The sequence below is a fragment of the Citrus sinensis genome, chromosome 6 (genome assembly GCF_022201045.2).
Source record: "Citrus sinensis cultivar Valencia sweet orange chromosome 6, DVS_A1.0, whole genome shotgun sequence".
NCBI lineage: Eukaryota > Viridiplantae > Streptophyta > Magnoliopsida > Sapindales > Rutaceae > Citrus > Citrus sinensis.
In genome coordinates this window covers 5692410-5751497 of record NC_068561.1, presented here as the reverse complement: position 1 = coordinate 5751497, position 59088 = coordinate 5692410, and the positions used below count along the sequence as shown (strand labels likewise).

The 59088-nt window shown below is 31.9% G+C and overlaps 5 protein-coding genes across 13 annotated transcripts in view; 2 read left to right on the top strand and 3 right to left on the bottom strand.

The window, feature by feature from the left end:
- Positions 1-7752: 7752 nt before the first annotated feature.
- LOC102627229 (aspartic proteinase 36) lies at positions 7753-15239 on the bottom strand. 2 transcript variants are annotated; one of them, XM_015534406.3, is made up of 11 exons: positions 14837-15239; positions 14579-14590; positions 13996-14125; positions 13633-13883; positions 12900-13127; positions 11528-11690; positions 10740-10813; positions 10455-10551; positions 10274-10337; positions 8398-8469; positions 7753-8289 (listed from the first exon to the last, which is right to left on the bottom strand). In XM_015534406.3, exons 1-11 carry the CDS (start codon positions 15064-15066, stop codon positions 8120-8122), a joined length of 1491 nt encoding a protein of 496 aa, XP_015389892.1. In that variant the 5' UTR covers positions 15067-15239; the 3' UTR covers positions 7753-8119. The 2 variants fall into 2 exon arrangements, with proteins under 2 accessions (XP_015389892.1, XP_006491801.1); XM_006491738.4 differs by lacking the exon at positions 14579-14590 and having other exon boundaries at positions 14837-15238.
- Positions 15240-23429: 8190 nt separating this feature from the next.
- LOC102626366 (uncharacterized) lies at positions 23430-34249 on the top strand. Of its 6 annotated transcripts, none has more exons than XM_006491734.4 (22): positions 23430-23695; positions 23790-24562; positions 24698-24769; positions 24875-25079; positions 25177-25291; positions 26932-27027; positions 27175-27270; positions 27509-27601; positions 27796-27888; positions 27983-28064; positions 28141-28200; positions 28282-28334; positions 28438-28604; positions 30878-31088; positions 31284-31341; positions 31450-31506; positions 31627-31869; positions 32651-32715; positions 32807-32863; positions 32944-33037; positions 33587-33727; positions 33812-34249. In XM_006491734.4, the coding sequence occupies exons 2-22, from the start codon at positions 23816-23818 to the stop codon at positions 33950-33952; spliced, it is 2946 nt and encodes a 981-aa protein (XP_006491797.1). In that variant the 5' UTR covers positions 23430-23695; positions 23790-23815; the 3' UTR covers positions 33953-34249. The 6 variants fall into 6 exon arrangements, with proteins under 6 accessions (XP_006491797.1, XP_052299141.1, XP_015389916.1 ...); XM_015534430.3 differs by having other exon boundaries at positions 23433-23695; positions 24692-24769; positions 28282-28312; positions 28503-28604; XM_015534429.3 differs by having other exon boundaries at positions 23433-23695; positions 24692-24769.
- A 2637-nt stretch (positions 34250-36886) lies between these two features.
- LOC102613038 (probable pectinesterase 15) lies at positions 36887-40139 on the top strand. The gene is made up of 5 exons (XM_006491767.4): positions 36887-37998; positions 38150-38321; positions 38625-38831; positions 39319-39572; positions 39834-40139. The coding sequence occupies exons 1-5, from the start codon at positions 37541-37543 to the stop codon at positions 40039-40041; spliced, it is 1299 nt and encodes a 432-aa protein (XP_006491830.2). The 5' UTR covers positions 36887-37540; the 3' UTR covers positions 40042-40139.
- A 156-nt stretch (positions 40140-40295) lies between these two features.
- LOC102612727 (nicotinate N-methyltransferase 1) lies at positions 40296-45236 on the bottom strand. The gene is made up of 3 exons (XM_052443206.1): positions 44405-45236; positions 43993-44057; positions 40296-40844 (listed from the first exon to the last, which is right to left on the bottom strand). Exons 1-3 carry the CDS (start codon positions 45108-45110, stop codon positions 40545-40547), a joined length of 1071 nt encoding a protein of 356 aa, XP_052299166.1. The 5' UTR covers positions 45111-45236; the 3' UTR covers positions 40296-40544.
- A 12942-nt stretch (positions 45237-58178) lies between these two features.
- Positions 58179-59088, bottom strand: part of LOC102625870 (carotene epsilon-monooxygenase, chloroplastic) — a 5581-nt gene continuing 4671 nt past the window's right edge. For all 3 annotated transcript variants that reach the window (XM_025092789.2, XM_006491733.4, XM_006491732.4), the window contains 2 exons: positions 58945-59088; positions 58179-58599 (listed from right to left, as the gene is read on the bottom strand). The exon at positions 58945-59088 is cut by the window's right edge and continues 19 nt beyond it. In XM_025092789.2, the coding sequence (XP_024948557.1) occupies positions 58537-58599; positions 58945-59088 (207 nt within the window). In that variant the 3' untranslated portion in view covers positions 58179-58536. The remainder of the gene's footprint in view (positions 58600-58944) is intronic.

Sequence of the window (59088 nt, the reverse complement as noted above, 5' to 3'; positions counted from 1 at the left end):
TAGATACATGGCAAACCGTTATTGGTTATTTCCCTCCTTAGATATAAGTTTTAACGTTAATTTAGCTTTTCTTATTGAGGATTCTTAAGCATACTTGAATTAGACAACTATCCACTAGGGGAACAATCTTTATTGATAGTGTGCTTTTAATCCTAATTAGTCCATTTCAAATGAATCAATTGGGCTGAGAAGCACCTGATTTCACTAAATATGCAGGTAGATATATCTATGATCCCCTTTTTCTCAAATCCGAGTTTGGTGGCTTGTAAAAAGATATTTTAGAGATAGCCCAAGTGGGCATTGTGCTAAAATAACGTGTACTAGTACTGTTGGTCAGGTTATCATTGTTTTGTGGTCCTGATACTAACATGTGGATGCTTGGATAGACTATTGAAGGCATTTTCTGTTATTCTTAAATGATTTGGATAGCTGATGCGATCTTTCTGGGGTCTTCTCATTCTTCCCTTACCTCTGTAGCTTCCCTTTCATCTTTTAAAGGACCTTAAAAGTCATGAGTCATATTCCCCATGTGTCATGCCCTTAACACTTCTTGTCTACATTTTATCATGAATAGTATCCATATGAGCAACTTTCTATTTGTTGATAGAATGAATTGATTATTCTTGTATATTAAGAAAATGGCATGTTCTAATTATAGGAGGTGAATTTATTTTAGAGAAATTGTGGTATAAGTAGGCCTCATTTGCATTATATTCGTATGTTATATTTGTATAGTTAATTATTGCTATAATTATTGTTTCAGTTGTTATCTTTATTATTTGTTAAGTCTCAGCTTATGATTTGTAATTTCGAAATTTGTTCCTTCTATTCCATATGTTTTCTCATACACTTCGAGTTGAAAAGTCATTACTAGTTATTGAGCTATTAGAATAAAATATTGAAAAATAAATGTTATTTCTAAAAATTTAAGGCGATAAGCTTCGATCTTTATGAAAAATTATGATAGTTTTTAACATTTCTATTAAAAATGTTAAATTTCTAAAATTTAAGACTTTTATATTTAGTATTTTTCTAAGTATTAATAAATATTATTTTCTAAATATATAATTTAAATTAATCACAAAAAAATTAATACAATACAGTGCAATACCAAATACAGTATAATTAAAAAATTAATACAGTACATTATAGCACTAAACATTGTACAGTATTGTTCTAATACAGTGCTAATGCAATACAATATAATACAATACAGCGTACTTAGGTAGGGATGACAAACAGCGGGCCTTGGCCGGGCTTTTTCAAGTCCATGTCCAGGCCCTCTGTCAGCTAAGTGTACGGGCCTAAGCCGGGCTCGGGCTGGGCTTGGGCTTTATTTATTTATTTTAAATTTTTTAAATTATTGTAAATTTGAAATAAATTAATGATCAACAAGTTATTACAATCATAGATAAATTAAAGAAAATGAATATTTCAAATTAAAATAATAAATAAAGCAAATAAAAACTCATAACTTTAATTTTCTTTAATACTGATTTTTTAATTCAAACGGTCTCTTAATTAATTGACACAAAAGAGAGAATTTAGTATCATAATTTTAGTTTTTTTGAATCATAATTGATTTATAAGTTAAGAATTTAAGTTTTCTTTTTTATTTTTAAATTACTTTTCAATTTTAATTATATTATCTTAATTTATAAAATTATTTTTTAAAAAAAGTAGTGGGCTTGAGCTTTGTCCGGTCTTTTTTTCTTGGGCCATTGTCCAGGCCCTCATGGGTAAGGGCCGGACCTAAGCCCGCAGGCCCGGGCGGGCTTGGCCCGGGCCGGGTTTTTTTGCCACCCTTATACTTAGAGTGCATTTAGGAGCCCTCATAACAGTGTATTAAGATATTGTATTATATTAATATAATACTATATCATGTTTGTGTGCCATTAGGTATTGTATTACACCTCATTGTAATGTAGTAACACCCGCATAAACTAAATCAATATGGGGTATGGTTTATGTGGGATTCTTACCATTTAACTAAACAAACACCAAAAAAAAATTTTGAAAAACACTAAATCACTGCAAACACCGCCGATTTCACCATCTCCATCCCTATTATGCTAGGTTGCTTTGCTGTGAGACACCTCGATTCCGCCACTATCCTGTCACACGAACTACAACTCCACCACCTTTGCCGGCCGACACTACGGCCCATTAACCACTGCGCAAGAACACTGTTTTACCGCCGTCATTTCTCAGGCTGGATCTTCAAGCAAGTTTGATTCCTAATTTATTTTTTATTTCTAAATTAGCGTTTGACTTATAAGTTAGGATTAAATTGGTTGGTGATGAGGTTTTTATTAATTATTTGTGTTGATGATAGGAAATATCAAACCAAAACAAATTACTTCAACTTTTTTATAAAATGAATTTCTAAATTTTCTGCAAGTTTTATATTTCTGAATGTTTGCTAGTTCGAGATTAGCTTTTACATCATGTTTAATAATAAGCCAGCAAAAAGAGAGGAATAAAGGACCTGCTATATGTTTGTTGTGTGTTTACTGTATACTTGTTGTGTGCTAGGTGTTTGATATTTGTTGTGTGTTATGGATTTGTTGTATGTTGTGTACTTGTTATATATGCTATATATTTGTTGCTTGTTATATGTTGTTTGTTTGTTGTCTGTTTGCTATGTGTTTGTTATGTGTTGTGTGTTTGCCATGTGTTTGTTGTATGTTGTATGTTGTATGTTGTAAGTTTGCTATGTACCGTGTGTTTGTTGTATGATTTGTGGTGTTCTGTGTCCATGCTATATGCTATGCGCTTGCCATGTGTTTCCTGTTTATTGTTTGTTATGATTTTATTGTTGTGTGTTTGCTATGAGTTTATTATTTGTTGTGTGTTACTATCTACTATGTGTTTGTTGTGTACGTGTGGTCATTGTGTTTGGTGTGTTTGACAGCTTTTGAATTGCACCAAATCTGCATAATATTAGTTGTTAGCATACATAACCAGTATCTTTGAGGAAATTTATCAAAATGGCCTACTAGCTGATTTTTTTTTTTTTTACTTGTTGTTTTAGATATGGACATGAGAAGAAAATTTTATTTTCTTCACATGGCAAATGAAATTGAGGTTCATGTCTATTATGATGTACTTTTTTGTTAATAATGTTGATCCGAAGGTATAATGAAAGAAAAATTATCTATAGTCGTCCATTCCAAATTGCATGCTACTTGATTGCAATACTTAAAAAGTATTATCGGCAATAGTGACATACAATGTATAAATCAACTAAAAATGGATAGAAGGACATTTGCCTACTATGTGAGTTGCTTCGGTCGAATGGAGGACTAAAGGCTAATGGTTCATTGACTGTTGAAGAGAAGTTTGCATGTTCTTACACACTTTGTCTAACCATGTTAGGAATCGCTCAATTGGCAGTAGGTTTCTTAGATCTGATGAAACTATTAGTAGATACTTTAACTTAATGTTAAATAGAGTGTTACAGCTGCACAATGTATTATTAAGGGCACCAGAACCTATATCAAAGAATTGCACTGATGAAAGATGGAAGTAGTTTAAGGTATATTTTCAATTACTTATATTTGATTATATCTACTGATAATTTAATGCTAGTTAAATTTTCATTTGTTTTATGTCTATAGAACTACTTGAGGCATTGAATGGAACTCATGTTAGAGTCTGTGTGCCAAAAAAGGATAAGCCAAGATATCGAACAAGAAAGGGTAAGATTGCTACTAATGATGTAAAGGTATGTTCATGAGATACGAAATTCATCTTAATGATACCCAAATAAGAAGGTTTTACCTTTGACTTAAGAACACTTCGCGATGCTTAAATAAACTGGCTGGTTTAAAAGTTCCAACAAGTATTACTTATTCCAAAAAATTAATTTAATCAAATTAAATATTCAAGAACAAAATTATATTAATACTTATGTGAAATAAATAGGTTACTCGATCATGTTCCCAATCATCGCACAGGAAGAAATCTAAATCAGATGAACATATTGTTGTTGGCATTGACAAACTAGTTTTAGCATTTCACCAAGCCAACGTTGACATGTCTCAGAATATATTTAAAAGTAGTAAAGATCATGATTACATTAAGAAAGAGCTTGATTCAATGGGACTTTCTATACATGATGAGCTTATTGCCTTAAATTTAATGATAGAGAAATCTTTACAACCCACTTTATCGGTGATTATGTTATAATTATTGTATTACTTTATTTTTTGTGACTCTGTTGTAGTATATTCAAATTTTGGTTGAATCTTGTATGTTTTAACTATTTATTTATGTTGTGATAGTTTTTAGATTTTTTTTTATTGAATTACTTGTTTCAATATTTACTTTACAAGTTATATACTTGGAAATTGTTGAAAAATAAATATCATGCTGTCGAAATTGTAAAATTTATTATGTTTTTTGAAGAATTATGTTTTTTTATTAAACAAAAAAAATTAGTGTAAAATTTTAATATTTCTATCTTTATTATTTTTTAAGCTCTAATAAATATTATTTTCTAAATATTAATTTATCAAAAGAATTAATATAGTACAGTGCAGCACTAAACATAGTACAACTAAAAATTAATACATTACAATGCAACACCAAATATTATACAACATTATTATAATATAGTCTTAGTCCAATACAGTATAATACAATACACCTACATTAAAATAATTTAATATAGCATAATATAATACAGTGTGTCAAACTTTAAGGGCGCATTAGACACATTACAATACACATTATATTATGTTGTATTGTATTATTTTAATGCAAGTATATTCAGTTAGCACTGTATTATAATAATATTATACAACATTTAGTGCTACAGTGACTTGTATTAATCTTTTTTAGATTATTTTAAATTATATATTTAGAAAATAATCTTATTAAAACTTAGAAAATCCAAAATATAGAATCTTAAATTTTAGAAATTTAACATTATTTTTTAATATAGATATTGAAAAAAATATCATAATTCTTCATAAATATCAAAGTTTATGGTATCAAATTTTCGGCAACATAACATTTATTTTTTCAATATTTTTCAAATATATAACTTATGAAATAAAGATCAATCAAATTTTAATCAAATAACTTATTAATAATCTCAAAACATAAATAAATAGTTAAAATATACTTAAAAATCATCTTTGATGAATAATAAATGGGAACATAGACATAGTCTTACCAAAATAGAAAAACGTGTCAAATGAAATTTTACACAAATCAATGATCATTGATTTAAAAAAAAAAAAAAAGAGAGAGAAAACAAAAAACAAAAGTAGTACTAAATCAGATCCACCAAACGAGAAACTCAATTCCTTTCTCTTCTCAGCCCAAGTTCAAAGACAGCCCACAACTTTCTCATATATACGCCTCTCCTTTCCGCCCTGTGGTGGCCCTTTTGGCCTTTTCAAACAAATAATTTTAGTTGGAGCGTTTGGAGAGGGTTTATTTTTGGTCTGGTGCTTTTGCTTTCTATTTCTATTTTGCCTCATTGCACCACCCTCTCCCTTAATACCCTCTTCAACAAACCTCTTCTTTCTCTCTCGCTCTAGCCAGCTTCAACTTTCTTTGATCTAAAACAAAACATATTCCGGGAGAAGAAGCCACAATCAGCTAGTATCGCACGGTGGTGTCGTCACCTGCCAGCAACAAAAGGAAATGTTGTTCTTTAATATTGCAATCTAGTGAGTGGAAATGTATACTCTTTTTTGTTTTCTTTAATCTTTTGAGATTTCCCATCAAGTCTTAAAATTTCAAAGCTCTATGCCTCTATACTAAAACTACACATATGTTTTATAATTCAAGGGGTAAAAGTTCATTTAGTCCCTGTATTTTAATATTAGTATTCATTTAGTTCCTGTTTTTTTAAAAATGCCTCGAAACATCCTTACCGTTAAAATATTGATACCCTTACCGTTACTTTTTATTTCTTTTGATTTACTTTTACAATACTATCATTTTATAATAATTTTTTTGTATGGACATTAATAAAAAAAAATAATTAAATTATCAATTTAACCCTAAAAATAAAAATAAAATTATATTAATTTTTTTGCAAGCACCATTTGCACACTTGATAGTTTGCATATAATTTTTGACAATTAAAAATTAATATAATTTTTTTTTATTTTTTAGGGTCAAATTGGTAATTTAATTATTTTCTTTTTATTAATGTCCATACAAAAAATCATTTTTATTAAAAGGATAATATTGTAAAAGTAAGCCAAAAGAAATAAAAAGTAACGGTAGGGTATCAATACTTTAACGGCAGGGATGTTTCGAGGTATTTTTAAAAATATAAGAACTAAATGGATACTAATCTTAAAATATAGGAACTAAATGAGATTTTACCCTAATTCAAGTATAACCGGCAAATGAAAACCTAAGCTGAACTTGCAAAAACGTAGAGAATTTGATATATAGAAATCACTGATGTTTCCAGAAAAGGCCTTGGTCTTCAAGTACCACAAGGTCTGCTGCATAGCTAGACATTAATTCCAGTAAAGTCAGAAAATCGGGCAATTCTAGACTGTTTTATCTCCTAAACAACTGTTAAATGTCAACATTTGATATGTTTGAATGAACCCAATCCACAATTGCATTTCTAGAGTGCATGGTGTAAATCTATATATGCAAATATTTACATCCTCTACACGAGTAGCTAATGGACTAGTCTTTACTAACATTCTAGCAGCACAAATGATGAACATGTTCGATGAGCGTATACTTAGCTAGAGCATGCGCAGCTTTGGTTCCATTAGTTGTTTTTATTTTGTTAGATAGCAAGAAACCCGCATAAACCCGACCCCTCTACGGTTTAGTTCATGCGGATGCTGCCGTATTAATTTGGTATAATACAACACTTAATAAAGCTTAAATATGATATAGTATTACTGTAATACAATACAAACTCTTAATACAGCATTACGAGGTGTGCCAAAAATACCCCAAATATCAGTGCATTCTTAATGTTAATTTTAACAAATATCAATGCATGATTTACATAAAATATCAATACATGCTTATCATTAATTCTAATGCACGATTTAGGATTTAGTATTTTAAACTAGTTTTATTATTTTTATTATTATAGAACCATTTGGTTCTCTGCTAGCTTATTCACAAGGCATTTTCCTTATAAACTAGGTTCTTGAAGTAGATTTAGTCAAAAGTTCAATACGAATCCAGTTTCACTTTAGCCAATTCGTACTTTTTAAATCATAATCTATAGTGGTTGTACCAACATAAGTCCTTGGAATCCACCATAATATACGTATCTTATTGGCTGGAGTGGGTAATTGGGCCTAACATTGATTTTTAGGTGGTAACGTATTCTAACCAATATTTTAATCTGAGTCTTCAATGCAAACCCTTGAAGATAACTGTCCCAGGTTTGTAACTTTAGTCTTTCTAAATTGATTAAAAAAAAATCGTAAAAAATAAATTCATACTCTAAAAGGGGAGCTAATTGGCCATGGCCATTCTCCATGCATTCAACACAGATATGCGTCCATCAATTGGACTATTGTCCCAGCGCTGCAAAATAGCTCATACCAAATCATCAAAATGGCTGACTACGGTACCCAAGGTACGGTACGCACAGTTTAGGTGCCAAGGCTATGAGATACGATAGTCCCAACTAGTTGGACCCAAACAAAATTCATTGAAAACCAAGAAAAGAAAATATAATAAGATTAAATTGGTTGTGAAAGTAGGGTTTAGCTGGTCATATTAGTTATGGCTAATTGGCGATAAGCAAAGAAACTTGAGAATACTTCCTTTCCTTAAGCCAACTTGTTACAATTAACATTTAGATTTCTTATACATCCACTGGCCACAGTTTGTTTAATGCTACAACAGTCTAAAAGAAACGTAATTTACAATTCCTCCAATGCTATGGTGGGAAAACTCTTAACAAGGAAATGACTGGATTTCCCAGCAGAAGAATATAGAAGCCACCCCAACCCATAAACCAGAGATCTGAACCACAGAAGAATCGGAAAGCACAATAACACACCTATATTTGACATTTGAATGGGCAGAAGCCTGGCTGATTACAATAAATAATATCACCCAAGCCAATGCAAATTTAGCAAAGAATAGAATGAGTGAGATTATATTACAAAAATTGGAACTCCATGAACGACAGGCTATGCAGGAAGAGAGCTAGAATGCTCAGGGGTAGCACCTTGAAGAGCATTTCTATTGATGAGCTACTCATATTCAGCTGACCGGCATTCATGAACTGGTCCTTACCAGAAGTTATGGAGACATTTACCGACAAAGAACCTGGAATGAGAAATTCAGTTATGTGCTGGTTGCTAATTTGAGGTTCTTCCATGTGGCAAGAAAGCTAGAAAGGGAAAGACATTTAATTTTATTATCACTTGAACTTACAGTCATAGTTAGCCCATCCTACTCGTTGCCGAGCTAGATCATAAACAAAGATCTTATCTTTCAGAACAAGATCTGCAAAATCAAGAAATCAACAAGAACATAAATTTCACAGTGAAGGCACCGAGATGTCCATTGGTAAGGACACATAGGAAAGTGATTTAAGATAATAATGAAAATACCACAATTGTGACGGCATTCGTATTTAAGCACATTGCATGAACAGAATGATTATGACAGAAAATTCCCGAGTTTCTTTATTTAAGCAAAGCAGTTCAATAATTAGTTAGAAAGCCTGGTTTCTAATATTTTAGAGCTTAAATACTACAACTGTACCCTTATCAAAAGTGTTTGGATCAACAGGTAGCTTAACGTGGTATTAATGCTGGTTTGACCAAGTGGCTTAAGTGGTTTTGTGTTTGAATCTCCCAACTGCTGACCAAGTGACTAAGTGGTTTTGTGTTTGAATCTCCCAACAGCATCACATTAATTATATTATAATATTATAAACTGCTCATACTGGAAGAAGTCTCTTTGTGGTCTCATTTAGGGGGAAGAAGATTTTGTGTTTGTAATTTTTTTTTTTTTGGTCCAGGTTTTCTTTATTTATATGCCTTGCATGCGAGGGGAATGTTAGAACTTAAAATAAAAATTTTGGGCTCCTATAATCTAAAGATTTTAGGTAAAGAGATAACAGTGATACAGAACTAATCTCTTGTAACTTTCAATGTAAGCAGACCACAGAAACTTTCAATGTAAGCAGACCACAAACAAGGTTTAAAACAATCAACACATTCATCTACTTCTTTTAAAAGACAAACTAAAAATTTATAGGGCCTGTGATTTAAGACCAAGTCAGAAAGTCCAAGGCATGTTGAATTGAATGTGTGGATCTAACACACTGTACGGATCTGAAATATCCAGGGTTTCCTCAACAAAATGATTGCAGGGACTTTTGCCTTTTTATTTGGATATCTGAAGCTGATGTGACTTAAGAGTCAAGGCCATATTTTTTGTCTTAGTTTGAAAATCATGAAAACCATCACAAATTTACCCACATGCGTTGACTTCCTACAAAATGGTCCTCTAAACCAAAGATTAAGGACTAAATAGACATGGATAAAAAGCATTTTAACTTGAGACAACAGTTTTGCAGAAATGAGCTGCTTTTCTAAAGGAAAGTTCAGCATCATGGAAAATTAATTGAATTTTAATTAGTAATCTAACTGATCAGCTCAGACTTTCTGAATATCAATTATGCATGCTTAGTATGAGTGCAAGTGCAGCCTCTACAGAAAGCACATATCTAGTTGAACATGCCTATGGTTATATGAACTTTAACAATATTGGAATATGGATATTTTACTAAAGATATATATAATAAAGAATCAAAAAATAAAAGGACAGAAAGAAAAGAAAACACACACATTTGCACACATGCACAGCAACTTCAGCTGTAATTACAAGACTATCACTAACTCAAACTCTAATTGTCTGAAAATAATTAAAACTCAGACTTCAGACAAAAAACAAACAAGCCATCAGTAATCATCCAAACTGAATGAGATGATAGAACAGGAGTATTTATCTATTCACACAGACTAAGCATTCTTCATTATGTAGTTGCAGTATGCAGAGGCAATAAACAATTACTGTACATAGAAAAGGCAATGCAACAAACAGGGAAAAGATACATTAGAAGTCTGAAGCAAGCAATACGATGCACATACACAGAAATCAAACAATTACTGCCAAGTATAAAAACAAAATAAGTTGTCGCAACATACAGGAAAAATATACAATAGTTGTAGTCAGTCAATTGGACAATGCTAAAAATTGAATGCCTTAAGCCTAGTGAAAGAATAGTTCAGAGTCTTACCTCCTAAAATTGATACTCCTCCTGGACTTTTCTCAAAACCAATGCACCACATTGCAGCACCATCCTGAAATAAGAAAGCATCAAAATCAACTTTCTTTAACAGCTTGACATTCACAAGAATCATATCTGATTTGTTAATTTTGCAGATTAGAATTGCAAAAGAGATGGGAGAAAAACTCACATAGAAACCAAGATGTATAAGGTACTCCTCTGGTTTTAAAACCATGGATGCACCACCCTCAAAATTTAAACTGACCTGAGGAAATATCTCAGATACACTGGGTACAAATACCAAAATGTATCTCCATTCAGATTTTCAGAAGAAAAAAGAAAGAAATAGACAAAATATTAAAGAAAATAAAACCTTTCTTCAGATAAATACAACTGTTATATAACACTTGAAAATAATTCTTCAGATAAAAACAACTATCATATAGTACTTGATGCGTGAAGTCTTAGAATGAACCTGTTGGAGACAAGGTAACACTGTTTTCCTTTAGACATGGTTGGAGTCACAGATTGTGAAACAGTGGCAGTTATCTAAAATTCAAACAGTAGAGAAGCTTCAGAACTTATTAGAATTTATTTTAACAAAACTTTGCCTACTACATGGAAAGGCAGCTGGCAGCTAGCAGCATGCAGCATGCAGAGTAAAATCACCCAACTGATGAGCAAACAATCTTTGTCTTTTATTATTATTATTTTTGGTTAAATTTGCTTTCTGTTATAATGAGACCACAGCATGCAAGCACTTCTCAAGTGACTCTCAACATGGTTTTTGGATCCTACAAAAGATATTAAAATATGTAAACAAACAAATAAAGGAGCATCCCAAATTCACTCTAATTTCATCTACTCCCTTTCCAAATTTTAAGATAGTACAAGTTTCAAAATATAAGGGTTCAGCAGATGTATTAAAAAAAAAAAATTTAATGGATTATCACCTCAACATCAACTAGGTGAAAAAGGAAAAGTAGATGAAAAAGCCCAAGTTACAGTGATAAGTAAATTTATTTTGTTCATCAGACAGTGGTTTATGTAAAAAACATTGTTATGAGCTGAGCAATGAGGTTAAGGACAATGAAATTATTGCTGAATGGCCAATCATAGAGCCCTATATCCTGTCAAATAATTTTTTCAGAGGGAGAATCTTAGGAGAAAAGGCATCAGAGTCAAACATTGATCAACTTATACTAGTTCATGTCAGCACAATTACTGAATGACTGAAGAAAAGAAAGAAAAAGACCAACTTACAGCACTAACAAAAGGATCAAAAGCTTCTTCCACGAGGTAAGTCAAAGTTGTTCCAGAGTCCACAATAGTTTCGCGATTATTTGATGCAGCAAATGCTGCCGGATCAATAGACAACAATTGTCCATTGACAGTAATGCCGTGTAGATTTAAATTATAGTGTGGCCTGCAAATTTCAAAAAAGAGTCAGTCAAACTAAATGCAAAATTAGTTTGACATGTCATTAGCAAGATGAAGATGTATCACATAAATACTCATGTGGATATGAATTATAAGAGCAGAAAACTAAGGCATTATTAAAGACACTGACATACAATATGTAAGAATAATATTTCCCTGCCCCATAAAATAACATTTTCAGGTTAACTAAGTTTTCAAAATCCAAATGTTTGTGAGGTAAGATTGAAGTTAGATTCACATTTTAAGAAGAAAAGTAAAGAATGACCTTAGATGTCTTTTAATAGGAGAACCTTTTACTATTTTTCTAAGACCTGGCTTTCCTGGAAATTGTGATAGTTAAACTACCACTATGTAATGAATTTTCATAATATCCAAGCACATAATATGAATAACACAAAGACAAAGGGCATTCTAGTTTCCAACATGTCACCAAACCATCAAAAACTTTCAAGAAATAACATTTAAAACATAACAAATCTGTCAAGCTTCATAACCATACAAATATAACCATTCAAGGTCAGTCCAAAAGCAAGCACAGTCTGTCATGTAAAATCAAGCCAAACCAACAAAAACATGCATATAACAGTGTCATACTGCTCTTGACAGACCATTCATTAACATTCTCAAAGTATTAAATGACTAAAATACTTCTTATCTAAGCAAAGTTAAACCGAAGATGTTTGGCCGGAAGACGGTTGAATTTTTTTTTCTTTTCTTTTTTTTTTTTGGGAAGCTCCGCTAATCTGAATGACTGTCTTTTCATGGTAATTAATCTGCACGAATTTAACCCATACAGTAGTCTGCAAATGAAAATTACCCCAAAAGCATGATCCCCATCATGTCAGCAGTTAAAACCAGAGAAATGTTTGCTCTTAAAGAAGAATTCACCTTAGCATTAGAACTATTCAAGTTCTCCGCGAAGTGTTTTCAACTATAATCACATATAACCCATTCAAGCAACAGCACAAATCCAAGTTCGAAAACATAACCATATATCTAGAGGTTAGCTTAACTAACAAAAAGAACAAAAAATGAAACCAAATTTGATTTTACTGGTAGAGACACATAAGATAAAATATAGGTATTTTTAGTTTATTGATTCGTAACTTCATTTGAATATAAACCACGGTTTGAACACAGTCTAAAAAGCAAAAGAATAGAAAAAGGAAAGCATTGCCAGAAAAGAGGGACATACTTTGAAGGGACCAGTGGACTATAGACAATGCTCGGCTCTAAAATCTCACCAAGAACCAATATACCTCCTCCGTTCCCCTGTCCTTTCAAGCAATGAGAGAAAACTCTGGGTGTTATCCCTCGAGATGCCAACTGAGAAATAACAGACAGATCCCCTTGGCCAAAACCAAATATTCCATCAATTGCTTTATCTGTTTTAGACAAGTCCCCTGTCTGATAGGTGCTACACCTGGTTCCAACACCATCATTTCAAGCAAGTTATTAATGTAAATATGGGACTTCTAGCAGCTATGTTATCAATGTAAGTATAGATGAGTGAAGGGTGAATGAAAGTCATGACTCATGATAAGTCAAACATAAAAGCTACTGGATACAAACAAACAAGCATCAGCCCCATTTTCCAACGTTACCAGTTAAATCAAAAGGTGTCATCACTAATGTCAACCGTGCACCACAAGAAAAGTCAATGCATCAATGCAAATGAAATTGATGTGGGAGAGAATCAGTAATGTTTATGGAATGTCTGATCCACTGTCATGAAATTTTTACATGCACCATCATCAACAAGATGCAACATAGCACGTGTTATTTTATTTGAATAAGAATGGGGTATAATGAACATAAAAAGAGACTTAAATAGGAATGCTTCCCATCTCTTTTCTTCAGTGTTATGATCTATTTCTATTCCACATCATGTTCATGCAACTATTTATGAATGAGCCATAAGAACTCACCCAAAAACAATCAGAGCTGTAGAGTTGGCAATCAATGACTCCCCTAGAATAGCATCAAAATATAATGTATCATATATATAAGAACCAGATGTCCCACTTCCATCTCCATATTCGAACGAGTAACTGCACTGATTGCTCCCACTAGGACATTGAGTAGCCGTGGTTTGAATTTCTGAAGCACATAATGGGTCTGAACAAGAAACAATTCTAGCCGTTGATGAGCTGGAAGTATCAAAAAAATTTAGCTGAATCTGTAAAAAAAAAGGTGAAAAAATCCAAGAGATTTAACTGTAAGTTGCTATTATAGAATTCCAAATTGTTAAATTAAGGAGTTAATAGTAATGCAAAGAAACAGAATCTTACTCCGAGTCCACTGTTTTGAGGGCAATTACTGCAGGAACTGCAGGTAACCCACAATATGTCACTTCCAGTATCAATTTGCACATTGAATTCTTTGGGGGGAGAACCCAGCTTCACTTTTGTAAAATAAAGCCTAGAAAAACCGCGAACAGAGTAATTTAATACTATAATCAAGTCGGTGTATCTTAACACAAAATAAAGCCTAGACGAACCACGAACAGAGTAATTTAATACTGTAATCAAGTTGACGTATCCTAACACAACACTTCATTGTAAGATGGCACATTATGTTACCCCAATGGAAAAAAGAACAACACGAGAACTCAATATAGACAAAGTTAAAAAAGCCAATTATTCCACCAGTGACCACATGCATTGGAATCTTTTTGAGCAAATTTTTTTTCTTTTTGCCCACCTTCACATCATTCTAATTGAGATTCCAAATCAAACTACGAAAATTCTTTATATATACATACATAAGAAAATGATTAAAAACTGACTAAAAAGAAAAGAAAGAGAGACCAAAGAACAGCATTTGATTGCCAAGGTACAAAAATAAATAAATGAAAACTAGCCTAAAACTTACCAATATGAATCACTGCAAAGAGCAGCCCATTAAACACCTTTTAGCTTGGAACAAGAAGTGAAACCCAGATAATAAATATACCCACAAAATAACAACAAGGGTACAAGCATTAGCGAAGTACTCCAAAAAAAAAATCTTTTGATAACTTTTTTCAGTTAATAAAACAAACCCCACTAGAAAGAAACTACAAATTATAATTACAGAAACAAGACAAAAGAGAAAGAAAAAGAACAAAAGAGTGAGCAATGATAAATTTACCCAATGAGGAACGGATCGGAGGAGCCTTGAACTGGGAACTCAACAACGCCGCCAACAACGCCCTGCAAGATTCGAGAATGTCTAACTCGGTCACGAGCTCTGAGTTGACTCAGTTGGACTGGCTGGCTCAAAGGAAATGCCCTCTCTAGCGGGAGAACGACGCTGTACACAACCGACACCTGCACTAGAAGTGCTAAGACGGCCAAGATCAAGCCACGTGGGTTCCACATTTTGAACAAAGTCTTGGAGATCTTAAGGAGGAGCCCTTGAGCTTCTTGTTGTCGAGAGCATTGGATTTTATTTTGATTTTGATTTTTTATTTTGCGATTGAGAAAGCAAAGGACGCAAGAAAAAGTACTGTCGCCAGTTGCAGCACCAGACAAAGTACGAGCTGATTAACACACGTAACGTTCTAAAATCTTAATATAGACTCGTAAATAAGTAAATATTTGTCAAAGCTGACTTTTTTTTTTTTTTAAACTTGACTTGACGTGTCATCATCACCCTCAATCTCCCGAGTCCTAATAATTATTATGAAGGGAAATACTATTATTTTGGATTTGTTGGTGACAACATTTTAAATTTTCACATTAGAAGATATTTTTTTAATTAACTCCTACAAAGAAGAGTATAAGTGCAAGTTGCGCACCCAACACATTGCGGGGCAATTGTAAATATAATATATTGTACTGTATTATACAAAATTATATTTTAATAATATTATGTAGTATTTGGTGTTATAGTATATTGTATTAACTTTGAATTAAATTAATATTATTTAAATTATTTATTATTATTATTATGTTATTACTTATATTAAATCAATTATTTTGTATTAATTACTAATATATAAATATAAAACAATATTACCAATTCAGAAACTTTTGAGTATTTATTCTAAAATTCTCAGCATTTTTAAGTGTCACAAACTAACATCCAACTACATCTTCCGCAGTGAATTAGTGCATGTTCTTATCATTAAAATAAATGGAACATGAGAAATCATCCCCATTTGACATAATGTTTGCCCTAGCCGTTGAAGGAATATCTTGTGATGAAAAGAATAAAGATGGCCAATAAGTCGGACGGCACTTGACACGGCACGCACGTGAACTGGACTGAGCTTAGAATTTTAAGCACGCAGGCTTTAAAAGCACGACACGATTAGAGATGGGATAAAATACGGCACGAGAAAAAAAACTCACAATAAGCACATTTCATTTTTTAATAAAAATAAACTTAAAATTTTATGATTTTGCAAATAACTTGAAATTGAATCTTTTAATATATTTTATTAGTGCAAGTTTTCTAAATTCATTTAATTCTTAGTTAAAAAAAATATTATAATTGATTTATGTTTATAATCTATTAAATAAATAATTGATATAATGATTTTAATAAATAAAATTATAAATATAAATTATTATTATTATGAACTATTATCTATGACTCTATGTGAGTTCGAGTTAATAATTAAGTTAACTCTTAAGAAAAATTTATTATTGTTGTTGTTGTTAAGTATTAAAAAAATTATAATACTATATGGTCAAACTTAATAATTAATATTATATTTTCTTACTATTATTAGTTTATTATTATTGAATATGGACTTGAGTTTTGAATTTTTGATTTTATCAAATTTGAATAAAAGCACATGAACCTAAAAAAGTATATAAACTTAAAAAAATACGCCAACAACTTAGCATTTGCTTTTAAAAAACTAAAAAAAGAAAAAAAGCTTATCAGACCTTTTTTCTTTAGCACGGCATGACCCACGTCACAACATGTGTGTTGGGCTGGGCCTAAATAATAAAAAAAAAAATAGGCACGGCACGACATTACACACATAGTGGGTACCGCACGACACGAGGACGAACACACATAACCCTTCCTTTGATGGATCGGGGTGGCACAGCATGGTCCATTAGCCACCTCTAGAAAAGAATGCCAAAGTTTGCTTTTTTTTGAATTTTGGTTGATACCGGCAAACATAATGTTAAGCTTGGATACATGAATGTATCTATATATGGAGAAATTTTACATAATCAAATCTGCTATCCTGAAATAACACAAGGCCAGATGTTTTGATTTAATTGGTATCAATTAATCAGGAATAAAAATTACAAGCTATATATCCCTAGAAACTATTTTTGTCAAGAGTTCAAATAATTTTAGAGTGTTCAATTTGAACTTTTCGACATCAAAATATAGCTTAAAGAGTACATACTGCTCAAAATCACTAAGGCAACCAAATCCATGATTATTAGCTAACTTGTATGATTTAATGTATTGATCTAGAAAATGTTACATTGCATACCATACATGGTTTGATAGGTAAGTGTCTTTAGTTATAGGAGGGCTTTCAAAATCAAACTTGGACTTCTCTTTTTAATGATATTTAGGATTTAATAAACAATGGTTATAGTTGTCTTGAAACTACACAAAACCAAAAGTTTTTGAATTAACTATATCCATTCATTAGGATTCAAATTAGAAATTATATATCCCTAAAAAGTTGTACTTATGAGGAGTTTGAATAACTTTACAGTGTTCAATTTAGAGTTCTCCATATAAACATATATGTAAAGAATATCAACTACTTAGAAGCATTGAAGTAACTAACTTAGAAGTATAGTTTGTTTTAGTTCTTTAGTTTAGCCTCTTTCCTCAAAGATCACGTCCGCCTGAAATTATATGCTCAATATTCCTATGATTTTATAGTTTCTTTTTTCTTTTTTGTTTACAAACAATCAAACATGTGTGTGATTTTAAAATAGCGGCCAATAAATGATTGCATAGCCCAAATCTCCACACAATCCTATCTCTACTTAAGAACAAAATAAACATAAAAATTCCAAATACCAAATTATAAAGATTTGTATATAGTATTAACCTTGTTGATAAATGTCAATAGCTTTCTTGTAGTGATAGCTTAGATATTTACTTTGAACAGAAATTGTTTCAAAACTAACAATTTGATTAATTGAAGAAAAAACTCCACTCAAATTTAATCTTTTATGAGATATCACTATCATTACTCTATAGAAAAAAATGAGTTTAAATGGTTAGAATTCTTGGAATTACTATCTGGATCTTGGAATTGGCTGAAGCCTTCGGTGGCCACCCATACAGTTTGAAACATTCTCACATTTTCACTTGAATAACATATTCTATTTAATAACATGAAACTCAATAAAATATATGAACTCATATACAAAACCAACATTGATAAGGTTGTTTAATTAGACTTTATAATTTATTTTACCCTATTCATCTTATAATTATGAAACACCAATAAACATCATTTATTATTAGTGTTTCATAACTTTAATAAGTTGTAATATCAAGCCAAGCACCAAAAAGTGGCAATATATAATTAATGTGAAGACTCAATATTGCTAAACTCAAAATTGTTGAAATAGTACTTAGATCAAATCTTAATGCGATAATATGATTTGATTATCATATAATTAAGGGTAAAGGGGTAAATTGGCTCTTCTAAATTGACTATCTTCAATCACCCTCCTTATTTTTTAAAACTTCAAGTTACTCCCATTTTTATTCAAAAGATAAGGAAAAACAATTGAGGTGGGTTGATTTTTTTTTTTTTTTTTGGTATTCTTTATAAAAATAAGAGGTAAATTGAGGTTATTAGAAGTAATAGATGATTTGAAGATAGTCAATTTATGAATATGATAAATCAAAATTAACCCTATAATTAGGGGTGAGCACGGTTCGGTCCGGTTCGGTTCTGATCGAAATTAAGTAGAATCGATTTAAATTGGTTATTTTAAAAAAAGAATCAAATAAGAACCGAACTCAATAAAAACCAAACATAAATGGATCTTTTCGGATCAGTTCGGTTCGATTCAGATTTTTCGGTTTTGGGCTTATTTTGAATTTCTAAATTTTTAGCCCATTAGGCCTCATGAATGTAACAATTTTTTTCAATAATTAATTTATCCTAATTTCATTACAAATATTAACAATAAATACAAAGTATTCAAAACACATTTTATCACTAATATCTTATTAATTACTAATAAGGTACTTAGAAAATATGAAATATTAAGATTTCAAAATACATAATCAAACTCCAATACTCAATCTACATAAACATAATGTTGTAAAGACAAATAACAATAATAACAATTAGAACTTACAACACAAAATAAAAAGAAAATTTGAAAACAAACATCAACAATAATTTTTAAATATATATATATATACCTGTAATCGTGTGTGTGTGTATGCCTATTTTAGTTATCTTAAGTAACTAATTAAAATTTAACACGTGTCTATTTAAATAAAATTTCAAGAATAACCCGATTTTTCGGTTCAGCTGAGTGAACCGAATACCGAACCTGCATTTCAGTTTTTTTACAAACCGTATATTTCAGTTATTTTTTAAAATTAAAACCGGTCCCAACGAAATGGTTCGGATAAGTTCGGTTCGGTTTTCTCTAGTGCACGGGTTTTTTGCCCACCCCTACCTATAATCAAACTAATTTCAAAATCTACTTTGAAAGCATGCCAATGGATATGTTCACTATTGTGAGATTTTCTTATTCTAACATATGCCAATAGAAGATTGGAAGATATATATATTTGTCCTATAGTAAAATATAAATAATACGCCTTTTATTTCAACATGTTTATATTTCATTGATGTATTGAAAATTTGACTACTGTATGAAATATCATGTGATATCTTTCATATGACCTTAGACTAGTGTATCACATGTCCATGAAATATGGTTTACTTTATTAATATATGAATTGATTTTGACCAATATCCCTATCTTATATTTTAGTTCATAATAGTTAAGACTGTATTTTCCTTCTATTAATAGGTCGATTTAGATAATTTTTTTTATTACATTGATATTACAACTAGATTATACCTGATATTATATGAGAATATTACTGATATTTATAATCAAAGTATTACTAGAACTAGTATCATTAGTTTTTATGAAGTACTATCTAGATTTTTACCTTTATTAATATTCGAGGGACATTTACTCCATTCATATTTTGTAAGGGAGAACATTATCTCTATTTAATTATTTATTATAATTGAGAAAGGAATTTAACCTCCAAAATTCAAACTTTTCAAACCTTTCATTCTTTTTATTTTTTTTATTTTTTTATTTTTTTTAAGGCTATCAAAGTTATCTTCCCTTCTCAACCTAAAGTTTTTTGTAAGGCTAGCAAAATTCTTATGTAAACTAGTTGTGATTCAAGGATGGAAGAAAAATATTTGGCTTCATTTGGTATCACTTTTCTAAAGTAGGGGCGGAGCTAGGATTAAAATTTTGGAGGAGTAAAAATCTTACAAAAATAAATTTTTATGGGTTAAAAAATTAAAAATGTATTTAACTATTTACCTAAACTATTAATTTATTAAAATCGCTGGGATCAAATCATTGAAAAAATTCATTTTAAAAACTAAAATTATAAATATATCACTTGTATCCGTGTAATTGTTTTCTTTAAGAACAACAATTATTCAATGTAATTTTTTTTTATAAGACTAGCTAGTGCCATCTCCAAGTAGAGTTTTTATAATAAAGTTTTTAATAGTTTGGTTGTGATCGTGAGCTTTTATGAGCAATCATAAAATTAATTTATTATATAATTTTTTAAAATTTATATTATGAAAGTAATTAAATAAAATTGTGAAATAAATAATGAACCTTTTGGATATTTAACTTATTAAAAAGCTCGAAATCGATAAAAATAATTTTTTTAATTAGTTGTAAACTTCAAAAGCTATTCAAGTTATAAAAAAAAAAAAGATGAGCTTTTGACATTATTAAAGCACTTTTTTTTAGTAAGTATACAACTAATCCAAACAGCACGTTGGGATAAAAAAGCTCTTAATGAGTTGGGTTTGTGCACATTCTAAATAATAGGGGGCACAAAAGCAAGAGTAATCACCATTGAATTGATTCATTTGCAATAATCTATCAAAGAGAATTTTGGGTTTATGGAGCACCATTGAATTTATTCTTGTATTAAGAAAGTGATGTTCTATTGAAGATGACGAAAAAACAGGTTGTGGGTAACTTTGGATGAAATGGATTGTATTTAAACAACTAAATAACACCAAATTTTTATTTTAATTTGGGATATGATGTGATAAAATGAGAGCTTATAAAAGTGCTCCTCTTGCAAAAGTAATTTTTTTTTTCAATTAAGCTTAAACCTACTAATAACATAACCCCGACTTAACCTAAAACTATTTCACAATTGAGTTCTTACCGATTAGATTAAATTGAATACTTTCTACTCATCTTAAATCGTATTGGGTTGAATTGAGTGTTAGTCTGATCCAACCCACATGTGCTCACCCCCACTCATAGGAATTTTCCAAGATTTCTGTTTAGACAACTTGAGGGTAATTTTATAGTATAATTTGAGTTATGAATTTGAACCTTATATTGCCTAGATTTTATTGAGTGGTGAATTTACAAGTACAAGCTTTGTGTCTCTTGTTTTATAAATTTATCCTTTTTCATTTTTTTGGGTAGTTGGGCTTTTGTATCTCTTAAATATGATTTCATTATTTTCCTCGCAGAATTTGTCTTAATATTAATAATTCATTATCATATTGATGAAAATGTGACGTATTTTTTACTATTTTCACTTCACAAAGCGTTAAATGAAAGATGAATAAAATTTTGACTTGTTTGTCAAAATTAAGTCAAAATTTTAAATTTACTTTTGGGTTACTTAGAGATGATAATGGATAATATCTATTACGGATTTATCATTATCAAATCTGCACCCGTAAAAAAATTTAAATTATCAAATTCACCTATAATTCGTTGTGGATTTTTTTTTTAAAGGGACTTGGTGTGGGTTTTGATAATCACTAAATCCACAACGGTACCCAATATATATATATATATATATATATTTTTTTTTTTTTTTTTGGGTTTCCTAAAAAAAATTGTTACTATATTTATTTGTTTACTGCGGCTCACTGATTTCATTCGATCTTGTTCCAAAAGTATGCCATCATGATTAATTGGTTTATATAAGAGTTTTTAAGTTAAATGAGCAAGCTGTTTTGCTTCAAACTCATATCCATATTTTAATGCGGAAATTACGGTGCATGCATTACTTATGACTAATTTAAACAGCCGCGACCAATTGCTCTATTCTATTACAATAGTCAAATTTTATATGTCGTTTGACTAAAAAAGAATCAAATAGTTAATAATAGTGGACCATAGCAATAAATTAACCATGAATTTCTTAAATTTATAGAAACTGTAAAGAGAACACCTATTTTAATAGGAGATGAGACAATGAGTAAGGGAGACGAAAGTGATGAACTAGACAAATATTAAAGGTAGCGATAGCAGCGGTGGCAACAGCAACATCAACAGCCGCAAAATCAGTGGCGGCGGCAGCGACAACACAACATGTTGTTGTCAGCGGAAAAGGGTGTTGGCTAGCATTGGCTATTTGGCTATCGTGGGTGTGCGGGTGTGGGGCTGTAGAGCGTTTAGAAGTTGACGAGTGCGTTTGAAGTTGAGAATAAATAATTATAATTTAGAAGTTATAGTATTAAATTATTTAGTAAATATTAACTGCTGTAATTTAAAAAGTATGTTGATATAATTTTTTATTTATACGAGAGAAAATTATTATGTTTTTAATAATTTTATTAAAATTATTATTTAAAATTTATATTTATTATATATTATTAATTTTTACTTTGTAGTTACAATTTTTTTTTTCTACAAAACTATAATTTAAAAGCTGCAGTATCTCAATTCCCAACATTATCTATATTAGGTACTTAGGTTGCCAATAACTTTCGTTTAAAATATTTTTTAGTGTAATTTTTTATTAAAATTTTACAAAATTAATAAATTCACAACATGTGAATTTAGGCAGATTTACTGATAATTTTGTCATTTCTAAATAAGTGTGCGTATGTTATTTCACCTAAAAATAATCCACTAAAGTGGACGAAATTTGCTAATATATAGGTGTAAGGTAGAATTCTATGCTCCTCTTGAAAAAAAAAAAACAAAAGAATGAAAATTCCGAAGGAAGTGCTATGCCATCAGTGAAGACTGGAGTTTTTAACACCCCTTTAAAATTTATTTCTTAAAATGCCTACAATTTAATTTATAAAATACAAACCCATTTTATAAATTAACAATCTTCTCATATTTTACTCTAAAAAAAGCAATTATTCTAAGTTTTTATTTATAAATACATATAGATCCTAAATTCTTAAATTATTTTTTTATTATGTAGTTTTTATTTTCATATTTTTTTCCAAAAAATTCTTTAATTAAAATTTAAAATATAAATAAAATGATGAAATGAGTTGGGTATAAAAAAAATTGCTAAAATGATAATTTATTAAATGTATAATTGAATTCCAATGAAAATAAAAAAACGAATTAACTTAGTTTTTAGTTATTTAGAAATTTTCAATTAAAGAGAGGTTTTATGAGAAATTATTGGGGTGTCAAAGGATGAACACATCAGTGAAACCAACGTCGGCCCAGAAACGCCTGCACCGTTCTTTGCTCGAATGAGCGTATTTCGGTTTAGTCAGTTAATTACGGATTCTGCCACTAGCCCCTCTTCCAGCTAAGAGTTAAGCCATCACACACACACTCTCTCTCTCTCTCAGAGTTTGGTCACTTTCGTTTCGCCTCCCAATACTCTCTTCCTCTTTCACTTAATTTTCAAAATTCCCCAAATTAAACAAACCCTAATTAACCATAGTGTCTTCAAATCCGATCCCCGTCTATCATTTCCCCCAAATCAGTTTCCTTCACAATTCGCAATGTCCCTAATCTGATATCATTTTATCCGTGGACGGTCCGTTTGCTTTCATTTTTCATTTCAGAAAATGTCGGTCTTTAATCTCAAATTTGACTGAGTAATTAAATATTTGTTTGTTCAATTTTTTTAGGTTTTTGCTGATTTGATTGCGGAGGCATGAAGCGAGAGCTAGATTATGAGCTGGCGGGTTCACTCGATGAGACTTCGACTCAGTCTCTGCCCCAAGCTGGGATTCAGGCGAGTGATTGTGTGAAAGCTGCTTGTGAGAATGTTAGATGTAAGAGATTTAAAGTTACGAAGGTGAACGGTTTTATTGTTTATAGCCGTGTGAAAAGGTCTCGCTTCAGTAATTCTGATGATTTGTTGGAGGATGATGTTATTGATAAGAGAATTAATAGCAAAATCCACGAGGGCCGTATTAATAAGGTGGTAAAAAATGTACTTAATGAGAATGGGATCGTGGAATCTGTTGTTGAGGAGGAGAACCAACTAGTCCAAATAGCTGTTGAAAATGTGATTGAGGAAACCGTAAAGGGTAAGAAAGCTCCAATTTGTAAAGAGGAACCTATTAGTGAAGTAGAGTGTTTTCCTCGTAAGGAAGGAGGCAGTGAGGTGAGCAATGGTTTGAATAAGAAATGTCTTAAGCGACCATCGGCGATGAAGCCCAAGGTGGAGCCGGTAGAGGTTTTGGTTACCCAATCAGAAGGTTTTGGAAATGAATCAATGTCACTAATAGAAGTGGAGGCAATAGCTGAAGGAAGTGCATTGACAAGTCCCAAAAAGAACTTGGAATTGAAAATGTCCAAAAAGATCTCTCTGAATAAGAAGCCAATGACTGTCACTGAGCTTTTCGAGACTGGTTTGCTTGATGGGGTAACAGTTGTTTACATGGGTGGCATTAAGGTTGATTCTTTATACCTATTCTTTGATTTCTTATTCTTATAATTGATTGTTTTTCTTTCTTTCTGCAAGATGTAGTGATGATTTGCTGCATAATTTATGGTTTAAGGCTTAACGTTGGCTGCACCATAGTTTCAGGCTTCTGGTCTCCGAGGCATAATTAGAGATGGTGGAATTCTGTGTTCATGTTCTTTGTGCAATGGATGCAGAGTGAGTATTATTTATTTATATTTTTGGTAGCATTATTTAGTTTCCAAAATTTTTTCTTGAACTGATTAATGCCTTAGTTAACTGCCTTCTTCCTTCTTACTGTAGGTTATTCCACCATCCAAATTTGAGATTCATGCTTGTAAGCAATATAGACGTGCATCACAATACATTTGTTTTGAGAATGGGAAGAGCCTACTGGAGGTTTTGAGGGCGTGCAGAAGTGTTCCTCTGCCTATGTTGAAAGCAACTCTTCAAAGTGCTCTTAGTTCTTTGCCTGAGGAAAAATCATTTGCCTGTGTGAGATGCAAGGGTGAGCAGGCGTTATTTATTTACTCATTGCAAGTGAGTTCGAGCCGTGATAATATTAAACATTGACCTTCTTGATGGCTTTCATTTTCAATGACTAGGGACCTTCCCGATAACCTGTGTTGGAAAGACAGGGCCTGGGCCTCTATGCAATTCATGTGTAAAGTCAAAAAAACCACAAGGCACCATGACTTATACAACTGGTATAAGAATCAGGTATGAAAACTTTAATAGTCACTTGTGCAGCATTGTAGTTGATTTCTCTTCTGTTATGATTTGGAGGTCACTTATATTGAGAAGGCAAGTTACACACTTGTGGACATGGTTATATTCGTCCATGTCTGACTGGTGAATGTATGGTCATGACAAGGAAGGATATCTTTTAATGTTATTTAGAAAATATGTAGAAATAGGAGGTGCTTTGTATTATATCATTAAGATACTTTCATGACTTACTATTTTATTATTTGTTTTGTTGTCTTACAGGATGAACAAATATTTGAGGAACTTTGATAATATTTTGACGATACATTATAATTAATTAGATTTTAATTATCTTAATATGAGTAATAATACTGCACATTTAAATTTGTATCTCAAGTACCCTCTCTGAAATGATATCTCAAGTACCTTTTTTTTTTACTGAGATTTTGTTTTTTAAAATACTAGTGCTAAAATCTTCCTTTGCCTAAAGGTCTGAAGTGTTCTTTAGCTTATATATCTATATATACGACTTCTAAAACTTCCGTTGGAAAGTTGTGATGATACTTCATTGTTAAGAAGTGAGGTGTGGTGTCTAGTGGGCTGTTGATTAAGAATTTCAGGCCATGTTTACTTTTGCAGCATTACAGATTAAAGAGTGAGGATCCACCTGGTTTAGCTGTTGAGGTGTTGTGGTGATTTATCCAGTAGTTATTTGATGAAAAATCTATTGCACCTTTAGTATTTTTGGCAAAATTATTTTGCAGTAGCTGTGGCTTAGAAGCCACATCACCATAATAGAAATTAGCAAGTGGAGCCGTGGTTGATTTTAGATGAGTTTCTTTTTGGTCACTGATCAATAATTTTTGGGCAATTTGGTAATCTCTGAGGGAAATAGGGGAAAACTTGTTGAACTGTGTGGAAATAACATATGCAGCTGATAGAAGATGCATAAATTAGCTCTTGAAGTACAACATACTTTTATTTCTATCTTTTTGACAAGAAATTGGAATCAATTTTAATAATAAAAGAAGAGAAATTACAAAGTTAATAAAATCAGTTTATTTCTAGTTGATAAAACATTCCCTGAAATAGTTCATGAACTGCAAGGAACTTCCAAAACAAGCTTTGCCAAAATCTTTCAACTCGATCTTTATGCTAAGAAATTGGACACAATTTCGTTAATAAAAGATGAGAAAATGCGTAGTCGTTGAAGCAATAAATTTGTGACAGACTTTTTTCTACAAACCATAATATTTAAACAGTATTATGTCTAATGTCATTGAAGCAGTTGAGTACTTGTCATGATCTATTACTGTGGGAGAACTAGATTACATATCTGGTCCATGTGCAATGTTGATGTGGATAGTGTTAAATGTTCCTTTAGCCATAGTTCACTCTGAACATCATCTTCCCTTGAACTTTTATATTGTTTACTTTTTTTTTTAAAGAGACGTATAGACCAATCAAGTGACAATGAATTTGAGTAATATACTGATCTAAGTGGTACGCTTATGATTCGATTCCTTGCAATAATCTGAAGCCTTGTGGTGTTACACCTTTCTGCTTTGGAGCAGTGAAGCTGGGTTTTTAATGTATCATATTTTAATACGGGTACCATCTTTAAACCTTCAATCTACTTTTTTGTTTTTCAGGGCGTCAGGACCAAAGTTGGTTTCAAGGTCCTCCGAAAATGATTCAATGTGTATTTCTTATCAGAATAATAAGCGCGAAAGGAAGAAAACAAGAAAGTTGGTGTTCTTGAGTTCTTGTTGGTTCATTCATAGCTCTTAAGATTTTTGCTTTCCATTTAAAGGGTTCAATTAGTTGTTTTGTCTATGAAAACATCAACATTTTTATACCTGACGTAATTTTTATTTGTTTCTGTGCTATTCCAGGTTGTTAGAAGCAGATCTAGTTTCAAAGTCGTCCTCCAAAAGTGTTTCGCTTCGTAATCTTTTAAAAACTAGGAGTCCATGGGAATTAACGAGAAAGTTAGTACCCTTTGATGTCTTGTTGGTTTGTTTTTGGTGTGACATGTGTCTTGCTTAATATTCGGTTTCCATTTCTCACAAGTAATCACCAATCTCTTTCATTCTCTTGTTGATAGACTATGGAAGATTATACGACATAATCCCAACTACAATATTCTGTTTGTTTTTTAGTTCGTTATGTATCTGGTAGGTGGATTTCATCTTGTCTCTTATGCCCTTCTATCTGCATTGATTTCAGCTCATCAAGACCGGGTTTGATCGCAAATTCTACCCCAGTTACTTCAGTGTATAAATCTTCCCAGAGTCAGAGACAATGTAAAATAACTAAAAAGTGGGTAGCCTTTTTTTGCTGTTGGCTCAAGTTCTTCCCCCCCCCGCCGCCCCCCCCCCCCCCCCCCCAACGCACGCCCAAAAAAAAAAAAAAATCTCTTTAGTTGAATATATTTTAATAGATGTCAGTTAATATAGAGTATTTGTTGATATATGCATTCCCTTTTTTCTTGATGTGAATCTGTACTTTTTCAGGTCAAAGAAAACAGTTTTAATCTCAAAACCATTCGAAAATGCTTCACCGCCTCTCTCCTTCCCAAATAAGAGTCGATGGAATATAACCCCGAAGTTGGTACCATTTTATTGTATCTCTTGGTTCAAGTATTTTGCTTTCCATTTGTGGTAAAAAATCTCTTGTTTGTTGGATTTCTATTGTCTTCAGAGATCAGAGGTTGCATAAATTGGTTTTTGATGAGAGTGGATTGCCTGATGGAACTGAAGTAGGGTATTATGCATGTGGACAGGTTGAGCTAAAGATCATAAAAAACTTTTGTGTTTTCATTTCTTGTTTTGTTTAATTGATTTACTTTTTGTGGGCAGAAATTGCTTGAGGGTTACAAGAATGGCTTGGGCATAATTTGCCATTGCTGCAATAGTGAGGTACTTTCTGTTGCTGCCTGAATTTCGTTGTTCTTTATCCTTACTATTAGAGATGTTGACTTTTTTAGATATAACATGTAGGTCAGCCCCTCACAATTTGAAGCTCATGCAGGTTGGTCTTCTCGCAGAAAACCGTAAGTGTTTGTTGAAAAATTTTCAGCTCTCTTAATAATATTTTTTTTTTTGGGGATAAATTTTTCAATTTAGTGATGGTTGTTTCTTTGTTCTCTTTGGCAGTTATGCACATATTTATACTTCTAATGGAGTCTCACTCCATGAATTGGCTATATCTCTCTCTAAAGGTCGTCAGTATCCTGGCAAAGATAATGATGACTTGTGCACCATTTGTGCAGATGGTGGGAATCTTTTGCCTTGTGATGGATGCCCAAGGGCCTTCCACAAAGGTGAAATCTGAAGTCTATTGATTATGAAGTAAATTTATGATGTTTGCTTTACATCTATATAATATTAAAGTTTATACGGTATATTTTAAACTGATTAGTTATGCTTAGGGTAGGCCCAGATCCTTTTCCAACTAGCCTTGTACTCGAATACAGGGACTTTCCTTTTCAATAAATTTAGGTTTTGGTTATTTCATTCATGTTTAAAAGCAAATCCTTTAGCTGAAACTTCATTTAGTTTACTTTTTGTCAATGTAGGTTTTGTAATTTAATAAGTTTGTTGCTTTGTTTATTTCTACATACTATTGCTTAGGCTACAATCTGCACATGTTTATGCTGCATATATTTTCCCTGAAAATGGTCCCTTATGTTATAGATGGAGCACCAGCTCATCATCTAGTCCAGTCAGAGAGTTATGTTATACTGGGATTTTGAGAACAAACGAGTGATTCTAAACATGTTACCACACTTCTTATTCAGAAAGAAACCATCAATGAACAATAGGATATTTGTCTACCATACAAATTGTTTTGAGTAGTTGTAATCATTTGGTTTTAGCTTCTTTCCCCTCTTTGTCCCACTATCTCTCAATTTTGTTACTTGTGGCCCAATTATCTAACTGGTTGGTAATTGTTTCCGTTGTGTTGTTAAATCTATGTAAAATATCTAGTTTAGGAATTCTTGTTCACTTTAATCAACAGTACAGCGTGGGTTACAGTTCTGTGATCTTCATTTCTTGCATCTAATCTGCTGTTTTTTGAATTCAAAGATTTGTGCAATTGGTACTCTCTCCCTATTTGTATGGTAGCAACAGAGCCAGATCCAGCTCATGACCAGTGGGGCCTTGAGAAAATAAATTCTTATAATTAAAGAGAAAATTATTTAAGTTTCTAATTAGTTCCTGTTAAATCTATTAAAACAGCCCTTGGTAAATTTATAAAAATAGCCCCTATGACTCATAAAATTTAAACTTCAAAAATTATAAAAGCCCACGGTAACTCATGGGTGGTTTTACTATTATTTAATTTAGTCCCTGTTAAATCTATTAAAATAACCTCCATAAACTCATAAACCCATGAAATTTCAGTTTTTACATCTTCTTGTTGTGTAATTTAGTTCCTGGTAAATCTTTTTTTTTGATCCACCACTGGAGGGGCAAGGGAGGGCTGAAGTATGCTGTTACTTATCTATGGGTTGTGTTTAGATACTTAGTGTTTTTGTCATCCTGTCCCAGTCATCTATCCTCAAGCATCAAAATGTTGCCTGCTTTTTGTTATGGCATCCTCTTGCACTTCAACAGCTAGTCCCATTTGTAAAAATTAATTGTTTTAGGGGTAAGGGCAGATGTAATTTTTTATAATTCTTATTTATGTAATTTCTAATTGCTTTCTATTTATCATTGCAAAAATTATACGTCTCACCACCAACCACCATCATCTATTGCCGCCAGCCATTGTGTCGTATGTTAAGGTTGCCACTGACACCATTGAAATCCTTACGGTCAATCGACTCAACCTAGCAAACATTTTTGGTGTTCAAATTCCCATTTGCTTACAAAGTAAAAAGAACTGACCACCATATAATGTCAGCAGTGATGGTGGTGCACTTCCACAACAGTTGCATAGATTAATGGCAGCAACGTTCCAAAACTCGCTGATGTTTAACGCGTATGTTATATTGTCGCTGGTTTCCTTTGCTGCACAACAGAATCTTGAAGGCCATTACTGCAATTAAGTAGATTGGTTGTTGAGGATTTAAATGACATTGGTGGGAACCCCAACTGATAACAGAAAATGGTGTAAGCGATTAGAGTTGGTGACTGGTTTTACTTTTAAAATATTTTAAAGAAAGTCATATGATATAATATAAAACCTTCGTTTTATTAAGGGATTTCAAATTTGGGCAAGAGTGTACTTACCCTGTTCAATGATGGTGAGATGTTCATTTTAATGGCCAAGTATAATGTTTGGGGAGGGATTGATCCCTTATAAGAATTTGTGGACTTTTTTTATGTTTGTTTGTAAACAATGGGGGTCGAGTGAATTAGCCCTGATAGTTTCCCCACATGCAGTCGTGTACTTCTACATATTTTTCTGAATTTTTAAGATTAAATTCTGATATTACTCAAGTTGCGCACTTATTTTCTTATTTATACTTAGGTTTTGTATTTTGAATAATCCATCTGAATGATCTGTGGTGTTATCTCAGAATATTTAGTTGCCTCTCTAGATTATGACGTACCTGTTCTTGATTGCATGAGATACTGTTTTATGCAGAATGTGCATCTCTATCTAGTATTCCACAAGGTGATTGGTACTGCAAATATTGCCAGAATATGTTTGAGAGAAAAAGGTTTCTGCAACATGATGCTAATGCTGTAGAAGCTGGAAGGGTTTCTGGAGTTGATTCTGTAGAACAGATAACCAAGAGATGCATTCGAATTGTCAAAAACTTAGAAGCCGAACTTAGTGGATGTTTGTTATGCAGGTGATTATTGCAGTTCTAATCTGAACTCTGCTGAAGCTATTTGATTGAGTAATGACCTTTATTATTCAGTTTTTACCTTGTTACCATAATATATTTGCTGGTCTGTGCTGCCTTGTAATGATGCTCGTTTTTCTCCACAAGTCTGTTTTGAGTTAGCTGTTGCTTAAATTTTTTTTTTTTTTTCGATTTATCCAGAGGTTGTGATTTTAGCAAATCAGGGTTTGGTCCGCGCACAATTCTACTTTGTGATCAGGTAGTCTTATATGTCTCTCATTTCATTCTGTATATCATTTGAGATCTCAGGTGCTTTGAGAATCTTGTGACTAATTGTATGCTTCTTATATTTCCAATGTTCTGCCAGTGTGAGAGAGAATTTCACGTTGGGTGTTTGAAGAAGCATAAAATGGCAGATCTGAGGGTGTGTGCATATGCGATTCTTGTCTTTTCTTTTTATGTGGAATGCATTGTGTTCATGTCTGCGTCCTAAACAATGGACATGAATCTCCAATTAGTAATACTTATGCCGCCGACTTTACAGGAACTACCCAAAGGGAAGTGGTTTTGCTGCATGGATTGCAGTAGGATCAATTCTGTTTTGCAGAACTTGCTGGTTCAGGAAGCCGAGAAGCTCCCAGAGTTTCATTTGAATGCTATCAAGAAGTATGCTGGAAACAGTCTGGAGACTGTTAGTGATATTGATGTGAGATGGCGGCTTCTCAGTGGAAAAGCAGCTACTCCTGAAACTCGGCTGTTGCTTTCACAAGCTGTTGCAATCTTCCATGTAAGTACTTGTTGTACTTTACCTAGGCACTTAAAATTTGTGGCGATTGATGGCTGCAACTTTTATAAAGGTGATAATGCCAATTGTTTTACCCATCTGCAATCAGGATGTCTTTATTCATAACATTTGAGTCTAATGTACTAACTTGGTTGATTTTAATTATATATATACACTCAAGAGTCCCTTTTGTAATTGGGTCTAGTTTTTGTACTTTTCTTTTTATCCCAAGATGAAATTAATTTTTAGACAAATGGAGTACTAGTTTTCCCTTTAACATGAAACATAGGTACTGCGGTTACGATTATATTGGTGCAGTCCTAGCTTCTAAGATTTGTGAACCTACATCAGGTGTATTTATGTCTTCAAGATTTCTAAAGCACCATCAGGTGATTTTTATGTATTTGTTTACCAATTCTAAATATCTGTGTGTGGTAGAACACCCTGTTGACAAATGGTCTTCTGTGAGACCAGTTTGAACTGTCTGCCCTAAATAGTTTTGGTGTTATTTCACTTAGAAGGAAAGTAGAGTTGCTGGTCTTGATTTCTTTTTAGAGCTGTAGCACCGCAATGAATGACATGGCACCTGCTGACTACACCGATCACTCCTTACATAGAACCTTTACATCTTTTAAGAACGATGAGATTAATGACCATATGCCTTCGTAACTTGGTGTTCATCATGAATAAGCTCCAGTATGTAGTTCTGCTAGATAGTTTTGAACTATGCATAAAAGGATCAATAGTATGTTACTTGACCGAAATTTCTGAATATGTGCCACAGGATTGCTTCGACCCTATAGTTGATTCAATAAGCGGACGCGATCTTATTCCATCCATGGTCTATGGGTAAGCATAATATCACTTTGTTTTCTTCCCATTTTCTGTTTCTATTTCTTGTCTGGTTAATTATACTCATGTATCTCTGTCACACACCCAGAAGGAATTTAAGGGGCCAAGAATTTGGGGGAATGTACTGTGCGATATTGACTGTCAAGTAAGAAATAGTTTCTAATGACTAAACTAGGCATAAGGCATCTGTATAAATGTTGACATCTTATTTCACCAATTTTACAGCTCATCTGTTGTATCAGCTGGAATACTACGTGTATTTGGACAAGAAGTTGCAGAACTCCCTTTAGTTGCAACAAGTAAAATCAACCATGGCAAGGTGAGATAACTGCTCATCTATTGACCGTTGCGTTAGGAAAAGAGTGCAGGATTTGTATTCTCCTAGTTGCTATAATTTTTAATGTTTCTACTGAGCTGGCTGTTGTACGGTATTCTAACATTATTTTTGTATGTTTTATGCAATCTTGTCCTCAAAACTATTGGACTGATGAGCATTTGGGCATCATGCTATTTCTCACCATCACTGGATGTACAAGACTTCACGATGTTTACATATACTAACGAACATTTTGAGTTTTGACAAATAGAATGTCTTTTAATTATGGTCTTGAGGAATAGATTAAAATTAATGAAAAGATTTTAAAAATGTGTGTATATTATTTGAGTATTAATGCTCTTCTGGATTGCATACGTTTTAATTTTTTTTTTTTCAATTTGTTTGTTGAGGCTTTGGTCATCTGGAAAAAGTTCTGTATAATGTTGGGTTTACTCTTCTTTAGGAAATTATTAAAATAATTCTCAGACATACAACACTTTTGCAACCTATTTGTTTCATCAGCGCAATATATTAACCAATTTGATATATCAGGGCTACTTTCAATTACTGTTCGCCTGCATCGAGAAGCTGCTGTCGTTCTTGCGTGTAAAGAGCATTGTACTCCCAGCAGCCGAAGAAGCAGAATCGATATGGACAGATAAATTTGGTTTCAAGAAGATAGATCCAGAACTGGTATGTCGTTGATGAATTTTTATGTATGCTTACGTATTTCGGGCTGTGCATCTGTTCTCTGACACTGAGATCACATCTATTCAGCTTAGCATATACAGAAAGCGGTGTTCTCAGTTGGTCACCTTCAAGGGAACATCTATGCTACAGAAAAGGGTCCCTGCCTGTCGAATTGGGAGTAGTAGTACTGACTCAACGGAATGCGTTAGTGGGGTGGAAGTGGGATGAAGGATGGCTGCGGTTTTGGGGTTCAGGAAACCAAATTGCACTGTAGTTATTTAATTGCATGTATATGATTTTAGATATTGTAGCTCTGCATAAATGTAAAAGTTCATTTTCTTTGGAGTGTCAATTTAGAAAAATCAGTCGTTGCTTTTAAATCTCCTTGGTAATTTTTCTAGGAATTCCGACAGGCATCGCATAAAGATTGTATGTTGAAACCCCTTTTTCCCCGTATTTATAACCGGAATTTATATGTAGTTCTAGATGGTCCAATAATGATGTCATTTCTGGTCAAATTATTTATTTTTGGCACTCAACCAAACGGATTACTTTAAGAAAGTCCAGTTGCTTTCAAGTGCCTTTTACGGAAGCTAATTTATGGTTCAGTTGATCTTGTGGATATATTTCTACTTGAAGAGAGCCTATACGCCGATTGGTGGATCTTAGATAATTTCTTTTCCCCTTGAAGTAAAGTCATGCTGTAATTCTTAGATGAGCTGCGGATCAGGACTTAAATTTTGTACCCCTCCTTTTAAATTCGCATGTAGGCGGTGGGCGTTTGGTTCGCGTAACCGAACCTGAAATTTAATTGAACCATTTTTGGTTTCGTTCAGTTTGATCTTAAAAGTTAATTGGATTGTGAATATTTAGATTCAATTTTGAGTTAAAATAAAATCCAATATGAGATACATTTAAATATAAAAAAATTAAAGAAATCTAAATCTAATAAAAAAAAATCAATTTCCTCCAAATCTCTATCCAGATTGAATTGTGACTTGAAATTAACCAGAGCTTAATTGAATTAATTTTTGAATTTATTTGAGTTGAATTCTCGAACCCAAACAGGTTGCAACTCCAACCGAAACCTAAAATAGTCGAGCTGAAACCCAAAATGCCCACCCCTAACCACACGTGCTGCTAAACTGATAGTAAGCAACGCTAGCTTGCTGGTAGACATTTGCACTCTTCTTTGAAATCATAATTGTAAAAAACATTATTATCCAGATATCATTTAGTGTCTATTAAAAAATTTTTTTATTTGTGTAGGTTCATTTTACCTCAAACGGTGAGTGAGCGAGTTTGCTTCCTTGCTCTCGGCTTTTCGTCTTTGAGAAGATCCTTGACGTCAATGGTAGTACCTGCAATGGCATTTTGTCAAAGAGTGGAGGAGCGTGACTGTATGACACCATGTGTCCATTCTTCTAGATATAAAAGGAATTATTCCGGACAAAATAATACCCAACATAAAATTCTAAGGAACTTATAAAAAATGACAAGGAAGAATTGGACTCATACTGATTCCAAAATTTACGGCTTGTAGAAAACACGCTCAAAGTCATAAGAATAGGAAAACAAACAAATATGTAATAAATTTGTATGTTTTTCCACAGTCAAACTCACATCTACGTGTAAAGCAACAACGGGTGATACATGTCATTAGGGATAGGATTTAAGGCAAAATCCTAAATTCACGTCACCTATCATGTATAAATAGAAGTCTATCTTTAAGAAAGAAAGGGTCTTTGGCCATTATGAGGACACTGTCCATTCAATGAAAAAAATTCATCTTTTTCCAATTTTTTCTTCTTTAGTCTTAGATAAACATTAACTTGGGCATTAGAGTGCCTTTTTAGGTACCCATGCCGGCTCTAAAATTGATCCATACTATCAAGTTTTCCACAACTACAAATAATTGTGAAGGTAAAAATTCTAGCACTTTTAAATTTAATGAAGAATTTTGAAGGGGTCAAAAGTCTTACTTTACTCTTAATTTTTAAAAGATATATTTCATTTTGTTACCGTTCAAGAAGGAAAATGATTGATGATATCTAAACCTGAATATTTTGATTTTTGAACTTATTTCACAGAAAAAATATGAAAGTATTTTGACCTACGTAGTTTGTTCTAAATACGTTGGGATTTTCAATCAGTCGAATATAAATGTTGCCAGGAAATTGTTATCAAGAGAACATCTATCAACCCAAGTGAAGCCACAAGTAAACAATGTGGCTCGTTTTAAGAAAATAAAATTTGAGATGCCCAAACCATTATAAATGACATAGGATTTTAGCAGGCAAAAAAAGCAAATGCGCTAAGGCCATGTTTGGTTGATAAGGGAGGAGGGAGGAAAAGGAGGTGAATTTAAAATCCTTATTAATTTTATTTACTTATTTTTTTGGTTTGGTTGAAATAAATTAACCGGAAATTAATCTTTATTGGAATTCAAAATTTGCCGTAGTAAGAAATTCATTTTCTTTTTTGAAAAGGTAGAGATTCTGATTCCATAACTTAAAAATGTCTAAATTGTCGAGTGTAATTTCATAAAATTTTAAAATTTTCATTTTAATCATTACCTAAAATTTAAAAGTAGAAACCTTAATATTTCATTATCTCATAGTTTCTCTCTAACCAATGGTCCATCTTCGATTTTCTCTCCCATTTTCAGTGTCGCTACCGTCAATTCATCTTAAGATAAGAAGAGTAAGATAAAAACAAAGGTAAATTTTGTATTTTTTTTTAGAATTGCAATATTGAGTTGTTGATACGTTGATTTTGTTTGATTTGTTGAGTTATGTTTTTGTTTGGTTGCCAAGAAAATTATGGCTGAGTTATTTTTTTTCTCGTCTGTTTATTGAACTACAGCCTAGTGATTCTAAAATTAGTAACTTTGTCGCTGAAGCTATTACCAAAAGTTGAACGGGTATGTGAAAATTTTAAATTTAATGAAATTATGATGTTTAAAATACTTTATTTTTTTGCAATGGTTATGTCAGCGGAATTGTTTTAAACATGCACGTCTTAAATTATATTTAATTACTAATATTGATAGTTTAGTATTCAAAGTAAAGGGTAAATTCATCCAAATAAAAAATTTATAATTTTTTTCTATAAAATTTCATATCAAACCAAATAATAAAATTTAATTTCACCATTCTACTCTCTTCCGTTTCTTTATCCTCCCATCGGCTTCATTTCACTCCTAACCTTTCTCCCATTTCTTCAAACCCAACATCACAGGTTTATACGGCAAATCTAAGCAAAAAATAAGACCTTGGGCATCCACCAAGTTCAGGTAAAGAAAGCCGAGTTGCTTTGTTGGTTCTTTGATAAGCAAAAGCCTATAACCCCCCCCATCGCCTACGACTTTTGTCTACAAAACAGATTTAAAGTAGGTTAGGATGGCATATGTACAACCATAATCTCGAGGCATTTCATCATCAACAAAATCTCTTCTTTTGAGATATTCAATTATGGACTGTACTTGACTGCTTTCATCATGAATCAATGAATCCATGAATTCATGAATCATGATATGTTTGTTATCAGTCTCTTTCTCTCATCTCTCACTTAGCACTGGCTTTGCGTGTGTATCTTGCAATCCTTATAATTATAATGTTCCATCATCATGCTGCCCTATCATATTTCTCTTATTGAGTGTCTTTAGCATTACTTCTAAAGCATCAACGCACGCACAGACATCACACTAACACCCCCCATACATTTCTTACCTCCCACGACAATCATCGCTCAGATTTTATTACTACCCAAAAAAGAAAATAATTAATATAACACAACATAACAACAATTAATAGAATGGTACCTACAGAGAGAGAGAGAGAGAGAGAGAGAGAGGCATTGCTAACCATGAGAATCAATTCCTTTTGGGTTTTCGCATTTGCCGTTTCCCTATTGTCCATAATATTTTCTCTCTTTATTACCATCCCTCCTCATTCCTCTACAACTACAACCATTATTAGCCTTACTCAAATTCCAATTTTGATAATGAGGGTGATTGTGGAGGACTTGCTATCTCTCGTAACAAGACATCATCATCATCATCACCACCACCGAGTTAAATGTGATAAGACTAATTGGAGGTTGAGGATAATATCCCATTACAAATGGCTTGTGTACCATTACAGAGTCTCTCTCATTTTGACCGTCGACTTGCATGGTTGTGCCAATTTTAGTAGCGTACAAAAGGCTGTCGATGCTGTTCCAAGTTTTAGTCCTTCTAAAACCCTCATCATAATTGATTCTGCTACTTACAGGTCATATGTGTGTGTGTGTATATAAATATTATTGATATTATTATTATTATTTTAATAAATGAAGCTGTTACAATATACATATATACGAATAGATTTTATATGAATAGCTCGAAAATCTGCACCAACTGAAACATGCTTAGTTTCATGGCAGGGAGAAGGTGGTGGTCAATGCAAACAAGACAAATTTAATATTTCTAGGTCGAGGTTACCTCAACACTATAATAGAATGGAATGACACCGCAAATTCCACTGGAGGCACTGCTTATAGCTCTTCTGTTGCCGTCTTTGCTTCTAACTTCACAGCTTATAATATAAGCTTCATGGTAAATATTATTGTAATCTAATTTCTATTATTATCTGAGGTGAGGTTGGCTTAGCCTGATTATTCCCACAATTATTTTGACTCGATTTTAAATCAGGAACTTAATTAGGGATGAGTTAAAAGATAAAAAAAATACATACTTCAATACACTATATGACAAAATACACCGCATTGAAGCCTGTATGTTTTTTTTTTTTTTTAACTTGATCCTGACTTTGACATAGTCAAGGCGCCTTGATTAGAACATTTCTATATTAGTCATGATTATAATAATTTTTTTTTTAACTTTTTTGAATTAATTAAGAATACAGCTCCAAGGCCATCCCCCGGTGACGTTGGAGGACAGGCCGTTGCACTAAGAATAGGTGGTGATCAAGCTGCATTTTACAACTGTGGATTTTATGGAGCTCAAGACACGCTTTATGATGATCATGGAAGGCACTACTTCAAAGATTGTTTCATACAAGGGTCTATCGATTTCATTTTCGGAAATGCTAGATCGCTCTATGAGGTACCATTATCATTTGTCGAGCGTAATGGTAGAGTCACGTTCTCTTTATTCAAACTGAAGGCAGTCAAATCCTTCCATCTCTAGAAAATGTTAAGTTTATAATCCTTCATTTTCAAGTTCTTAGAATTACAAGAACTGACCTTCTATTTTTGTCAAAGAAACTCCGATACTCAAGTTAGCATTTAGTTAATAAAGAAAATCATAGAAAATTAGGAACTAAAAAATCTTGCTCCTCCTGACATCCATCTCCCTCCAGATGAGAGAATGTCTAGCCCCATTTTTTTTTTTTTTTTTGTGATGTTTCCACCCTTTAAAGAAAATCATAGACAAGTAGCAAATCTATGCACATTCAACGTGCTATCTCAATCAATCGAGTTAATATTCATATGCACGTGACTAGTAGTGGATGAATAAAGAGCAATGATTGGACAGAACCAAAGGCTCTTGAACGAAATGAATAATTAAATTTTGAATGGCCTGCATGCAGGACTGTACCATAAATTCGATTGCAGAGCAAGTCCCAGATGGGATGGTAAGTGGGTCAATAACAGCTCAAGGGAGGCAATCAATGAGCGAGGAAACAGGATTTTCGTTCGTAAACTGTCAAATTGATGGAACCGGAAGAGTTTGGCTTGGGAGAGCCTGGGGTGTTTGTGCAGCTGTTGTGTTCTCTAAAACATACATGGCTGATGTTGTTTCTTCAGATGGATGGAATGACTGGCAAGATCCCTCCAGAGACTTGTATGTAATTTGCTTAATTTATCTTTTCTCTGAGTTACGAAAATCTTGAATATTGATACACGAGTCATTTTTAGGTAGTGCGGATGTTCGCTTTTTACTCCTCATTGTATAATATTTTAAAAGAACTTTTTATCATTTTTACTCATTGTATAATATTTTAAAAGAACTTTTTATCATTTTTACACTTTATAAAGTGCGAACGTCGATGCTTAGGAACAATTAATTGATACACGTGTATGCTTAATTACTTTGATTTTATAGGACAGTGTTCTTTGGAGAGTACGATTGTCTGGGACCTGGAGCCAATTACAGTTACAGAGCCTCATTTGGAAAGCAGCTAATGCAATATGAAGCAGCTCCATACATGAACATTTCGTACATTGATGGAGATGAATGGCTTCATCACCATCAAGACATTTTGTTTGGTTTTTCCGAAAATGGGGACAGGACATTCACTCGCACTTACTGACATTGTAATTTACATACACATGAGACTTAGGCAATATTAGCTCAATTCTTGTACAAATGGCGGCTAGCTATTATCATTTACCGTCCAAGAAACGAAATTACAGCTATTATCAATTACAATTCAAGAAATGAAATTACGTTACGGCCTATGGCAGGTTTTTTCCGCTTTTTCTCATAATAAAAATAATGACTTTGATGCTGTAAGTTACTGTAGTAGGAAATTAAATTTACTAAAAAGAAAGAAAGCAAACGACAAAGGAAAAAGAAATACATATCTATGAGATATGAGTTCAATGGAGTGAGCTCAATATACAAAATACATGTCTATGAAATATGAGCTCAATAATTTATGTTAATGATAAATCGTTTCTTTTTTTTTTTTGGTAGGCAGCTAGCGCTAACCGCCTACTCAACATTTATAATTCATAGCAAGTTATTCCATCCTAGGCAACCACAGTCCATCACAAATATTCCCCAAGTCTTTTAAGGATCCAGAAACTAAAATTACTTTTGGAACTCAAGAAGAGTGTGAAAATAATCGACATAAAAAGCTCTCAAGTGTGGAAAACCAGCAGAGAGACCAAGTTGCTTAAACTCTTGTTCAGTCCTGTGTTTACCTTTGGCCCTGTAGATGGTCATTACAAAAATGTCCCCTTCTAAGAGAGCACGCGTCCTCTGACTCTCGTTTGAATCATCAGGCAGCACGGGCTCACAAGCAATCAGTTTTCCTCCTGCCGGAAGAGCCTTGTAACAGTTCTCCATTATCAGCTTGCATTCATCGTCAGTCCATGTAGTTAAAACCCACTGCAACATGTCATAGTACAACAGAAAAAGAAAATAGAAAGATCAAAAGAAGAGTATTTCGAGAGCTATTTGACAACATAACTGATAACTACCTATTCACCTGTCTCTTTACATATACAGTTTACAAGGAATTACAGCCAGCATATATCATTCCAAAGTTTGTGACTTGGGCTCATTTTAAGTTCCACTAAAACAATTTTCACCGAACCAATCCAAGTCATTGGTAGGTAGAAAAAAAATACCAAAAAAGCATGACCACCCAAAATAAAATCCCTCCCAACTTTCATGTTGACGTCTGCTTATATAAAGTCTTTCAGCTTTATGTTGACAAAAGAATTTAAGTGAAAAATCAGAAACTATCCTAGATGGTTGCAAAGGTTAAAAAAAATTAAAAATCAAAATCAAAAGGAACAAAGGATGGAAAAAACAGTACAATGATATCTTGCTTACTAATTAACTATCAGTAGGCACTTACCACTGCCAGTTCGTAGAGTAATCTGTATTGTAAGTTCCATTAAAACAATTTTCACCGTCTTACGAACCAATCCAAGTCATTGGTAGGTAGAAAAAAATACCAAAAAAGCAAAGGGCTACTAGCTTGTACGACCACCCAAAATAAAATCACTCCCAACTTTCATGTTGACATGTGCTTACCTAAGGTCTTTCGGCTTAATGTTGACAAAAGAATTTAAGTGAAAAATCAGAAACTATCCCAGATAGTTGCTAAGGTTTAAAAAAAATTAAAAATCAAAATCAAAAGGTACAAAGGATGGAAAAAACGGTACAATGATATCTTGCTTACTCATTAACCATCAGTAGGCACTTACCACTGCCAGTTCATGGAGTACTCTGTATTGTAAGTTCCACTAAAACAATTTTCACCGTCTCATGAACCAATCCAAGTCATTGGTAGGAAGAAAAAAATACCAAAAAAGCAAAGGGCTACTAGCTTGTATGACCACCCAAAATAAAATCCCTCCCAACTTTCATGTTGACGCGTGCTTACCTAAAGTCTTTCGGCTTAATGTTTACAAAAGAATTTAAGTGAAAAATCAGAAACTATCCTAGATAGTTGCTAAGGCTTAAAAAAATTGAAAATCAAAATCAAAATGTACAAAGAATGGAAAAAACGGTACAATGATATCTTGCTTAGTCATTAACCATCAGTAGGCACTTACCACTGCCAGTTCATAGAGTACTCTGTATTGTAAGTTCCATTAAAACAATTTTCACCGTCTCACGAACCAATCCAAGTCATTGGTAGGTAGAAAAAAATACCAAAAAAGCAAAGGGCTACTAGCTTGTATGACCACCCAAAATAAAATCCCTCCCAACTTTCATGTTGACGTTTGCTTGCGTAAACTCTTTCAGCTTCATGTTGACAAAAGAATTTAAGTGAAAAATCAGAAACTATACTAGATAGTTGCTAAGGTTTAAAAAAAATTAAAAATCTAAATCAAAAGGTACAAAGGATGGAAAAAACGGTACAATGATATCTTGCTTACTCATTAACCATCAGTAGGCACTTACCACTGCCAGTTCATGGAGTACTCTGTATTGTAAGTTCCACTAAAACAATTTTCACCGTCTCACGAACCAATCCAAGTCATTGGTAGGAAGAAAAAAATACCAAAAACGCAAAGGGCTACTAGCTTGTATGACCACCCAAAATAAAATCCCTCCCAACTTTCATGTTGACGCGTGCTTACCTAAAGTCTTTCGGCTTAATGTTTACAAAAGAATTTAAGTGAAAAATCAGAAACTATCCTAGATAGTTGCTAAGGCTTAAAAAAATAGAAAATCAAAATCAAGATGTACAAAGGATGGAAAAAACGGTACAATGATATCTTGCTTACTCATTAACCATCAGTAGGCACTTACCACTGCCAGTTCATAGAGTACTCTGTATTGTAAGTTCCATTAAAACAATTTTCACCGTCTCACAAACCAATCCAAGTCATTGGTAGGTAGAAAACAATACCAAAAAAGCAAAGGGCTACTAGCTTGTATGACCACCCAAAATAAAATCCCTCCCAACTTTCATGTTGACGTTTGCTTACTTAAAGTCTTTCGGCTTTATGTTGACAAAAGAATTTAAGTGAAAAATCAGAAACTATCCTAGATAGTTGCTAAGGTTTAAAAAAAATTAAAAATCAAAATCAAAAGGTACAAAGGATGGAAAAAACGGTACAATGATATCTTGCTTACTCATTAACCATCAGTAGGCACTTACCACTGCCAGTTCATAGAGTACTCTATATTGTATACATAATTATTATTTTAAGTTGCCAAAAGCCGGATTAGATAGAAGCTTGGAAGTTACGCGTAGTTAGTAACATTCATAGGGCCTGTTTAGGATTGCTTTGAGAAGTTCAAAAGTGATTTAAAAAGTTAAAAGCAAATTTTGATATTTAATGAATTTTTTAAAAAACATTTTTGACAAAATCACCTCATCTCACGGTAGATTTGAAAAGCGGCGAGAGAGTAATTTTTCAAAATCTAATTTTAAGAATCAGTTTTTAATTTAATACGATTTCATATATACCCTAGTACAAATATATATTATAAAAATTCAAAATTATCCTTATTAATTAGAAAATAAAAATTATTAATTTTAAAGAGATTATATTTATTACCAATTATATTGAGGTAACAAAATAAAAACAAATAAACTTAATAATATAAAATATTTATTTTAGTTATCAATTATTATACATACACAATAAAAGAATTTTATATACATGTTTGTAAATGTACAAATAAAATTTTATTTAACATTATGTCTAATTCAGTTATTTATATTCTTAAGGCAGTTAAATTTACTAAACACACTGAGCTGTTTTTAAGCTTTTAAAAATAAATTTTACCAAATGTTTAATTGATTTTCTTTACAGCTGATTATTTCTACGGCAACTAATAACAATTATTTAAAAATTTACAACATTAGCAATCAGGCCTTAGTTTCAATTGCCAGGTTGATAAGTTCAAATCAGTCCTCATGAACCGAGAGCTTTTACTAATTTTAGGTTTTGATAAGGGTGGCTTAAACAGTTCTCCAAAAACTATAACATAACTAACAGGAATGTTTAAGATGCAATATAAAAGAATAATATTACAAATCAAAAAGCAGAAATTAGAAATGATGTACCTTCATAAAGATAGCATCAGCGGCAGGAATGGACTTAAACATGTCCCCACCAATATGGGTCACTCCTACAGAATTATTTGATTGATTAAGAATAACTTAGGGTAAATTTCATATTATTCCTCGTAAATTATTTTTTTTTAAAAAAATAAATCTCTTATTTTAAAAAAATTTAAACTATCTCATTTTTATTCAAAATATAAAAAAAATGAAAATGGGTTGATGAAATTTTTTAGTATGATTAACAAAAATAAAGTTAAATTAAAATTTCCAAAAATAAAGAGATTACTTAAAAATAATCAATTCAGGAGTTAATTTGAAATTAATCCAATTAGTAGTAGTAGTAGTAATAATAATAATAATAATAATAATAGAAAAAGAAAATGATGATAGTGGCGTTGAGCTGATTTCTCACCAGGGATACTTGGAGCTTCGGCAACAACCTCAGGCAAATCAAAATTGATCCCTTCACATATAAAAGGATGTTTCTGTAATATCATCCTCAGGCAATCACCTGCACTCCCACCCACATCAACCAATCGCTTCACACCTTTGAACCCATCGTAACCGTCCAAAACGGACGTCATGAACGGCACGGACACTCCCGACATGGCTTTTCGCATCAAGCCGTTCATTTCAGGCTTCTTCCCATAATAACTATATGCCGGCTCGCCATGGACTTTCACAAATGGCTCAATAGTTGGGTCCAGAACGGCCTCGTGCACCAAAGGCCACGCGCTCATAAGCGCGTCCTGGTGATGCTGGAGCACGTAGGGCGCGTACGATAGACCCTCGGCATCAGTAACGAGGGATTTCCCGATCTCGGTGAGGCTGTACTTCCTTTCGCCTCCAAACTCGCGATGCTCCGAGAACACGCCGTAGCTGGTGAGCAAGCGGAGGATACGTTGCAAGTTCTCGGCGTCCCCACCGCCGGATGGGAGGATACGTGTCAAGATCTGGGAGGCGGAGAGAGGGGTATTGGCCCCACCTTGCCAGATGGCATCCGGTACGTGGAGACGGATGGCAGCGGTTAGAGACATGGGAACACTTATCATGTTGGCCAGCTCCATTATGGCCAGTCTTACCTTCTTCCCGCCATCTCTGCACTCGTTATCTTCCATTACTGCTTACTGACCTTTGATTTCGCAGCACCATGCCGGCCAAGCGAAAAGATAAGACCTATTTTATACGCAGGATAAAGCTCATATGCGTTAAAGGCTTTTTGACTTGTCCTTTTCTTTTTTTTTTTAAAGGACTCAACGACTTTGCAACAGTTGTAAGTACCACGTGTTTTTTTATGGTTTCAATTCTTGATCATGCGATTCAATGAAAAAGATAAATTTAAGAGTAATGATTCGTTTATTTAAATATTTAATATTATATTTTCTGATACTTATTAAAAACATAAAAATATTAAAAATTAAAATTTTTAACACATAAATTTAAATTGTTTAAAATTTTATTTTATTTAATTAGTAGAATGAGTCTTGAAACATAAAATTTATTTTAATATTATATATTTTATTTAAAAATTAATTTTTAATATTATTTTTTATATAAAAATATTATTTAATATTATTTATTTTCATTTCATTTAATATTTTTTAGTTGTAGGTTTATTGTTATATTTAATTTTAAAAAAAAATTAAGTAAAATAAAATAATTAATAGTGAGTATTAAAAAATAAAAATATAATTTTTAATATTAATTATTTTTATTTTATTTAATATTATTTATAGTAATCAATTCAGGAGGCGGAGAAAGGGGTGCTGGCCCTACCTTGCCAGATGGCATACGGCACGTGGAGACGGATGGCAGCGTTTAGAGACATGGGAACACTAATCATGTTGGCCCGCTCCGTTATGGCCAGTCTCGCCTTCTTCCCGCCATCTCTGCGCTCGTTATCTTCCATTACTGCTTACTGACCTTTGATTTCGCAGCACCATGCCAGCCAAGCAAAAGGATAAGACCTATTTTATACGAATGATAAAGCTTATATGCGTTAAAAGCTTTTTGAATTGTCCTTTTCTTCTTTTTTTTTAAAGGCTTTTTGAATTGTCCTTTTCTTTTTTTAACACTAACTTTTTCATTTCTTTTCTCTTTTTTTTTTTTTTAATTTCAAAAACAAAATTTCCAATCTCTGTATTTTTCTTTTCCTTTTCCTTTTCCTTTTCCTTTTCCTTTTTTTAATTAATTTAAAAATAATTTGTTGAAACTTGAGCGGTTATAAAAGTTACGCAATCGTGTGGTGCCAAACTGCCAATTTCGAAATGTGAATCACAACTGGTCTCTTGGTGTCGGTGTCGGTGCCAGTGCCAGTGTCGGTGAGCTGCCCGGTTCAAGACAATTCATTCGTTTAAAGCAGCCACTTGTAATTGGAATCCAACGGTTGATATTAATTGATAACAATTTTAAATTAGTTATTACCTAACGAATGGAGAACTTTATCAGTGAAATTTTACACACCCTTATCGTTTACATTAAAATTAGATTTATCCCTTAGTTTTCAAAATTACTCTCTAATGCCCCTGATATTAGTTTAAAACTTTGCATTGGATATATAATTGTGTAATGACTATTGTACCCTTATAAAATTTATCTTTATTATTATACAGTAATAACAAATCTCAATTTAAATAATAAATTTATTTTTAAAATATACAAACAATATTTATATTCATTCATATATTATATTAGTTTATTTTTAAAAAAAATGTAAGAGTAATATCTTGTTATCATTAAATATAAAAAATAATAATACAAATTTATTTTTTTCTCCCATATCAATTATTAAATGAGATTTTAATTAGTACGTCAATAAAATATTTTTCAACTTAAACTTAATAGTCTTATTATTTATTTCACAAAATATCTATAATTGTTTGTGGGATATTATGATCTATTTTTGGTTATGTTTTGAACCAAAAAAAAAATTAGATTTTATTTTTCACAAAATTTCAACAAAATATGCAACGATGGACATCAAACATGAGTACTATTAAACATAAAACATAGAATGCTAACACTAATGGTGTGTTTACTTCCCGAATTGAGGAATTCAAAATCAAAATTATTGACAGCATTTGCTTCGCAAAATGAAAGCAGGAATTGAGATCGGATTCGCAAATTCAAAAAGGGGGAATGGGAGATTGATTCCCAAGCGGGATGGTGATGGTGGGAATCAATCTTCCGTTACCATGAATGACCGTTTTGCTCCATAAAATAAAAAATGTCCATTTTATCCTCAATAAAAAACTATTATAATTAATTAATATATTATTATAATTAATTCATTAATATAATTATTCTAATTAATTTATATATTTTGAATTTATTATTATTATTATTATCAATATTAAATAATGAAATAATTAATTAATATATATTGAATAATAATAATTATTAATTAATTAATATATTGCAATGAATTAATATAATTATTCTAATTACTTAATTTATTAATGTTAGTTGTTGTTGTTGTTGCTGTTGTTATTATTATTATTATTATTATTATTAATGATAAAAATTTTTACAATTAATATATTATTAATAATAATAATTTTTTTATAAATAATCGCAATAATAGAAATATAAAATAATAAATATGATAATAGTTTATTAAGTATATTTTAGTAACTTGTCGCAATCCAAATCATTCCGATTCTGATTCCGATTCTAAGACAAAGTAAACACATCAATGGCGATCCAGGTCATTCCGATTCCAATTCCTATAGTTCACATAAACAATTTATTCTGATTTCTATTCCCTATCCTCATTCCCGCTAATTTCTATTCCTACCCATTTTGATTCTAATTCATTCAGATTCCAATTTAGTAAACACATCATAAAACTATAAATGTTTAGCTATGAAACATGGACACCAACATGAAACAAAAGAAAAAGGAAAATTGTGGGAGTATTTAGAATATATTCCATAAGACATAAAAGAAAATGCATGGAACTCTTAAACTCGAACATGAGACAAAGCATACAAAATATGAAACAAACTTTTGTCTTTTTTCTCTTATACTTTATATTTTTTTCTCTTAATATTTATACAAAAAGAATTTCTTATTTCATTTTTAATGTATTTATTTTTTTCTTATTATTATTATTATTAATTAATTAATTAATTAATACGATCAATAATTTTTTATTTTAATAAATTAATTTTATTGTATAAATTAATATAGCAACTGGCTGCAAAAACCGGATGCTATACGTAAAAAGTTCGTTTAGCTGCCGTGTGCGCTCTCAAAAGGGCGCCCTTTTATCGTACGGGGATTTTGGGGTCCCTGCATAGAAGCGGCCAACATCATCCCCTTACCCCTTCTTTTCATGCTGATGTGGTCGGTTACGTACTTCAATTATGCTTTTCAAGACTATTCTTTTTTTAAATTAAAGCATTGTTTTCAATAGAGTTGATAAATTTTGATACGATCTGATTACTGGTACGAACACGATACAAATAAATAGATATAAATTATTGAATTTGACACGATTATTAAATGGGTCAGATTGGAATTAACATAATTTTTTTTCGTATCGGGTTAGAATTAAAGTTCTTCACCCATTTACCAGATCAATGACACGATTACATTTTATATTTTAAATTAATTTGTATGTTTTTGTCATCAAAACTCAAATATTAGAGATGATTTTCTCTTTTATTTTTTATTTTTTGAAAAGATGAATATAAACACAGTGTTTTATTTATAAAATTTTATATACATTTAAAGTTTCAATTATACAAATATGTAAAATATTAGTAAACATGTATATTTTATAATATCAATATATATTATTATTTGCATATATATAATTAAAACTTCAATAGTGTAAATGTGTAATATTTTGATAGATATTACATTTTATAATATCGATAAATTATGTATGTACTTATGTATGTATGACAATGTGTAAATATTTTATGTAAATTTTGTTTAATATATAGATATTAAGTGGGTTATTAGGTAATCCTATTATTTTTTCGTGTCGAGTTTAGGTCTCAATATTTTAACACGATTATTAAATGGGACGAGTTTGGGTCGACTTAAATTTAACACGACATGAAACTGATACGACAAGAAACTGACACGATATGAACACAATCCGATGATCCATTTTACCAACTCTAGTTTTCAAGATTGAATTTTCAAATTAAAAAAATAAGCAAATGTATTATAATCGAAGGGAGCAAAATCTTCATTTAAAAATGACGAGATCATCCTTCGTTCTCATGCTTTTAAAGCCTGAAGCATCAATTTTGTTAGAAAACGTTCCGATACTCAAATTAACAATAAATTTGACAAAAATCTAAACAAATTATTCCGAATGAATACTTGGAAAATTTATCCAACCCGTTATTTTATTTTCCCTTTTTTTAAAGTATTTTTTTTTATATTACCCCTGCTCTTTTAGAGTTAAAAAAGTTAAATTCCGTTTAATTATTTATATGTCAGTGATTTTTATATTTTTTTGAACACGATGACGCAAAAGGATTTTATATTTTTTAAAATATAAAAAGTGCCTTTATATGCTGCAGGAGCCACTTGTAATAGTATCTAACACTTGATATTAATAAATAATAGAATAATTTTAAATTAGTTGTTACTAGTAGGAATATGATAATTTTATCTGTGAAATTTCATCTGGGTCCTTGTGGTTTGTATTAAAATTAATTTGTCCCTTAGTTTTCCATATTAGCCTAAAATGCCCGTGACGTTAGTTTAATATCCTTAATTTGCATTGGATAATGCAGCTGTGTAATGACTATTGTATCCTTGTAAAATTTATCTTTATTATTATAATAAACATTTAAATTTAAATAACAAATTTATTTATGACATATATAAGTAACATATATATTCATACATATATTGCACTATTTTGTTGTTTAGAAAATGAAATTAATTCTTTTATCGTTAAATATAAAAAATAATATTGCAAATTTATAATTTTTTTCTTCCCATATCAATAATTAAATGAGATTTTAGTTATTACATCAATAAAATATTTTCAACTTATGTTTGATAGAGTCTTATTATTTGTTTCACAAAGTGTCCATAATTGTTTTATATTATGTTTAGAACAAGAAAATTACATTTTAATTTTTCACAAATTATCAGTAATTTTTTGTGGGATAATTTTTTTTGTGTTAAAAAAAAATTGTTACCTTCGAAAAATGAAAAATCCATTAACTAAAAAAATAATATATTTTTATTAATTGATGATAAAAATTATTAATTGATTAATTAAATTAGTAATCTAAAAATTTATTTTGACCTCATACTCTATTGATCTTAATTTTAATAATGGAGCAATGATTTCGGAGTAGAGTGTTAACTAAAATTTATTTGGAGATTTACTGAAGATTCTTGATAACTGATGAGGGGAATAAAATTTCACTCAACCTCTAAATATACAACAATAAATTCTATAAATGTAACTCTAAACATCATATATGAAACATGTACGTCAAACATGGACTGGAAAAAAAGGTAAACATTTGGAAAGCAATTATAACATGAACTATTAAACCTTGAATATGTTATTTGTGACGTTAATATGAAACATTCCATTCATACATGTAGAGCTGAAAAAATGGGTCACTGGGTTGTGTTCGTGTCGTGTTAATTTCCTGTTATATCAAATTCTGGTTGATCCAAACACGACTCATTTAATAATCGTATCAAAATATTGAGACTCGAACCCGACACATAAAATAAACGGGTTATCTAATAACGAACTTAATATTTATATATTTAACAAAATTTATATCAAACATTTGCATACTATATATAGAAAACTTTTTGATCTTATAAAACATACATATCTACCAAAATATTACATATTTACACTATTGAAGTTTTAATTATTTATATGTAAATAATATTCTATATCGATATTATAAAATACACATATTTACTAATATTTTGTAAATTTATACTATTGAAGTTCTAAATCTATATAAAATTTTATAAATGAAACAATGTGTATATGTTCGTCCTTACCAAAAAAATAAATAGAGAGAATCATGTCTAATATTTAAACTTTGATGACAAGAACCTATAAATTAATTTAGAACAAAAAAAATATAATCATGTCATTAATCGGGTAAATGAGCTAATAACTTTAACCCTAACTCGACACGGAAAAAAATTGGGTCAATTCGGACCTGACCCATTTAATAATCTTGTTAAATTTGATGACCCGTAACCATTTATTCGTCTCGTGTTTGTACTAGGTAATCGAGTCCTGTCAAATTTTAACAACTCTACATACATAAAATACATAACGCAAAATATGTAACAATTAATGTCAAATATGCAACTATGAATATCGAATATGAATACCGGTAAACATGAAACATTGAACTTTGTACATGTAACTATAAATGCTACGTATGAAAATGAATGTCAAACATGAAGTCAAGAAATGAAATAGGGAAAAAAAAAAAGAAAATGATCTTCTAGGGGCATTTCGAACATGAAACAATGAACTCCTCACAAGTAATGATGAATCACTGCAAGAAAAACTAAATATAGCAATGAGTATTTTACATTGCTAAAAGCCTTTAACAACGTGCGGATCAAGATGTTGTCTTAGGATATGTTACTTTTAACAATATGTAAGACACGCTGCTAAAAGTCTTGTGCTCGTAGTTTTTTTTTTTTTGAGAAGAAAATTAAATTCATTCAGTTTAACAAATTCATGACTTCTGAGGGGTACGAATCTACCCAAACAACAGTTATACTTTTCTCTAGAGCTAATTTTGCTAGAGAATGAGCAATGGCATTACAAGATCTTGGCGTGTGCAGTGTTTTCCATGAACAAAACTCCTTCAATCTATTCTGAACTTCCGAAATTAGCCACTGGATCTCTGTTCTGCTGCTCTTCCTGTTGTTAACATAATCTACAGCTTCAAGAGAGTCCGATTCAATGATTATGTTTGCTGGCCCTCCATCATAAGCTACTTTCAGTCCCCAGTTCATTGCCTCTGCTTCTACAAAGGTAACGCCATTGTGCAGCTTTGTATTCTTGATTGCAACAGCCACAAAATTCTTGTTAGCATCCCTTATAACAATTCCCAGCCCAACTAAATGATCCTCCAGATTTATAGCTGCATCCACATTGATCTTACACCAATTTGGAGGGGGGGGGGGACTCCAGCATACACGATTCTCCACTGTACTTCCAATATTGGCCATTTTCCCAGTACTTTGGATCCTTCTAAAAGACTCCACAACAACCTCAGCCTTAGCTGCTGCTATGCCAGGGTCCTCCCTCTTCCCTTTGAACAAGCTTTGATTTCGTACACCCCAAATTACCCAGAGAAGAGCAACCACCAACTCTGTATCTGATTTCCCTACTCTTTTCACCAACTCATGCAATATGCCAATAATGTCATGGCCACCAATGTTTTTAAGCTCAGCATCAAACTTGGTAGTTTTCTAGATTTTGCGAGCAGATTTACACTCCACCAACGCATGACCAACAGTTTCCATGCTGATTCCACAAATTTGGCATTCGAGTTGTGGCACTATTTTCCTCCTCCATAAGTTCTCGGCTGTTGGAAGTATGTTTTTTACTGCTCTCCAGATGAAGATATTAATTTTCTCTGGTAAGGACATGGACCAAATAATCGACCATTGGTTCGCTGGCTGCTCTGAACAGGACGGGGTATCCAGGAAATTAATCCTCAAGGCCACTTGGTATCCACTCTTAACAGTGTAAATTCCTTTCTTATCATAGTGCCAAAGAATTTGATCGGCCATTGGTGTGCTGGGGATAGGAATTCTTAAGATTATGTCAGCATCCTCTCTAAAAAAATGTTGGCAGATCATATCCTCATTCCATTGGTTATCCTCCTTGATCAACTCAGCTACCCGTGTGTCACTTGGTAAAGATGGAGGGGAAACTGGTTTGAAGGACGTGGGCCTTGGAATCCAGTTTCCTTTATAAATTTGAACTTGCTGACCATTCCCGATCCTCCATCTAATCCCTTTATGAATCACTTGTCTCCCCCACAGTATGCTTCTCCAAATGAATGAGGGCTTGGAGCCAAATTTTGCAGTAAGGAACTGATTATCCTTAAAATATCTCGCTTGTAGGACTTTTGCTACCAGGGACTCGAGGAACCGAATAATTCTCCAGCTTTGCTTAGCTACCAATGCCTGATTAAAGCTTGCAAAGTCTCGGAATCCTAGCCCTCCCCTCCGTTTAGCTTGGCTTAACCTCTCCCATTTTGCCCAGTGAATGCCCTTTTTCTCCATGTTGCTGTTCCACCAAAACCTTACGATTGCTTGCTGAATATCTATGCAAATGCTCATGGGGATTTTGATTACACTCATAGCATATGCTGGAACCGCCTGAGCTACTGCCTTTATCAATACCTCCTTCCCTCCACACGAAAAGAACTTGTGCTGCCAACCTGCAATCTTGCTAGACGCTCTCAGCTTAATGTCATTGAAGAATCCCGATTTTTTCCTCCCAACCATGGATGGAAGCCCCAAGTATTTTTCATGTCTAGAAACTACATTTAGTTGGAAGATGTTCTTAATTGCCGTAATGACCCCATTGAAACATTGAACTTTGTACATGTAACTATAAATGCTACGTATGAAAATGAATGTCAAACATGAAGTCAAGAAATGAAATAGGGAAAAAAAAAAGAAAATGATCTTCTAGGGGCATTTCGAACATGAAACAATGAACTCCTCACAAGTAATGATGAATCACTGCAAGAAAAACTAAATATAGCAATGAGTATTTTACATTGCTAAAAGCCTTTAACAACGTGCGGATCAAGATGTTGTCTTAGGATATGTTACTTTTAACAATATGTAAGACACGTTGCTAAAAGTCTTGCGCTCGTGGTTAAAAATACTTTAAACAACACAAAATTAATGTTGTCAAAACCTTTATATGTAAATTTCTTTGAACAACATGCAATATGATTACTTTATTTTATTTATTTTGTATGCACATTTTGCTTGCAAAATCCTTTTATTTATTTTTCCAATATTTTTTTATAAATATTAAAAACTTACAGCTACAAACAAACTAATAATTGAATAAAAATATTATATTTCATTAAAAAAATAGCAATAAATTTATTTGACAATCACTACAATTAAAAACAATTTATATTACAAAATTCAATACTCTCACGTGATCTCTTCATCACATACAATGTTATCAGCATTCAGCAGCTCCATCCAAACCCTCTTCTTGGGTCAAGCTCCATCATCTCATTAGCAATCAAATCAAATCTCCTAGACAAACAAAGTCAAGATTAATCAAAATAATTATAATAACACAATTACATTATAAACTAAGTTAAAAAGACAAAAAAAAGATAAGCATTTAATTTACGTACATCTTAATTAGCATTAAAAAAAAACCAAAAAATTAGAGTTGGTGGGAAAAAAAAGAAGATAGACCTTTGAATAGATCCCCAACGTTCAACCCAAGTGGCGCTGCTAGACATTATTATTATTATTATTTTTTTTTTACTATTTCCGAGATTCTCGCTGGACAAAATAGGAGTATAGCATGAAACTTAGGAAAAATTTTAAAATACATCTATTGTAACATGTCAGTCATATAATAATAAATAATATCATGATATGTGTGTATTTATTTTGTAAATTATTATGTAAATGGTGATTGTATTAAACTTAATTATACATATCATATATGTATTAATTAGTTGTAATACAACAGATGTATTCTAGAATTTCTCAAAACGTAGTTATTAATTTCCAAAAGCAAAAATCCCATGAATGTAAAATTTAATAAATTAAAAAAGAAAAGGAGAAAAAGTAGGACTTTTCAATACACTTTTGCCATAATTTATTATTATTATTATTATTATTATTATTATTATTTTGGTGAGAGACGATTTTTCAAACATGAAGAAGGCATAAGAAATTGATAGAAATTGACTTACAGGTTGAAGACATGATGGTGAGATCTCCTTAGTTCCTTCGTTGTCTTCGTCATTAGGGGAGTTGAGTGGCTCTTAGAGCGACTAAGGAAGCGGATTTATTTATTTATTTATTATTTAAATTACTTTGAAAACTTACAACGAGGGTGGCGGGTTGGGCTTTGCGGCATTTTTAATTTTTTTGAAATTTTCAAAATCTCTCTTCGTAAGATAAAAACTAAAATAGTATTTATAAACTAAATTTACCATTAAAAGCTACCTTTTGAATTATCATAAAATAGCGAGTCAATTACGTTATTATAATGTGACGTGATATTTGCAGCAAATATGGTTAGTGATTTTTACTGTATATGGTTAGTAATTTGTTAATTAATTTAAATTAATAGTTGAATTAGTAAATAAAAATATCAATAAGATAAAAAAATATAAAAATTCATTAGCTAGTTCTATTGGTAAAATCTCTTGAGTATAAACAAAACATTTGATATTCGAACCTCGCTTACATGAGTCGATTCTTGAGAGTGAATTAATGTCATTTGTTAGGCTATAACTACAAAAATCAAATTGATTTTTAGGTATCTATAATAGATACATATCTTTGATGGAATGAACTTTCTAAGACCTTATCTTATCCTAGTAATAAAATTCTAAATTTTAAATAAAATGAAGAGTTAATGATTGGCTAAAAAAAGAAAAGAAAAAGAATTATTTTTTGAAATTATTTGATTTGTTATTGTTGTACAAAATAATAATAATAATAATCAATAATATGCATTTACAGGTTTTGATATGATATTTCACAACATAACAAGAAGCACGTTGTTGAATACAAATAACAAGGAGCAAAAGAATGTTGTGGTACGTTCTGATTAACAACGTTCTAAAAACGTTACTAAAGATAAAGCTTTAACAACGTGCTGAGTTTGCATGTTGTCATTTGGCCTATAAAATCTACCACTATCACAAAACTGTTGCGATTATATGTTTTGCAACATGCCATGAAGTGTGTTGTTAAAACTAAACTTTTGGCTACTTTTACCAACGTGTGATCTTCGAATGTTGTTAAATATCACATTTTACAACACACATAACACACACATTACCATATTCCTGTTGACTTTTCTCTTTTTTCTTGTAGTGAATGTTATATATGAAATAAGAATGTGAAACACAAAACATTAAAATGAAACATGTGAAAAAGGTAAATCTTTGTGGGACATTTAGAATATGAAACGGTTAACTCCATACCTGTAACAATGGATGTTATATCTGAAACAACAACATTAAACATGAAATTAAGGGGGAAAAAAAGTAAATATCGGAGGAGTATTTAGAATATGAAATATTGAACTTCGATGATGCAACTCAATCTATAACATGAAACATGACATTTATACATGAAACAAAGAGTAGAATATATGTAACACTTAATGTAGAATATACAACAATGAACATCAAATATGAGCACTGTTAAACATAAGATGCTAACACTAGAACTGTAAATGTTAGATATGAAACACGAAAGCCAACATGAAATAGGGAAAAAAGAAAATTTTTAGAGTATTTAGAATATATTACATAAGACATACGACGAAATACAAAATTCTTAAACTCAAACATAAAACAAAACATAGAAAATATGAAATAAACTTTTGTCTTTTCCTTACATATTTTATAATTTTCTTCTCTTAGTGTTCATACAAAAAATTTGTTTGTTTCATTTTTAATTTATTTATCTCTTTTTATTGTTATTACTATTTTTAAAAATTAATATGATCAATAATTTATTTATTTTAATTAAATTAACTTGATTGTATAAATTAACTATAGCAACCGGTTGCGAAAACAAGGTTGGTATAAGTCAAAATATTAGTCCAAACAATATGGGCTCCCAAAAGAACATCGTTAAAAAAAGAAGAAAAAAAAAAGAAAAAGGAAAAGGATAATTTTTTTTTTTGAATACTGATTAATCATTAGATTACTGCATTACACAAATATTTACAACAATTGCTATTGTAGCAGAGATATTACACTGATATTTACAATCAGATATACATAATTGGGACTTACATTATTACATTAAATTCTAAGAAGTACATGCCCAGACAAATAACCCCTCACAGGAGAGGGATGCCCATACTTCACTCGCATTTTGCGGGAGAAGAATTTTTAAATATAAAGAACATTTAGCCCCCACAATGCTTTTGTGGGGGCTAGAACCGCTTGTGAGGGCAGCAGCCCACCACTTCGACCAAGGCCGAAGTGGCAAAAAATTATTCAGCTTTAAAAAAGTTAATTTGGTTGCCCTTCTAAGTTCTATCATGCAGGTGCTTTCTATATCCGTATTGTAGAGTTAGTAAAATAAATCACCAGATCGTGTTTGTATTATGTCAGTTTCGTATAGCGTCAAATTTAAGTTGACTTGAAACATGATCTATTTAATAATCGTATCAAATTATTAAAATTCTAGCCGGACACGAAAAACAAATAAATTATTTAATAAAATTTATCAATATTATAAAATATATATATCTACTACAATATTATATATTTATACTATTGAAGTTTTAATTATATATATTAACAAGAGAATAATTTTATTCCTCTCCAATTCAATTGGGCAGCGCTTTCGAGTCCCAACCTCAAATCCCATCAATGTCTTAAACTCAACCCCATGGACCCAAAACCTTTCGAGTGCATAAGTTGCACGTGGAAAATTATTCTTTTTTAAAATAAAGTATCGTCTGCAAGATTGAATTTTTAAAATAAATAATAAGCAAATGTGTTATAATCTAAGGAAGCTAAATCTTCATTCGAAAATGATGAGATCCTCTATTCTCAAGCTCTTACAGCCTTGAGCATCAGTTTTGATTTGATAATAAACACTCGGATGCTCGAGTTAACATTAAATTTGTCTAAAATCTAATTTGTCCAGCCCGTTCTTTGATTTTGCCTTTATAGAGTGCCCCTCCTTTTTTCAGGGTTGAAAAACTTATTTTCCCTTTAATTATTTGGATATCAGTGATTTTATATCTTTTTAACAGGGTGGCGCAACAGGATTGGGTGGTAAATCCCGAAATCCATGCAGCTACGCTTACAGAACGAGAACACCAAAGTTTTTGGATGTTCATTGAATATGACATTTTATTTTTATTTTTAATTTTTTGTTTCCCTCTCTCTCTCTCTCTCTAAATTACCTCTAATCCCAGTAACCAACACTGAACAAAATTGACAAAATTTGGTCCTAATCTGTCTTTTATTCTTTCTGATCACTAAACAATATCATCATGACAGTACATTCATACAGAATTTTAAGACAACATAATCTTAATGATATGCGGAGCATAGCCGAATGAATGATCTCCAAAGAATCAACTAATTTTAAAGCAGCACCATAAGTGAATGATCTCCAAAGAATCAACAAATATTAAAGCAACTGCATTGCGACTGCTCAATGTAAACTGTTGCTCTCATTTAAATTGCCATAATCATCAATGGGTCACCTCTAAACAGAATACTTTAATTTTTACCTCCTTTTCTTTTTTGGGGGGCGGGTTGTCTCCATATATCCGAGCAGCTATAACGACTTGACCACTTACCTTGAAGTAGATACAAAGGAATTTAAATGTTGTCGTTGTCTGAGTTTCATGTATAAACCCTGCAAAAATAGCAATATATTAGGACCCACTCGTGTTTAGAAAGATAGAAGTTAAGCACCAGCTACAGCTTGTTAATTGAAAACTGAATTTATTCTATCTCGCATGTCCTTAAGAACAGCATGATGCGTATTATTGCGGAAACTACTGACATATGGTTTTTTTGATTCTGATTTAAATGACACTGAGATCATTGTCCAAAGCAAATTTGCTAAATTGTACATAACTATCCTTGTTCACATGATGTCATTGACAGAGCAACTAAATACGATAATGTTAGGGATCAAAACTCGTATTCTATTAGCATATCATCTCAATTCTTGAGTTAGAGAAATTCCAGGTCTTACATTCGTTGTGTGTATGGTTGCTCCAGTAGTCATGTTGATATTCTGATCAGGAACTAGTTCAAAGTTCATATTCTGCAAGAGTATTGCTAGAGCAACAATAGCCTCTAGCAGAGCAAACTGATCTCCAACACACTTCCGAGGCCC

Bases quoted from the DNA above. Each gene is read 5' to 3' on its own strand.
- LOC102626366 (XM_015534429.3), top strand. From the start codon at position 23,816: ATGAAGCGAGAGCTAGATTATGAGCTGGCGGGTTCACTCGATGAGACT. The intron at 25,292-26,931 runs GTATGAAAACTT...TTTGTTTTTCAG, and splicing joins ACAACTGGTATAAGAATCAG to GGCGTCAGGACCAAAGTTGG. The intron at 31,089-31,283 runs GTGATTATTGCA...CGATTTATCCAG, and splicing joins AGTGGATGTTTGTTATGCAG to AGGTTGTGATTTTAGCAAAT.
- LOC102612727 (XM_052443206.1), bottom strand. From the start codon at position 45,110: ATGGAAGATAACGAGTGCAGAGATGGCGGGAAGAAGGTAAGACTGGCC. The intron at 44,058-44,404 runs GTGAGAAATCAG...ATAATTCTGTAG, and splicing joins CGAAGCTCCAAGTATCCCTG to GAGTGACCCATATTGGTGGG. The intron at 40,845-43,992 runs GTACATCATTTC...GACATGTTGCAG, and splicing joins CTGATGCTATCTTTATGAAG to TGGGTTTTAACTACATGGAC.
- LOC102627229 (XM_015534406.3), bottom strand. From the start codon at position 15,066: ATGTGGAACCCACGTGGCTTGATCTTGGCCGTCTTAGCACTTCTAGTG. The intron at 13,884-13,995 runs GTAAGATTCTGT...TTTTTTTTACAG, and splicing joins CTCAAAACAGTGGACTCGGA to ATTCAGCTAAATTTTTTTGA. The intron at 10,338-10,454 runs GTGAGTTTTTCT...TTCTTATTTCAG, and splicing joins TTATACATCTTGGTTTCTAT to GATGGTGCTGCAATGTGGTG.
- LOC102613038 (XM_006491767.4), top strand. From the start codon at position 37,541: ATGGTACCTACAGAGAGAGAGAGAGAGAGAGAGAGAGAGGCATTGCTA. The intron at 38,322-38,624 runs GTAAATATTATT...GAATTAATTAAG, and splicing joins CTTATAATATAAGCTTCATG to AATACAGCTCCAAGGCCATC. The intron at 39,573-39,833 runs GTATGTAATTTG...TTGATTTTATAG, and splicing joins CAAGATCCCTCCAGAGACTT to GACAGTGTTCTTTGGAGAGT.